This window comes from Malus sylvestris, chromosome 1 (assembly GCF_916048215.2).
Source record: "Malus sylvestris chromosome 1, drMalSylv7.2, whole genome shotgun sequence".
NCBI lineage: Eukaryota > Viridiplantae > Streptophyta > Magnoliopsida > Rosales > Rosaceae > Malus > Malus sylvestris.
The window spans coordinates 19,302,627-19,374,715 of record NC_062260.1 but is presented as its reverse complement, the minus strand read 5'-3'; the positions used below and the strand labels follow the sequence as shown (position 1 = coordinate 19,374,715).

Sequence of the window (72,089 nt, the reverse complement as noted above, 5' to 3'; positions counted from 1 at the left end):
ATGTCAATTTAGCGAGAGCTAACTTATAGCAGCTCTAAAACCAACTCCAATGGTAGGCTAAAACCCAAATTACCTCCTAAAATTTTTGTCCAAACTCAATCCAATCCAAGGGGAAATTTTGGGCTAAATGCTGAATGCTAAACCAATGCCAGATTTCTCCCAAAATTTAGCCCTGAAATTAGAATTTAAATTTTTCAATATTTATCGGAATTTAAATTTTTTTTAGATTAAAATGTTCATAAAATTAATTTACGATAGTCTACATTTTTTTTTAATTTTTAACAAAAAAAATAACCTAAGTTCATTCTTTAATAATCCTGGGCTAAAATTTTAGGCTAAAACTGTTGGAGCAGAAAAGTTGTTTATGGGCTAAAAGCTAAATTTTCCAGACTAAATATTTGACTTTTAGCCCAACCATTGGAGATGGTCTAACGATGTCACAATCTTCGTGGTGTTTGTGTTAAATATAATGTTATATACATAAAACTTTAAATATTACGTTATTTTATTAATACTAGAATATTACGATAATAGTGTATTTGTATTATAATTATAATATATATATATATATATATATATATATATATATATATATTGTTATTTTCACCATGGTATTGGTAGTACAAGGAAAAGTCATTAAGAATTTAATATCTTTAGTGGCTCGTTGATGTAATTACAGCTTTTTCAAATACATATATATAAGAAACAATCTCATTCTCCTAGATTTCATGGTTCAAAAAAGTTGCATTCACTTCTTATTCGATCTTATCTCAACAGTACGAGGTCATTTAACTGTTTAATTTGTTGTAGATTTTCCTTCACCGCTGAATTAATCCAACGGTAAAAGACTATATTTTCTTTAAAAATGAGATATAAGATAACGGAACTCGCATAAGAAAAGTCAAAGAACTTGACTTTGACAAGAAGAAGCTCAAAAAATAATAATTGAATACACGAGCTTCCCTTTCTGAATTGTCAAAAAAGTGCAGAGCAAGTGCTTCGCTGGCTAGCTATGAGTTGGTCACGTCGGTCTTAAGCTTTTATCCAACGATTCTCATGGGTCATGACCCTATTTAAGGCCTCCTCCTTACTCTTCAATTTTCACCATCTTCTTCTCCAAATCTAACTTACCTAAATTCTGATCACAATGCCCTTCAAGAGTGCTAGTTTCTATCTCATGGCCATGCTCTATCATTTCTTGATTATCTTGGCTCCTCCTCCAACAATACTCCAAAGGAGCGTTGAAGGCAGAGTTGTGGCTGCCATAAGGCCATTGGATTCAATTCCTTCAAGTCCTTCAAATTATGTGCCTCTTAAAGTACCTTATGAGAATAAGGGCGGCCATGATGTTGCTCCAAATGGGTTTGGAAGCCACATTGTGGAGAGTTGCCTACCTAAAGGTTTTCGTCGCTCGTCTGCCCCAAGCCACTACGTGAATGGTCACACTTTTGGGTCGGAGTTGTGTTCTTCAAGCAAGGGCAAGAATAGTCCGTGATAAAAAGAGAACTGTGCCTTTGATTGATATATATGCTTGATAAGCTTTGTTGTTGAAGACGATAATGGAGATGTAAATTTCCATTAGCTACGTATATATAGTTATAGTAATGACAGAATGTTCTTTTATCCGCCTTGGTATAAAGTTTTATTAAATTACCGCAAGACTATGATATCATTACGTACGGTATTGTATTATGTTCTTTATTTGAAATGCATGCATACGTCTATGACGGGGTTTGCTTCTATTTTCCATTTCAATTTATTCATACGTAAAAGACTTTCTCATTTAAATAGTTAATGTTAGGCATACCACATTATTTGAGCATGATGAGGATTTGTCAATATTCTATAAGCAGGATCATGAGAAGTGAAATAAATTGAGGTTTTATTGTACCAACAATATGAAAAGTAGCCTTAACTTTTATTTTATACAAAGTTTGATAAACTTATGATGTGTAACAATCTTTCACAAAAATGTAAAATAAATTGAATTTTCTTGCGTTATACAGCTGTTGACCCTAAAAACTACCAAGCCTACGTGACACGCAGGTCAAGTAATTAATGAGCTAACTACGTCCTTTGGTTGTGTGCGAGGCATGTCAACTCGTCGGCCGAGCTCAACCGGGGAGTAAAATATGTTGATGTAGCGTTGGGCGCGCTACTGACTTCTTGATCTTTCAACTACGGCCGAGGAAGGAACACGTCTCGGCCTACAGGTTCTAGAGCATGAAGACAAGGTTACTAGTCTTGAGAAGTTCACGGATTGTCGGCGCCAGGTTCAGTCACGGTGATTATATTTGTAAAAGTATAAGCACGTCGAACTGGCACCAAACTATACAGACACAAGTACTCAAAAGACATGTATGTCTTGATGGTAAATGTGGTTCGGCCATCAGAATGTCAAACTCTAAAACTTACTTGCGAGTATCCAATCATAAAACAACTCGATTTTCAATGCGCTAAGCCTAATAACCTGTAACACATCACTTCACCGAGAAGGCTGATGAGATGACCTCTACAAAAAGGATTCGGAAATCCTTGTCGACAGAGACTTAGATAAATAGCCAGTCAGCCTCGAAGCAGTGCTATTTATCCAAACTAAATGTGCTCCTTGATCGGTTGATTCTACGGCTCAGTATTGTTTATCCAAACTGAAAATGTCGTCGGTTGCCTTCACAGTGCTGTTTATCCAAACTAAAGATGTGTTGGCAAAAAAAGAAAATAAAAATCTCAAGGTGTTTAAGAGGTTTGTACAGGGCAGTTTTCGTGTTGAATTGGATGGGTTTTGTACATTGCACATCGTCTTATATTTACAGCAGTGAAGTCCTTCATAGCCGGGCTAAAATCATACTCGGATTAGAACTTCTCAACCTAATCTAATTAGGTCTCGGCCAATCCTACTTCCCTAGGACTTTGAACCGAGCTAATTTAAAAACCAAATTCATCTCACAAGTCTCAGCACCCTAAGACTCATCATTGCACCAGGTCTCGACTACTCCATCCTTATCTAAATCAATCCGTCCTTCTATAGGATTAGGCCGATCCTGAATAGTCAAGCCGCGATGACTAGACGGCCCATGATAATTCTAGAAAGACTACTGGGCCGAGAACAACTCCTAGCTCAGCCTAAAATAATATTATGGGTCCAAACATTGCCCCTTCGCTTCTGAGGTCTTCAGCCTACAAGTCTTGGTCGAGCATTGACCTTGAAGAAACGAAATAAACCCTTGGCACATTCGAATATTCCTAAAGGAAACAAATAAGTCTCGAATAACCCAACCACTCAAACGCATTTATCAGGCACAATTGCACAATCTCTATTATGTCAAATTCCCTGCCACGCAACATCTTTTTTACACAATTGTATCTTAATAATGACATTTGAGGCGTGCGAACACAAAACGTAATTTCGCCATAAACATGGCATCATACATCATTATACAACCTTATTTTGTGAGCTTTTTGGCCTTTCTAAATCGTGTGAGCATCGAAGCGTCACTTCACCATAAAACTCGCCGTCACACGAATCCACAAGCCCTCAATCTGCCAGCTTTTTGGCTTCTTCACCTGGACCTTTTAAATATTTGTCATGATTGCAAAACTTTTCGATCAAATATACCCTTCATTCCTTTTAAAAGCTAAACTATTGATTTTCCTTCAAATCCCCTATAAATACTTAGCCCAAATTCATTTGACTCTTTACGTTTTCAAATCCCCATAATTTCGTACCTTTTGCTATCAACCCAGAAAAAGAATCGAATCTTGCAACCCAGAAATCCTTCAATCATTCATCAATGGCTGACAATGCTTTCATTACCAAGCTCACCGAGGTGTGCGACAAATGTCAAAACATCACCGATCAGAACACTATCAAAACTCTCTGATTCGAGGATGAACCAAACGCTTCCCACCAAACCCTAAGCCCACTCTTCAAGGATGATGTCCTAGAAGCCATCACCAAAATGCTAAAGGAACATTGCCTGAAACCGTTATTCCAAGGGTATGATTGGTCAAAATGGCAATCGGCTAAACCCCAAGGTGTCTGGCCCTCGACCACTACGTTATGGGCCACTTGGGTTACTCGGATATAGCCATTATTTGGCGACAAGTGGAAATCTCTTAGCATTTTTTATGCCATCAAACTCTTGACCATCGAGATGAACTTGGACCGAGAACTCGTGATGGTTGCTTTAAGCTTCTGGTGCTCAGCCACCAATACGATGGTCCTTCCTCTCGGCCACCTTGGTCCAATAGTGCTGGACATTTCGGCCATACTTGGCACCTCTCCCACCGGCCTCTTAATCAACATTTCTTTCTCCCGGTATAAATTCGACTTGGACCTAAATACGTTATTTGAGGAACGTGCCATTGAAGCCCTGATGAAGGGAAACCAAAGGTCGCTAAAAGAGGACGCGTATAAACTGCACAAAAACTTTTCCAATTACAACACCTTGATCACCCATTTCGTTGGCTCAGAAGGGGAAGATCTTAAGAATGGGGAACACGGGGCCTTCTTATTCTATTGGTACAACAAATACATATTTTATGCCAAGTTGAATAAGTGTCTGGCCAAGAACATGTCAGTCGCTAAAGCCCTGGCCAGCGTTTATGACCCAGCCCTCAGTTCAACCGTCCTTGCCAACCTCACCAGGTGTTTAGCTGAAGCTACCGTGGGGAAAATTAACCCCCACCAAAACGATCCGATCTGGGTCTTCCAGGTTTGGCTGCATGTTTATTTCTCGACTCCGTGGCCAGAAGTCCCAAGCTTTAATTCTTCCGAATGAATGGGTCTTAAGCTGGCTTCGCGCCCTATCCCTACTCATTTGGCTGAAGAAATTTTCAAGTATTTCTTTGGCCTAGAGAACTTGGCAGATGACGAATTCCAAATCTGTCGTCGTCGGACATATCCATCATTCTTCCACAATCGGCATAGAAAGAGGTTGAAGAAGTTGATCTTCAAAAATCTTGGGGATCATTAATCGTCACTCGCGACCTACCTTACGGTCGCGAGGCTCGAAGAGGAAGCTAGGAAGTTTACCCTCATAATTTCCTGGCTCGTCAACTGGGCTATCTCCAGGGGTGCCCTATGTCATTCCTTGCTTTTCGCTCACTTTTGAGCTAAGTGCGCCTCTTTGGCTCCTCAGAAAATGAATGCGGGAAAGCTGAAAATGAGTTCAAAGAACGGTACTCCAGATTCCGCCTTTGGCCGAGTACCCTAGAATCTCGATGTGCAAACAACTTTGCCGATTGGTAGGATGCTTATAACAAAGTGTATACATCTGCTTTTAATATTTCCCTTTATTTATTTAGGTAGTCGTACAATGAAACGAGCCAATGTGGTGGTAATGGCCGCAACCAAGAAGAAACTTGCCCCTCCTCCCAAAAAGGCTGCAACCATTGCTCATCTTACAGCCAAACCACCTCCAACAACAGCCCCTGCTGCACTGGTCTTGCCAAGCAAACGGCCCCGCCTGGAGGTCAAAACAATGGATGACGTTGCCCAGCCTAAAAAACGCATCAAGAAGAAGGCAAAGAATGGTGAACAGGAAATTCTCATCATATAAAGCCAGACCACGGAAGCAACCACTTCAAGTGTCCCTCTCTCTTCTTATGTCGTTCAAGCCTCAACAGGAGTGCCACAAAACCCTCCGGCTCATACGGTTGAAGTTCATCCCATCACGGAAACCATGGTCGAACCAGTCGTTGCACTATTGGCCAAGGGTCTTGCTACTCCAGGGCTAACCGTTGCTCCTGAAGTCGGCTTAGCAGCTGCAGCCTTGGAGAAGGTGGCCATAATGGCCGAGAAGACACATCCCCTTAATCCAAAGAAAACTCTAATGATCATCTTGGAAGAAGAGGTACGCCCACTCTGCCTTTGCCTTTTACTTAAACTATATTTTTCGACTAACGACCAATCTTTCCTTGTTTACGAGGATGAAAGCGAAGGACCCCCCATTGGTGAGGAGGCCTCGACCAGCCAAAATACCAACTTCTAATCCTCGGCCGACGGTCGAGGCAACTGGTTAAGTCGAACCTCCCTCGATCGAAGTCGATCATGGGCTTAAAGTGGTGCCCTTAGTCGAACCAAAGGCCATATCAGAGACGCCAATTCATCTTCAACATCAAGATCTCAACATTCCTCCTTAGGAAGTCACTTTGGCTTTTGTAAGGCTCAACCATTTTCTTTAGTTAATTCCCATTATTACAATTCTAAAACGAGAAAAATATTAACTACCAGGTGCCAATCGCTCATTTTACCGAAAGTTCTATGTGTTGAAGGGCATTATTTACATCTTTTGGCCACCTCAGTGGCCATCAAATGTAGATAGCCTTCATCGGTTGGTTGAATTAAGAGGTTATCTTAAACACTGGGCTCGGCCATTAAGCTCTCTAAGTTCGAGCAACGAACCACCAGACATGGCCGAAGTCTCTTCTTAGCAGGCCTATCATGACTTCATTCTCTGCTATTCTTTTGGATTCTTCTTTACTAACAACTTCTTTGTGTAGTCGTCATGGGAAGTCGAACACGACACCATTCTTTCTAGTACTTCTGGGACGGCTGGGCCTTTAACCATCTCGGCCAAGCCTGTTGCAGCTATGATTGAATCCAACACCTTCGCCAGGTTGCCAGAACTTATGTCTTTCTCAACCTCAAAGATCCTGGAATGCAAATGTCTCGACTCTGTGGGCAAATGCCTGAACGACCTTGCATCCGGTGGCCTACTAAGCAACAAATCAGTCATTCATTTGTCATTTGTCCTGGAAATAACTCAACAATACTTTACTACTTTCGATATGGCTCTTCGGGCGAAGGATAACCTGAAGGCTGCAATGATTGCTCAAGAGGCAATTCGACTAGAGTTTAAGCCAATAAAAGCAAAAAAGAAAATATTGAACAACCTTGACTGCCAAATTGCCGATCTTCAGCGTCAGAGGTCGGCCGTTGCTTCTGAGCTTGAGAAGGACTTTGAGTTGAACAAAACTCAACTGGCGGAGTTCGCAGCTGGCATGAAGCAGATTCAACAACTGAAGCTTAACAAGAAGATGCGGCAAGCTGAGGTTACAATGGGCGGAGTGAGGTGGTTAGAACTAAAAGTTGCTCTTGAAGCCTTCATCCCTTCAACCCCTTAGGGTTTAGTCTTTTAGATGTAGGTTGATGTGATTCTTGTAATCTTGTTTGTATCCTCTTTGAAAATGAATAAAACTTCCTTATTCCTGCATTTCTCAAGCGATCGGGTAGTATTTCTTTAAGAACTTCCCATTGATTGGTAATTTGTGAACCAAGCCAATTCGTTCTTTAAGGTGATATGCCCCATTGCTGAGAATTTTATGGACAATGAAAGGTCATTCCTAATTCGGTGACCATTTTCTGAATCTAGGATCTTTAATTCCTACTAGTAACATGGTTAGCCATACTAATTCACCTTCGCCAAACGTATTTTGCCTAACTCGCCGATTATATGCCCGTTTGGCAATATTCTTCTACGCCACTAGTAAGCTATAGGCATCGAGTCGGGCATCCTCCAAGTCTTCTAACTCTTGCCTCATAGCCTCATTGTACACGACATTGAACAAGCTACTTTGTTCAATTACTCGCAACGAATTTATGCTTAGCTTGACCGGTAGCATTGCATCGTGCCCATAGGTCAATGCATACAGGGTTGTCCCTATTGCTAATCGGAGTGAAGTTCGATATGCCCATAATGCCTTGTTTAGCCTTAAATGCCACATACCAAGTTTTTCTTTAATCATTTTTTCAAGAATGCCGATCAAAACTTTATTACTTGCTTGGGCCTATCCATTCGCTTGTGGGTAATATAGCGTAGAATGATCGAGCTGAATTTTCAAACTTGCTGCATATTCCTTGAACTTGTCGGATGTGAAAATTGTACCATTATCCATTATGATTGTTTCTGGTACGCCGAATTTGATCATAATGTTTCCTTCCATAAAGTTCGAACTTCTTTGGATGTTAACTCGGCGTATGACTTCGCTTTAACCCACTTGGTGAAGTAGTCCGTCGCCACAAGTATCCACGCATGCTTTACTGATCCAGAAGATGGATCTTGCCAATTACATCCATGGCCCATCTTTTGAACGACCATAGTTTGGTGACCGAGTGAAGTAATTTGGTAGGGACCCTTTGCACGGGGCCATATATTTGACATTGCACACATCCTCGCGAGTACTCGATCCAATCTTTCAACATTCTCGACCAGAAATATCTGTGTTGACGAAGTAACCAATGCGTTTTCCATCTAGATTGATGCGCTCCACATATTCCTTCGTGTACCTCTGTAATCGATTAGGCGGCCTTTTACGAGTTGAGGCATAACAACAATAAACCATCATCCCCCTTACGGTACAACTTGTTTTGGTCATTACGTAATTTATGGCATGAACCCTTGTCCTGCGGTCATGTTTGCCCCTGAGATTATCAAGATATCGCATGATCAACCTTCTTCAATCATCTGGTAACATTTCGACTGCGTAAATATCTATAAGATCTTCTCGTTCTAACAATGAAGGTAAGGACATGACTCTTGTATGAATCACACGGTCGTGTCGGAGAACTTGTTGATTAACTAGGGCCAGGTACGATCGTCATACTACAGGTAATACCCGGCCTAGCTCACCCCCTAAGAGTTATGCTCTAGAGGCTATTTGGGCCAATTTGTCTGCATCAGTGCTTCGAACTCGTGAGATGTGCGTGAATGTGATACCTTCAAACAATTCGGCCAAATAGCTAGTAACCATATGATAGGGCGCCAAAGTACAACTCATGCAACATAAAGTTTCATTGAGTTGGTTAATCACAAGTTCAGAATCACCAAAGATGAGTATGCAGGTTGTCTTTAAGTCGTGAAGAACGTTAAGGCCGATGATAAGTACTTTGTATTCGGCCATTATTTGTACAATCAAAATCCAGCCGAGGCCAATGCCAAAATCCAGCGGTGGTGATGCAAAGATTGGATAACGATGCCAACGTCAGCCGAGGCCGAGATACTAGAACCATCAAAATACATCATCTAGTAATGGTCATGTGTTTACACCATGCCAATTTTGATGTCGTTGCCCCTCAAACCGTATGGGGATAGATGTTGAGCTAAGAAATCAGCTAGTGCTTGCCCTTTGATGGCTTTCTAGGGCACGTATATCTTGCGCAAGAAGGCAACTAATGGATTCCTTGGCCCTCGAAATATACAACTTGAAAGGTTTACCGCGCCGATAAGGCACAAGGACATGTGGGGTCATGAATGAGACTTTGATTTGTGTGAAAGCATCTTGATGCTCTTCACACCATTTGAATTTGTCAGAATCCTTGAGTCTCAAGAGCGTTGAAAAAGCTTTCATCTTTCCCATCGAATTGGCAATGAAACAGCAAAGATAATTTATCCTGCCGAGTAAAGACAGAAGTTGGTTCTTGTTAGTTGAAGGTGGAGCATCGATGATTGCTCGAGCCTTATTTTCATTCGCCTCGATACCACGAAGATGTACAAGAAAACCCAAGAAGTTTCTTGCCGATAAACCAAATGCGTATTTGGCAGGGTTCATTTTAAGGTTATGCTGGAGCATAAGTAGGAAAGCTTGCCGAAGATCATCTAAATGTGTTCGGCGGTGTTTCAACTTGACCACCATATCATCGATATATACCTCTATGATCGTACCAATCAAGTCATGGAGGATAGTATTCATGGCACGTTGGTATGTGGTGCCAGCGTTTTTAAGGCCAAATGGCATGACTACCCATTCGTAAGTCCCGAGTGCCCCCGGGAAACGAAAAATAGTTTAGTAGACATCTACCTCGGCAATGAAGAACTAGTTGTAGCCAGCATGGCATTCCATAAAAGATAGCATCTCGTGGTATGCAGCATCATCAATTAGCATATCTGAAATTGGCATTGGGTATTCATCTTTAGGGGTTGCCAAGTTTAGATTACTAAAATCGATGCAAATACGTAGAGCATCGTTTTTCTTTAAAATTGGTACGATATTTTCCAACCATTCGATGTATCAAACCATCCGAATAAACTCGACTTTTAAAAGTTGAACGAGTTCATCTTTTATGCCGAGTTGTACTTCGGTCGAGAATCGTCGAGGGGGTTGGTGAAAAGGCTTACAACCAGCCTTGATGTACAATTCGTGCTCAACGAGCGTTCGACCTAGACCAAGCATCTCATGGTAACTCCAAGCAAAACAATCTTTAAATTTGTTGAGTAATTTACAAAGTGCGGTTTTCATGGGTTGGGGTAACAAAGCACTAATAAATAAAGGTCGAGGGTCATCGGCCGTTCCGACATTTATTTCCTCCAAAGGTGGGGCTGACTATCTTCGAGCTTGACCATGGCAGCTTGGACTTTGTCGAGTGATAGGGCTGGACCGTTGTCTCATTCGGCGAGAAATTCTAAGTTTATGCCTGAATTCAGTTGTTTAAAAATAACATACCAATAGGCCAGCAGTCGTTCTGTGGTAGATGAAACCGCGGCCCGGTATTTATCTTGTATGATATCAGATATTAGGGTCGGTGATTAAGTCAGCCAAACCGAGTCTTGCCAAATCCTGGTGAACAGTCTCGGCGCTAACCTCGATGGCTTTCTGAACTGAGATTCGAGTCAACCGTCCTGCATTGTTGAATCCTTGTAAGGTGATGTAGCCAATGTGATCATCGTAACAACGAGCCTGAATCATGTTAGCTTCGAACGGCTGATTGTCGGCCCGATGAACCACGACCAATTTACCATCCTAAAAGATGAGGACTTGATATAACGATGAGGGGATGCAGCTTGTTTGATTGATCCAATCATGGCCGAGTAATGCATTATACTCAGTCTTTAAATCAACTATGAAAAAGCAGTCATGTGATTACGACCTGCGATATTTACTTCTAGCGGAAGTATTCCATTGATTTAGGATCTATCACTGACAATGCTGCTTATGGTGACCCTTGATGGAATAAGTTCGTCATTAAAGCGACATAATGCCTTCATGATAGCCACGGGCATGATGTTGATAATTTCCCCACAGTCGACGAACATTTTAGAGGCTGGATATCCTTCAATATGAGCCATAACATACAATGGCTTCAAATGATGGAGATTTACTGATGACGAGCGAGGAAACAATTCAATAAGAGTTGCTTTGAGTTTATCTTCTTTCATTGCTAGCTCAATTTCTTCGGCGGCTACAAAATCGACTTACATGGCTTCCTCTGCAACTATGTCGATGTCTAGGGAATTTGGTTGGGACATGGTTGGCTGAAAATCAGCAGATAAGACATAGACCATACTGATTTCCATGTTGTCAATGACCGAATGACCCATCGGGTCGCAATCTTCTTCCTCTGGATTTTCTGGTGAAGTATCTTCCTCGTGGGCAGTATCCTCTTGCTCTTCTTCAACTGACGTCGAGGTATGTTCTTGCGGTGTGTCCACTAGAGGCGTCTCGTTCTGTACATCGACCTCAGGTTCATCCAGAGTTACAATTAGGTCTTGGTTTTCTGACGTTACACGAGTTTGCTCTTGATATGTAATACGGGCATCTTTCGTGTCGAGGTAAGCATCTAGTCATGCTACTCGTTCTTTTTCATCGTCCGTAAGGCCGAAAAGGGAAATGGCTGAAAAGACTTCGAAATGGTATTGCAAATATTGGAGATCCTCTATAGAAAATGGAAGTTCGACCATGTCAATATCAGTGTACGGATCTACATCAAAACTGAAAACTCGAGCCTCACGTATATGCTAGAACCTGGCTTTCATCCCCAGATGTCAGGTCCTTTCGATGATCCCTTCAGCATCAGGGCAAGTTAGAACGATATCGATAGTGTCTTGGCACGCTTTTGGTAAGCCGTATAAATCAATCGCTGAATGTTTCTTGTGAAACTCCCGCATGTAGTCCAAAGCTTCACTGAAGAATGGTGGGTGGAGTTCCGTCTGACTCTGATCAATGGTTCTTGTGTAGGTAGCGGGGGAAGTTTGCTCTCGGCTTTCTTTCGGAAATGCTCGAGGTGAGCTTTCATTTCCCAGGCCGAGTGAAAAGTTTGATGCGCATTTCAAATTCTTCAATTGTGGTTTCAAAATCTTGGTCGATCATCTTCTTTCCTTGAAGTAACTTGGCCATGATTGCTGGAGGTTGTCGATTATCTTCGATCCTTGCTATTTCTTTCGGTTACCATTTGGTATCTGAGGTAGCATGTGCTGACTTTCTGACGTTGGTCTACGTCGAGCACTTTTTGAGGTGTCGTTGCGGTCACGGATGACTATTATGGTATTGTAGCTCAAAGTGGTTTCTCCTTTGGCTCGGTTAAGATAACGTTCGCTTTACATCAACTACACAAAACCATCAGCCCATCCGTTTCCTCTGTGCTGGAGTCTGACACAGACTCAACAATAGCTGGTCCTGAAAAGTCTTTGGGCGGCTCATTAGAAAACAAATCAATCTTCAACCGTGGCCGAGAGTTTTGCTTTGGGACGAGTTGCATTGGAATGAACTCGGCCTTCCCTTTTCCTTTATTTTTGGTAAATAAGCATCTACCATGTTTACCGTTGCTGAAGGAAACGGATCGGCATCAACTACCATTTGTTTTTTAGGAAATTTGAGCTTACCATTATCAATCCAACTCTGAATAACATCGCGAAATACGACACAGTTGTTTGTCGTATGTTTGTTCAAGTTATGATATTTGCAATAAGTTTTTCCTTTTAAGTTTCGGTTTTAGGAATATTATGCCCTAGTTGAAGTTTGATAATTTTCGTAAGCAGTAACTGGTCGAATATGGCATCTGCCTTGGTGATGTCAAAGGTGTAGACTTTTGATGTTTTAACGGCAGTTTCCACATATACTAAGCTGGTTTTGACATCTTTGGAGCTAATGTGGGCCAACGCTTTGCATACGTACGGTTTGTCAATCACTATCTCAACCGTATCTATGCTGGCATGTTAGGACTCGAGTCAACCGTCCGATGCATAACTGATTGTAGGGTTCTTGTAGATCGTTCCTCGAGATGGGGGTTTTGAGATGTTCTCTTCTTAGAGCAAATAATCATATTGCTCGACATGTTAGGCCAGTTCATACATATCTCGGAAGTTTACCCCCAAAAATTTCTTTTTGTACTCTACATCAAAGCCGTTTAGAGCGAGTCTAATGAACTCGACTCCAGGGAAAGGTACTCGGCACCAGTTTCTAGCCGACTTAAACCTCATAAGGTATTCCATTGGTGACTCATCAAAGGCTTGACCCATCCTAGTTAAAGAAAACACGAACACTTTTATCCCTGGTCAATAGAATTGTTCATGAAACTTCTTGACCAATTCCTCCCAACTTCGGATAGAGTTGGGTGGGAGGTTAATATACCATGCAAACGCTGAGCCCGTTAATGAAAGTTGAATAATCGCAGCTTATGGAAATCGTTGTTGACGTCCCCACATTGAGCAATGAATCGAGCCACGTGTTCTAATGATGATAGGGACGATTCTCCAATGAAAAGACCGAAGTCCGGGATCTTGAATCCCTTGGGGTACTCAAACTTTTCCACATAAGAAGGATATGAGTGAATGAATTTCAAAAATTTCGGCCCCTTCTTCAAGGCCGAGTTAATCATTCTTTAGATCCCAACCATATCAATAAATGTCGTTTCTGCCCTCTGATCAAAATTGTCCGATCTGCTGGTTGACCCACCACTCTTTTCCAAGTCAATCATTTTGAAATGAGTGGATCCTGTCTCGGCCTATGGCGCTAGTAATGGGTTACTTTTGAAAAAAAGCTGCCTGATTCAATCGGTGGGTCCACTATCTTAGACTTTAAGTAACATAACATGTATTTCTTCACGTATGTTCTTTATTTCTCGGCTGAATATCTGTTCAAACTGTCTAATTCCTTTTATTGCTCTGGTGGTGATCTCCGCATCACGAGGTTGTCCGCCGAGACTGACTTCCTTTTCTCGGTGTGTCGCACTTGTGGCTTCGGGTGTGACGATAGCAAAAGGATTACGTGCCTATGTAAAGCCATCATAACTTGGGTTTTGGATTGTAGATTGAAGATTAGTCACTGATTTACCTATTCTTGTTTTCTTTTTTACTGACCATGTTTTAATAGTCATGAACTTCGTAGCTTTAGCACTGGGTCCCACTAGGCGTGCCAAAATGTCGACCCTAAAAACTACCAAGCCTACATGGCGCACAGGTCAAGTAACTAATGAGCTAACTATGTCTTTTGGTTGTGTGCGGGGCGTGCCAACTCGTCGGCCAAGCTCGGCCGGGGAGTAAAATATGTTGATGTAACATTGGGCGTGCTACTGACTTCTTGATCTTACAATTGCACCCGAGGAAGGAACACATCTCGGCCTTCAGGTTCTAGAGCTTGAAGACAAGGCTGCTAATCTTGCGAAGTTCACGGATCGTCAGCGTCAGGTTTGGTCACAGTGATTATATTCATAAGAGTATAAGCACACCGAACTGGCACCAACTATACGAACACAAGTACTCAAAAGAGATGTATGTCTTGATGGTAAATGTGGTTCGACCGTCAGAATGTCAAACTCTAAAACTTACTTGCAAGTATCTAGTCATGAAACAACTCGACTTTTAATCTGCGAAGCTTAATAACCTATAACACCTCATTTCGCCGAGAGGACTGAAGAGATGACCGATCGAGACTTGGATAAATAACTAGTCAGCCTCAAAGCAATACTGTTTATTCAAACTGAAGGTGTTCCTTGATCGTTTGATTCTACGCCTCCAGTGCTGTTTATCCAAACTAAAGATGTCGTTGGTTGCCTTCACAGTGTTGTTTATCCAAACTGAAGATGTGTTGGCTAAAAAATAAAATAAAAATCTCAAGGTGTTTGAGAAGTTTGCGCAAGGTAGTTTTTGTGTTGAATTGGAATGGTTTTGCACATTGCACATCGTCTTATATTTATAGCTATGAAGTCCTTCATAGCCAGGCTAAAATTATACTCGGATTAGAACTTCTCAACCTAAGCTAATTAGCTCTCGGCCAATCCTATTTCTCCTAGGACTTTGAACAGAGCTAATTTAAAAACCAGATTCATCTCACAAGTCTCAGCATCCTAAGACTCCTCATTACACCAGGTCTCGACTACTCCATCCTTATCTAAATCAATTTGTCCTTCAATAAGATTAGGCCAATCCCGACTAGTTGGCCCGCGATGACTAGATGGCCCATGATAATTCTAGAAAGCCTACTGGGTCGAGAACAACTCTTAGCTCGGCCCGAAATAGTATTTTGGGTCCAAACAGCAACATTTACAATATTTCATAACATTCTCGATAGTTGTACCGTGTCAACATGGTGATGTGGTACAACATCTTGTACAAGTTTCTCTTATGTAGAAAATTTAAATAAAAGAGACAAAAAGAGATTAAGAAAACAGTCAAATTGTGCAATTAGATTAGGGTTTTGTAGATTATCATACCCCCTCCCCTACGATTTAAATTAGCCATATTCTCCTATGGTTTAATTTCCTTAATCAATTAGATTAGGGTTTTGGCGACTACCATAAATGAATGAGCTATAAAGTGTTATTTATTGTAACTTGATTGGCATTTGTGAAATGTTGAAGTATTTTGCCCATTCCAGCGTCCAAACCCACCAATAATATCGATCACTTGGTGGGCAGCACTTCGTATCTCCCATGACCATTGTCGATCGACATAAGCTTGACACTGGATCCATGGTTGGTATTTGCACCTTAAGTCTTTGCAGATCTAGTATTTTGGTGATCAAAGTAACCTATTGCTTAATCACCTAAGAGCTTAATTAATAGTTTCGACGATAGAGAACTGGGATTTTCTCGCCTAGGAATTGTATAGCTAGATATTGCTATGCCCTGATGATAATGGAGGGGGTCGGTATATAGTTAGTTTCCCTGTAATATCCAAGCATTTATACTCTTAACTCTTTATCAGTTTTCGGAGGAAAACTTCTGTACATGTGCCGGGCATACCCTCTCCTTTCTCGCGCACACGACGAGTGAGAGAAAAAGGTGCATGAAGCATCAAACTTATTTGGACCTCAAATGTAAAGATATAATATACACATCATCTATCACATAAGCTTCGTCACTAAAGCTTGAAAAAACTAAATACTAATTAGTAAATCGTTTTTGCGAAAACACTAGGAGGTTATACACCGTATAGTCGTCCAGTTTTGGATTAGACAAGAGAGAGGGGCTAGCCGGTAAGATCCTATTCCCACTAGAACTAGTTGGGTGGGAGAGTAAGATTAGAATGGAACAAGATTTGGCACAAAAAGGTTGGAAAAGCCTAAAGTTATGTAGATGGAATGAAACTTATAAAGTTGTAAATTAAGGGTCTATCCGCAGAATCTTCGCACCTCAAACAGAAAGCTTTCTTGGTGTGACCTACAATATATACTCCCTAAGTTATAGAACACATTCCAACCTTGGCTACTCAGACATATATTTTGATATCTAGCCATGGAAGGCTTGGAAGCTTTAAAGATGAAGTTGAAAAGGGAAAGGAAATTACAATATATGTATTCATTTTGTACTTATAAAAAAATAAAAAATAGTTACAAATTGGATAAAAATGTGGCATTTCTTTTCCATGCATGTGATCAGATTACTTCACGTATTGGGAATCTTCCTCTCACATGCATTTCCTACTACTTTTTTATTTTAATGTGTTAAGAATACGATTCGGTACATCAATTTGTTGGAAATGTATTTCCTAATACTTTACTCTTAAATTAAGCTCTTCGACTACTATTTCAGTCTTTCTACTAAAATTGGTGAGATTTATATTTCATCATGTTTTATTAGTATCATTGTTGAGCATTGTAATCAAATATAGTTGACCATTTCAATGCTGATTTAATAAGGAATATTTGGATTTGAAAGTTCCAACCTAAAGCAAAGCATCTGATCTCGAAGACAGAATTTCAACTCATGGGTGAAACACATGCAATACTCAAGATATTCATCACCCTGGCCTAAAATCTGCCACTTCTGTGGAATAATATTATAGTGATTGCGTTCTACGATGTATTGGCAGGTGAATTCCACCACATTTTCCTAAATCGATAATACCAGAATGAAAAAAATGTAGATAATATTCACATCGTAGAATTAAGAAAATAAAATACAATATATAAGTTTATGATTATACTCCAAATAACACAGATTTTTGGGGTAAAACTTAACACCACGCTGTCACCCATTTCAGATTACCTTGTTCATTCCTTCATAGTTCATATAGCCCATGTTGACACTCAAACGCTCCTCCCCTTTGTTCGCCACATCACCACGCCGCCGCCCATGTTGACTGATTTTTTTTTTTTTTTTTTTTTGGGTTTTAGTCTTCAAATCCTCTTATTTGCCAATTCCATTTTGATTCCATCTCCCAATACATTTCATTCGTATTTTACTTTTTTGCACAAATGTGTTGGCCACAAATCTTTTTCCTTCAATCACAATGAGGATGCAACAATCTTTTAGATCTCTCCCAAAATAGGGATTGATGCATGAAAGGAGATGTTATTACACAGTGGCGCGGTGCGGTGTCCGAGAAGAGTTTGGGTGGTGGTGAAAGACGGTGGAGCACTGTTGTTTGGGACTTTTGGTTAATTAAATCAAATGTTATTTTTTTAGGATATTTCATCAATTTATAAGTGATGATATAACTCATATCATATTGGTATTCAAATTTAATGTCCTTAACATTACCCATTAACAAAATTTATTTTTTTATTTTTGATTAAAAAATAAAATAAAAAACTTAATCATGTTAATGATCACAAATTTTTTATTGACACAAGATGTGAATGGTGGTGAAGAGGAAATTAGTACTCGTAAAAAACATATTATCAATCTATTACCATTTGCTATGCAAATTGGATTACATCAAATACTCCCGTTTAATAGATTAAATGGTTGTATTTAATTAGGAGTTCAATTTTTTTTTTTAAGTTTACAAATTCAAGGGTATTCAATCAAAGTTTTAAATGAATCCATGGAAGTTTATGATTCAATCAAAATTTGAAAGGAATTCATAGAACTCTACAGAAATCTGAATGTATTCAATCAAAATTTTTAAGTAGTCCATAAAACTTTGTGTATTCAATTAGGAATTGATTTAAAGTATTTAAAAAAAATATGGATTTTGATGGATTTAGAAGGATTTACAAGTGGCCCTTTACCACAGTGGTGGAAATGTGTTGACCCCTTGTGTAACGGTGTGGGTTCAAACCCCGTTGATGGATAATCTAACATCTAATCTAACAAAATCTATCATTTGACAAAAAAAAATGGGATTTAGAAGGATTTTATAGTATCTTTTACGTTTTAGGAAATCATGCCCTTACAATTTTTTCATGTATTTTGGACTAAACATTTGTGTCTTTTTTATATATTTTTATTAGCCACCGACAGGGTTCGAACTCATGCCGTCATGCAAGGGCGGAACCCCTTTCCACCACTATGGTAAGGACCACTTGCAGGATATTATTTCAAAAATGCTACTCTTACTACATTTTTCATAACACATATGTACCACATCTCTAGTAGAGATGAGACACACATGTGTTCGTGAGCCCTATCTCTATAAGAGAAATAGTACAAATGTGGTATAAAAGTTTTGGTATAAAAAATGTGGTAAGTGTAGTATTTATCTTTCTTTCCAAATATGTTTTTTTATCAAAATTTTTTTTTGGTCCTACAAACATTAAAAGGATTTTTTTTTAAGTGTCATATGAACTTATACGCCTTTTTTTAATTTTTCATATGAACTAAAATTTTAAGCAATTTGTCATATTAATTTTCCAAAATCATTAATTTGTCATCTCGCTCTAACTCCATTACGTTTTATATCCAAAATAAGCCATGTGGCTTGCACATGAATTATTTTCAAGGTTATTTTAGACATTTCAATTCCCCATTCCCCTTCAATTCTATTTTGAAAGTTTCAAAGTTATTTTGGACATCAACTCCTTTTTTTATAGACATAAACTACAGCATTGAGTTCTCAAAGTTATTAGTTAAAATTCATGTTAGTGAGCCTAATGTCTTTTTTAATAGTTGACTACAAGTTTTTGAAATGAACCTAGCATGTTCTTTTTACCACTGTTCTAAAAATCCCCATCTAGCACCACCTAGGCCCCGCCTAGGCGCTAAGCGGTTGGACAACGCCCCGATTAATGCCTAAGCATTTGAAAATTAAGAAAGGGCACCTACTGCATAGGCACTCGCCTAGCACGCCCAGACCCGCCTAGGTTGTGATTCACTTAGATAGAAAATAGATAACTTTCATTTGCATTTTATTTTTTCCAATAAATTGTAATAGACTTGTTATATACTTAAATGAACACACATTATATGCTTGTTCCCCATGTTTTCATTATGTTCCAATAGGTAATAATATATATGTCATTCTATTTTGCATTTTGTGATGAAGTTATACATATTTTTAAGTATAAATAGACACTTATTTACACGAAATATAATAGATTTAATTAAATCCGTCTAAGTGCCCGCCTAGGCGTTAGGCCCCAACCCGCCGCCTGACTAGCGCCTAACTTCTTTTCGAACCTTGTTGTTTACTAGCTAAAATTTTTTTGTTCGTACCAAATAAAAGTAGAGAACTTCTGAAAATGAGGTCACAAGTCTTAAACTGGTTTATTCCCCCACCCCATGTGTAATACATCTTATGTATAAGAATAAAAACTAAAATAAAAAAACTTGTGAAAAGATATGAAAAGTTTGAATTAAACCTGAACACAAGTTGTAACGACCCGTTTCCAATTTTATGGTTTTTAATAATTTTAATTTGTGAATTTACGAAAAATGCCCTTCAAGGCAAATGCATTGACTTTTGTTGACTATCGTGTCATCTCGTGTAAGACTTGTTTTCTTGGTGTATCCTAGTAGTACTTGTCGTTACAGACGTGTGGCCACAAACAAAATGTAATTTGGAGCTATAATGAAAGAGTTATTAAAGAACGAAGTTAGGGACTAAATGGTCATTTAAATATTTTTGGAAGGCTCCAGATTTTTGGAGCAAAATTTGGTGATGCCACATGTGTGGCTAGGATGGAAAGCAAAGAAGAGAAAGGAGATGAGGGGTAGGACACAGCCCAATCAGAAATGAGAACAAGGAGGGGAATAGAGAAAAGGAAAGGGGAAGGGGATCGGACCCTTTGGGGACCCGTGACCCGACCCGGTTCCATCTTCCAACTCCGGCCACCTTTAATGGCGAGGTTGGTGTCAAAATGACCCTTACCTCGAGACCAATCGATCTCTCCCCCACTTTCCTTCGAAAATTGGATAAGATTTGGGAAATTTCGAGAGAAAACAGTACGCGTGTGGCGCACGGGTTTGGCTTTGATTCTCCATAATGCGAAGCTAACTATATCCATCTCCACCACCATTAGAGTTCCTTTAAGGCCTGGAACAAAGCCCAAACAAGTTTGGGGGCGTCGGAGTTCGTTTGAGGTCGAATTGAACACACCCAAATTCAAGGGTTTTCGGTGGTTCGTGGCCAATTTGAGGTGTTTCCTGGCCAAATTGGACTTGGCCGCAGGTATCAAACTTGCTCTACGCACTGAGATCTTCATTTATGTGAAGTTTGAGAATTTTTTGAAATAGTTGGATTTTCCGGTGAGTTGGGGCGGCCAACAGCCACTTGCGGCAGCGCGTGGGCTGAGGTGTCCTTTGACCTTCCTAAGCTAAATTTGAATACCTTGGTTCCGTTTTTGAAGTTCGATGGAAAAAATTCCGTCATTTGAACCTAATTCCATTAAGGTTCGCCACTTGATTATTATAGCAATCGACGATCCGACCGTTGGATCGGCACCAAACTTTAATACATTATAGTACGTAATATTTGAGAACCATAGGAACTTATGGCTTAGGAATCTGACTACGGATCTTCCCAAATTGGATTTGTAAGTTTATAAAATAAAACGTTAACCACCACTTGAATTTGCAATTAGCGGAGATCCAACCGTTGGATCATAATGAAACTTTAGTACGTTGTTCTAGAAGGATAATGTGAATCTTTGGAAGTTACGGATTGTAAATGTGAGATTTGGATCTTCCGGATCAAGTTATGTAGGGTTGTGGACCCTACCGTCGATCTTTGACTGACGGTTGACTTTTGGTCAATGGGTCTCAAATCATTCTAGAACGTCCTTGGGGATGTGTTTTATGTAAACTATGTGTTCTATCAGTAAGGATTCTAAGACGTGGTTTGATATTTGTTCTAGGCGATGATCATTCGAGACATTTCGATATTCGTGCTAAGGAGTGTATCGCGGACTTCAGGTGAGTAGGCTTTTGTTTTCTATATCAAAAGCTTTAAATGCCATGTCAACGATGCATTATATTTTAGTATTTGCATTATAATAGTTTTGCATACTACTAAATGATGTTGCGGAGGCCCAGGTAAGCTTCAAGTGAGTATATTATGATAATGGTGGTTGCATTGTGTATGGTTATACGTAGATGCATTTAGAGCTCATTATCCTGCACCCCGGTGTTAGTGTTCCCGTATGTGGCCAGGGCACAATCCTTCACGTGATGTTCACCTCCCGCACCGCACGCTTACCTTGGATCCAAGTTTGGTGCACAGCCCTATCGTACAAACCACAATAGGTGATTCCGACTCATAGGTAACCCGAGATTATTCGCACAGCCTTCACGTGATCATAGCACTTGAGCGTACTTATATACACCCAGCCCTATCGTACATACCACATTAGGTGGTTCTGACTCGTGTGCAGGAAATGGGTCTATGAGCTATAGATTCAGCCGTATAGGTCACATTATGTGACTCCGGCTGACATATCATTTTACATTGAGTCATTTCACCTGGCTTACATATATATTACTGAGATACTCGACATGGCATATACTTGGTTTTCACTGCTTTCGAGCATAATTTCTATATACGTATGTATGTTATTTTCTAGGAAATTATACGGGGTTATTATGTTTAGAAAAAGAAATGTGTTTTCAAAAGCCTTGTTTTTGCCCACTCATGTTTTCTGTTTTGCGCCCCTCCAGGTTCGATTAGCAAAGTTTTTGTGTCGACGAGGATTCTTGGCATATCCCAATACGGGTGGCTTCCTATGATGGTATAATCCTCATTTTACTTTACTGTACTTTACTTATGCTCTATAATCACGTGTGAAATTGGTCCATACTCGCTCACCGCGCACTCGTGCACTTAGACACTTTTAGGTATAAATTTATTCATATTTTACACATCATCACACTTTATGGCTTCGTTACCTTTTAGGTGTCGGTCAACACAGCTTGATTCGGAGTCCTAGTAGACATTCCGGGTCGGGGTATGTCACAAGTCACGTGCATTGTACATGATTTATTTTTTATGAAAAACTTAAAGGAAATGAAATGACAAATTAATGATTTAGAGAATTGATATGACAAATTGCTTAAAATTTCAGTTCATATGACAAATTAAAGAAATGTATAAATCCAATTGACATTTCAAAAAAATTTCCAACGTCACATGTATCTCTTTTTCCATATGGTTTTTTTTTTCAAATGGTTGGTGATCCAACATAAAAGTTAAAAGTACCATGTAGTTTTTTCAATTTTTTTTTTTTGGTCAAACTATTTTTCTTTTCTGTATTTTTTTTTTTTTTTACTTATAGTTTTTGACAAACTATTATTAGGTACAATAGATTATGTAAATACTAATATCCTGGCACACGTGTACGTGTGTGACGGGAGGTCTTTTTCTAATTTAATAAAAAAAAAATCAAAACACACAGGAAGAACAATTAACTCCCCACAACGTGGGTTTTTGAAGATTCATTTAAAAAGTGTAAAAATTTTGAATTTTGTTCCTATTTTGTTTGGGCAGTTGTTCATTATTTTCTTTATTAAAGTGAGGGCACTGTAGGAATATTAAAGGTTTCACCCTTTTTATCTTCTGGCATTTTATAGAGTATTTATCAATTCTAACCAAAATTAACCCTCTAAATTCACAAATGTCAGTTTTTTACAAATTCTTTTAAATATAGCCAAAAATCTGATTGAATTGACCTAAATACTCATAAAATTAAAACTCGTATTATTGGAATGCTCCCTTGCCGTCCCTTCTTCATCTTCTTCCTCTATCCAATAAACCAAGTCTTCAAGCCGAGCCCTATTTCGACAACTTAAAACTTACACACCAAAACCTAATTCTGTTTCTTCCTAATTTGCAGGTAGACTGATAGAAACTTCCATCCCTTTGGGTTACACAATTTTACAAAATAAAATTACTTTATTATACTGTAGATCCTAAGGCCAAACAACCACTATGATTCCCTCACCAAAAATTGAAATTCAATAACAAAATAGCAATAAAAGAAAAGAAATTAGAACATAAAACTAAGGAAACAAGCTTAAATATACCAATCAAATTGAAAAGACGAATTTTAACCCAAAAAAAAAAAGACGTAGTATACCTTAAAAGTTAAAACCTAATTGCAAGAAACTGACGCCAATATATACGAACTCATAACTGTATGGAACCAAAAAAAAAATTAAATGGAATCAAAAAAATTATAGACGTTAATTGTAACATCCCACATCGATCAAGGGAGTGGATCCTGTAAGTCTTATATGTATATTCTCATCTCTACCTAGCACGAGACCTTTTGGGAGCTCACTGGCTTCGGGTTCCATCGAAACTCCGAAGTTAAGCGAGTTCAAGTGAGAGCAGTCCCATGATGGGTGACCCACTGGGAAGTTCTTGTGTGAGTTCCCAGAAATAAAATCGTGAGGGCGCGGTTGAGGTCCAAAGCAGACAATATCGTGCTACAGTGGAGTCAAGCCTGGGATGTGGTGGGGGCCCGGGCCGGGATGTGACAATTTGTTATCAGAGCCAATCCCTGGCCGGAAGTGTGTCGACGAGGACATTGGGCCCCTAAGGAGGGTGGATTGTAACATCCCATATCGCCCAGGGGAGTGGATCATGTAAGCCTTATATGTATATTCTCAGCTCTACCTAGCACGAGACCTTTTGGGAGCTCACTGGTTTCGAGTTCCATCGAAACTCCGAAGTTAAGTGAGTTTGAACGAGAGCAATCCCATGATGGGTGACCTATTGGGAAGTTCTTGTGTGAGTTCCCAGAAACAAAACCGTGAGGGAGTAGTCAGGGCCCAAAGCGAACAATATCGTGCTACGGTAGAGTCGAGCCCGGGATGTGGTGGAGGCCCGGATCAGAATGTGACATTAATCCTCCTTTAATTGTTATCCAATTAACTCAAGTATTTACCGGCGGAACTTGTAGTGGTGGAGCCTCTGCAATATCTGTCTATTTTCATTTTGTTTAACTCTAGTCTCCATTTTTGAAGTTTGAACAAACATAGAAGATTAAACAGGTTTTAGCTTTCGTAAATTTGTTTTATTATAAGGGTATTTAGGTATGTTCAAGTTGGTTTTTGCTATATTTGAAAGATATTATAAAAATTGATATTTTTGAAAGTAGAGATTAAATTTTGGCAATAAATGATAAAAACTCCATTATATATAGATTATCGTTGGGTTTTGATTTAGTAAACGTTGTTGATTTGTATGTTCATTTGTTGTTTTGGTACATTATTTTCGATTTTGGTACGTTTGATTTCTTACACATTGTTGATTGATACGTTTGTATTGTTGTCAGTCCTTTTTCTCCTAATGTATTTGTTGATGCAGAAAATCAGTGGGGACTTTGATACAACAAAAAGTGTCAAGTTTATGACTTTCGCTAGATTGCTCCGGTCATTAGTGTGGATAAGTATGTAAATGGATAGAGACAAGGAAGCAAACACAAGATGTACGTGGTTCACCCAGATTGTCTACGTCCACGAAGTAGAGGAGTTCTCATTAATTGTGAAGGGTTTACACAAGTACATAGATTCAAACTCTCCTTTAGTGAGTACTAGTGAATGATTTAGTACAAATGACATTAGGAAATATTGTGGGACAATGATCTCCTTTTATAGAAAAGAGTTTCTAGCTTTGTTTTGACATTGACACGTGTCGTGTTGTGATTGGCTTCTGATGTTAACAAGTGTCGCGCTATGATTGGCTACTGATGTCGACACGTGTCGTGCTATGATTGGCCTCCTGGTTAAAGGGAAACTCTTATGAGTCCTTAATGGTATAACGTTGACCAGTGCTCAGTAGTTTCGGGATTGGTCAAGTATGGTACAAACAATGCTCCCCTAAGTTCCCGAGTGAGGGAAGCTCCTCGGTTGGGGACTTGCAAGATCCAAGCTGTTGAGTAATCATGAAACTTCTAAGTACCGAAGTGTGGTATCGTCTTCACTTGCCTTATCTGTCTCATAGGTAGATGTGGCATCTTCTCTGGAAGTACTTTTCCTCCATCCAAGGGTGGTATCTTTAACTGGTGGAAATGCACAAGGTAATGTATCAATTTGACTTAAAGCTTACTTGTAGTTTCAGGCTTGGTCAAGCGCGATACAAACCATGTAGTAGGAGTCCCCCAAGTCGTCGAGTTAGGAGATTTGCCGAAATATGTGACAGATAAGTTAAGCAATCAAAGTTCCAAGCAATCAGTCCCAGATCAAAAGTTTGATTTCGAGTTCCGACTGATTGTTCTCATTCTCCCTATCTTGCAGGCATCAAGAAGGATAAAGAGAAGAAAAAAGGAGAATAGATGATATGAGATATTTTTGCTTTTGAAAAAGTAACTTTCCACAGGCTTATTCTTGAACTGGGCTGGAGGGTTTTCTGGTTTCCTCCAGAATATAAGGCCGACTCAAGAATTTTAGGATCAAAACAAGTCCATCAAATCTAGAGTACGTTCGACCCTGATGATATGGGATACTTTTGCTGTTGATAAAGTAGTGGATGTATCGGCACGTATTCTGTTACGCTTGTCTCCACATGCTTCCTTGTATCCTTCTCACTTGCCCTATCTGTTCCTTAGGCAAATGTGGTATCTTCTCTGTAAGCATAATATGGTGAAAAAGCATGATATGGGATACTCTTGCTTTTAACCCTGATGATATGAGATACTTTTGCTCTGGTGTGGCTTGTTTGCATAGGTATTATAGGGGGAAAAGAAGCTGAGTATTTCGAGAGACTCTGCTGAAAGTGTCCTATCGGATGTGAAGAAAAGTTGAGCATTTTTATTTATTTGCAGGTCTACCTGGCTGTGGAGGATGAAGGTCGACATATATAGGAATTATCCCAACAGCGAGTGGTAATGTTGTTTATTTACCCTTCTCGGTCATAGCAATGTAGTGGGAGCTGCAAGATTCACGTGTTATAACTTTGTCAGAGCACTTTAAAAAAGTGGTATGTGGTATCTGGAAAGCTGATGTTGCGTGTGAAGATTGCAAACAAGCTTTATCCAAGGAAATCTAGCTCTCGAAGTTCGGAGAACAATGCCTCTTCGATTTTCGAACAAGTAATCCTGTCGGGGATTTGGCTCTTGAGATTCGGAGAACGGTGCCTCTTCGATTTTTTAGCAAGTAATTCTATTGGGAGTCTGGCTCTGGAGATTCGGAGAGATGTGCCTCTTCGATTTTTGAGCAAGTAATCCTGTTGGGAGTATGGCTCTCGAGATTTGAAGAGCGGTGCATCTTCGATTTTTGAGCAAGTAATTCTATTGGGAGTCTGGCTCTCAAGATTCGGAGATCTGTGCCTTTTCAATTTTTGAGCAAGCAATCTTGTTGGGAGTGTTTTCTCGAATGTGCGTAAAGGTTGCACATTTTTGCCAGTCTGCCTTGCCATGGAGCACAGAGGTTGACACACATAGGGACTTTCCAGTTCTCAAGCAGTGGTGATGTTCCTTTAACCTTGTAGGTAATAGTAGGGTAGCTGGACCTTCAAAATTTATGTGTCTAAACTTTGTCATAGATCTTTGGCAAAGTTATCTGTGGTACCCGAGGAGCTGATGTTACGTGTGGGGATTGTCGACATATTTTACTCAGGAAAATCTGCTTCTCGAAATCCGAATAGTGGTGCCTCTTTGATTTTTGAATCAACGGCCATGTTGCCCTTTCTTTTATAGGGGCACCAATTGTGTGTAAAAAGTACGTTCAAAGAGTTATTGCTTGTAGGAATTTTCCCCTTATTTTTATACTTCAGGGATTTATTGCACCTCATTTCTCCTTCATCATTTTTGAAAATGTCTGGCCCATCCGACCGTCATTTTGACTTGATCTTTGGTAAAGAGGCAGCCATGCCTCCTCAAGACAACATATGGCGCCCATCCTGCTTATCCCCTACTGATCCTCTTACCGTTAGGGACTCTGTGATGAAGAATGATATGACCGCTGTAGTGGTGGCCAGGAACCTTCTCACTCCCAAAGATAACAAACTACTTTCCAAATGGTCTGATGAGTTGGTTGTTAAAGATTCTTTGGCTCTCAGTGTTTAGTGTGCAAGTTCTGTGTCCAATATGGCCTAATGCCTATTTGCTCGAACCTGCCAAGTTGAATCATTGGCGACTGAAGTGATAAGTCTTAAACAGGAGACCAGAAGGCTCAAGCATGAGAATAAACAGTTGCACAGGTTCGCACATGACTATGCTACAAACATGAAGATGAAGCTCGACCAGCTGCAGGAATCTGATGGTCAGATTTTACTTGATCATCAGAGGTTTGTGGGTTTGTTCCAAAGGCATTTATTGCCTTCATCTTTTAGGGCTGTACTACGTAATGAAGCTCCAAATGATCAACCTCTGGTGCCTCTTCCTTCTGGGGTTCTGCCCAGTACTGAAGCTCCGAATGATCACCCTTTGGTGCCTTTTCTTTCTGGGCTCTGCCGACTGCTGAGACTTCTCCTAAGCAACCCTTGTGAAGGCTCCCTTTTGTTTGTTTATTTTGATTCATGTATATGTACATATTTGTAACTTATCAGAGATATCAATAAACAAGCTTTGCTTCATTTCAACGTATTGTGTTAAATACACCAAGGCTTTCTTCACTAAGTTCTTTGAATTTTTCCTTTTGTTGAAGCTTGAATGTTGAAGCTTTGTGAGTGAAGCATGTAGGTTGAGGTAGTGCTTCCTTAATTTCCCTAGTGAGGAAAACTTCTTGGTTGGAGACTTGAAAAAATCCAAGTCACTGAGTGGTCGTGAGACTTCTGAGTATCAAGGTGCAGTAGCATATGGTAGGAGTCCCCCAAGTCTCTGGTCGAGGGAGTTGACGAAAGACGTGTCTTACTAGTAGCCAAGTTTCCAAAGTAACAAAATTTCACCATTTTTCTTTCTAAGTGGTAGCCCAAAATTCCCCCTTCATATATATTTGTTATGAAAGTTGTTAGGCCTAAAGAAGATGAGGCCTAGGCAATTTTTTTTTTTTTAATTTTCGAATTTTCCAATTTTCAAATTTCTGAAGAAAAAAAAAAAATATATATATATATATATATATTTGAAGCTTTATAGGTGAAGCTTTGTAGGTGAAACTTTGAGGTTGAAGCTTTGTTGGGTACCATGAATTAATTTTGCTTCACACTATCTTGATCAAAATAGTGTAAAGCTTTTGTAGGTGAAGCTTTTGTGTTGAAGCTTTGTAGGTGAAGTTTTTGTAGGTGAAGCTTTTGTGGGTGAAGCTTTTGTGGTGGGTGAAGCTTTTGTGGTTGGTGAAGCTTTTATGAGTGAAGTTTTTGTTGGTGAAGCTTTTGTGGTAGGGGAAGCTTTTGTGGTAGGGGAAGCTTTTGTGGGGGAAGCTTTTATGATGGGTGAAGCTTTTGTGGTGCGTGAAGCTTTTGTTGGTGAAGCTTTTATGGGTGAAGTTTTTGTGGGTAAAGCTTTTATGGTGGGAGAAGCTTTTTTGGGTGAAGCTTTTGTGGTGGGGGAAGCTTTTATGGTGGGTGAAACTTTTATGGGAGAAGCTTTTGTGGTGGGTAAAGCTTTGGTGGGGGAAACTTTTGTGGGTGAAGCTTTTGTTGGTGAAGTTTTTATGGGTGAAGCTTTTGTAGGTGAAGCTTTTGTGGTGGGTGAAGCTTTTGAAGCTTTTGTGGTGGGTGAAGAAGCTTTTGTGGTGGGGGAAGCTTTTGTGGGGGAAGCTTTTGTGGTGGGTGAAGCTTTTGTGGATGAAGCTTTTGTTGGTGAAGCTTTTATGGGTGAAGCTTTTGTGGGTGAAGCTTTTATGGTGGGTAAAGTTTTTGTGGATGAAGCTTTTGTGATGGGTGAAGCATTTGTAGATGAAGCTTTTGTGGTGGGTGAAGTTTTTGTGGGTGAAGCTTTTATGGGTGAAGCTTTTGAGATGAAGCTTTTGAGTTGAAGCTTTGTAGGTGAATCTTTGGAGTTGAAGCTTTGTAGGTGAAGCTTTGGAGTTGAAGCTTTTGTTGGGCATCATGGTTTGATTTTGCTTCACAATATCTTGATCAAGATAGTGTGAAGCTTTTGAGAATTTGTAGTTGTCTTCCATTGATGAAGTTTTTGTTGGTGAAGCTTTTGTGGTGAAGCTTTGTTGGGTACCATGAATTTATTTTGCTTCACACTATCTTGATCAAGATAGTGTGAAGCTTTTGAGAATTTGTAGTTGTCCTCCATTGATGAAGCTTTTGTTGGTGAAACTTTTATGATGAAGCTTTGTTGAATTTCCCAATTTCCTTTCTTCTTTTTTTCTTTGTTTTTTTGGGAAAACTAGAAATTTGTTGAATTTCCCAATTTCCCTTTTTTTTGTTGGGAAAATTAGAAATTTGAAAATGTGGGAGAGACAACATTTACAAATTTTGCTTCCACACTGTTGAGCAAGAGATTGTGATGCAAGTCACACCAGTAGTCGAAGGTTTGGATGAACCATATAAATTGAATTTGCTTCGAACAATCTTGATCAAGAGTGTGTGAAGCTTTCTACGAGTTATAACTGCCCTTCATTGATGAAGCTTTTGTTGGCACCATAAATTGGTTTTGTTTCACACTGTCTTGATCAAGAGTGTGTGAAGCTTTTGAGAATTATGGTTGAACTCCTTTGATAAGGCTTTTATGGCACCATAAATTGGTTTTGCTTCACACTGTCTTAATCAAGAGTGTGTGAAGTTTTTGAGAATTATGGTTGCCCTCTATTGATGAAGCTCTTGTTGGCACCATAAATTGGTTTTGCTTCGCACTATCTTGATCAAGAGTGTGTGAAGCTTTTGAGAATTGTGGTTGCCCTCCTTTGATGAAGCTCTTGTTGGCACTATAAATTGGTTTTGCTTCACATTGTCTTGATCAAGAGTGTGTGAAGCTTTTGAGAATTGTGGTTATCCTCCATTGATGAAACTCTTGTTGGCACCATAAATTGGTTTTACTTCACACTGTCTTGATCAAGAGTGTGTGAAGCTTTTGAGAATTGTGGTTGAACTCCTTTGATGAAGCTCTTGTTGGCACCATAAATTGGTTTTGCTTCACACTGTCTTGATCAAGAGTGTGTGAAGCTTTTGAGAATTGTGGTTGTCCTTCATTGATGAAGCTCTTGTTGGCATCATAAATTGGTTTTGCTTCACACTGTCTTGATCAAGAGTGTGTGAAGCTTTTGAGAATTGTGGTTACCCTCCATTGATGAAGCTCTTGTTGGCACCATAAATTGGTTTTACTTCACACTATCTTGATCAAGAGTGTGTGAAGCTTTTGAGAATTGTGCACCATAAATTGGTTTTGCTTCACACTATCTTGATCAAGAGTGTGTGAAGCTTTCGAGAATTGTGGTTGAACTCCTTTGATGAAGCTCTTGTTAGCACCATAAATTGGTTTTGTTTCACACTGTCTTGATCAAGAGTGTGTGAAGTTTTCTACAAGTTGTAGTGTTTGCATTGTTACAGAGGAGAAATGTCTGAAGCAGATACAAGAGGGCTGAATAGCTTGATCTTCGTATGCCATGCACTGAAGTTGTTGTTGGCTTGCAATAAGACTTTGTTGGTGCCTATAACTCTTGTTGGGCATAAGCGCTCCCCTAGTTGAGTTGTCAAGCTTGAGGGTTTTTTATTATTTGTGAATGCTAGGAGTTCACATGTACAAGTTGTACCACTCGTCTTCTGGTAGGTGGAATGAATGGTGAGTTGCTTTCATCACTTGGTTGGTGGTACGAAGATGAGTTCATTCATCACCTTTCATCACATTTCATCACCTGGTTGTTGGCACGAGGATAAGTTCCTTCTTCACCTGGTTGGTGGCATAAATGGCAAGTTGCCAAATGATATTAGAGTACGGGTTGTACATTTCATCACCTAGTTGGTGGCATGAAGGAGAGTACGGGTTGTACATTTCATCACCTGGTTGGTGGCATGAAGATGAGTTCCTTCTTCACTTGGTTGGTAGCATGAGTGGCAAGTTGCCAAATGATATTAGAGTACAAGTTGTACATTTCATCACCTGGTTGGTGGCATGAAGAATAGTACGGGTTATACATTTCATCACCTGGTTGGTGGCATGAATGGCAAGTTGCCAAATGATATTAGAGTACGGGTTGTACATTTCATCACCTGGTTGGTGGCATTAAGATGAGTTCCTTCTTCACCTGGTTGGTGGCATGAATGGCAAGTTGCCAAATGATATTAGAGTATGGGTTATACATTTCATCACATGTTTGCTTCCCATGTCGAAGAAAGGTGACCCTCCATGTTGAGGGGCACCCAGATGATGGTTGATGTCCACAGGGGTAACGAGCTCGCGTGTTTGAGTACGCCTAGTTTCGTGGAGCATCTCAAAAACCTTCTCATACTACTCCTAAAGGACCTCATTCTTCATTGTTATCTTGTTGTTCTGAGCTTCTAGCTCATCGACTTTAGTTTGAAGAGCAACCCTCTTTTGTTCCTTCTTTCGTTGCTTCGCACCAGGTGCAAAAGGGGTGTCATTCTGTGTGTTATGGCTTCCTTCGCTCCCCATGTTGGAAAGAGATGCCTGGTCAAAAGAGAGTGTACGAATGGTGGAAACCAGCTTAACAAAGCTGAAGAGAGTGGGAATAAGTGTCTTTCCCACAGACGGCGCCAAATGTTGATGCACAAAATCAGTAGGGACTTTGCTACAACAAAAAGTGTCAAGTTTGTGACCTTCGCTAGATTGCTTCGGTCACTAGTGTGGATAAGTATGTAAATGGATAAAGACAGGGAAGCAAACACAAGATGTACGTGGTTCACCCAGATTGGCTACGTCCACGAAGTAGAGGAGTTCTCATTAATTGTGAAAGGTTTACACAAGTACATAGGTTCAAACTCTCCTTTAGTGAGTACTAGTGAATGATTTAGTACAAATGACATTAGGAAATATTGTGGGACAATGATCTCCTTTTATAGAAAAGAGTTTCTAGCTTTGTTTTGACATTGACACGTGTCGTGTTGTGATTGGCTTCTAATGTTGACAAGTGTCGCATTATGATTGGCTACTGATGTCGACACGTATCGTGCTGTGATTGGCCTCCTGGTTAAAGGGAAACTCTTCTGAGTCCTTAACGGTATAACGTTGACTAGTGCTCAGTAGTTTCGGGATTGGTCAAGTATAGTACAAATAGTATTAATATACAAATTTATGTTGATAACTTAGTTATGGTTGGCCAATGGTGTAATTTAGCCTAAACCATGTTTGTCTCATAATGGATTATCATTATATATGAGTAAAGTTGTCAATGCAAAAACAATTAAAAAGCAACCATGACATCACCTATCACATGAATAAGTTTTTTCCCTCTCTGAAATAAGTCAAAAACTTGGCTCTATCCAAAATATAGTCATATAATTTGGATAATTGTTCCTTCTTTTATTGTTATATTTAAATATACTTTATTATTTATTTTGTATATTTGATATAACTATTATATATATATATATATATATATATATATATTAAAAATAAAGAGTATAAACATTGATACTACTATATCTTGTCTAATATGATTTTATGTCATACACATGCGTAACAACCTACAATGTCGTAAAAATTTAGAAAAAATATTTATTGGTGTATGCATAAAAGTTTGAAATTTTTTAAGGTCTTGCAAAATGTAGAAAATCCAAATTATGTACCGAAAAATTTCGAGATAAAACTGATTGTGAAATTTTCAACAATTTCAATAATCTAAAATTTCAAAATTGAAACTAATATTTGATTCCAAAATTTTTTAGACTGCCATTGAAATACTTGGTTCCAATTTCATCCGATCGAAAATCACCCCAACACACGTGAGCATGATTCATGCAAGAACTAACTGGGTTACATTTTAATTTAAAAAGTGATGCGAGTGTGAGTTGAACTTTTGTCTTGGAATAAGTCTTCATTTCATAATTCACACTGAAACTCAACTTTCTCACACTAAAATAGCTTTCGATTCTAATCCTTGATTATCTACATGTAAATAAAAACTAAATAATAATTCAATAATGATAACCTCGTTATTCTCCAACAACCAAAATAACAGTACTAACGCCTATCAAAAACAATAATTTTTCAATTTAAAAATGGGTGCACCCCGTGTGCAAGTTGATGACAGCGTAGGCTATCTCCCAAATGACCCTGAAACCCTTCCTGGAACCTTATCAAATTTCCCAAAGTCTGAAATTTAGCATGGACAAACTTGTCTTTTGAATAAAGGGCTTAACCAAATCAAACTTATAAAATGGTCCTTAAGCCACTCACTCTTCAGTCTTCACCCACTAAACAAATAAAAAGAGTCCATCTCAATCTCAATCTCTCTCTCTCTCTCTCTCCCTCTCTCTCTCTCTCACTGTATATGTAAGGGTCGGACAACCATTCAAGTACAATAAAGATACACAGCAACCGCCTCCAATCCAAGAAGAAGAAGGAAAAAGTACGATGAAGCAAGGGCAAGGCGGCAGCGGCAGTGGCAGCAGCAGCAGAACCAACTTCTGTTGTAAGCGTGTTCGAGAGCCGTGTCAATCATTTGGGCGGAGATGCAATATGCTGGTGAAGGAGCAGAGGGCAAGGTTCTATATCCTCAGGCGATGTGTCACAATGCTCCTATGCTGGCATGAGCGTGGTGATTCATAATTTCAATATTGTGGTCACAAAAATATGTCATTTTTATGAGAGTGTACATATCTATATGTATTACATACACATCATGAAAAGAAATTTTGAACAAAAATATTAGACAACTTTCATATGCTACAATCTTGTTTAACTGCTGAACATTTTGTCTTCACTCCATCTCTTATGTGTTAGTTTCCTCTCTCTCTCTCTCTCTCCCCCCCCCCCAGCTCCCTCTCTTCCCCCCCCCCCCTTCCCTCTCCCCCCCCCCCCCCTCTCTCTAGATTTGCTGATAGAATTTCAATTAGGTTGTTTTTGTGATCATTGATCGGTAAGGAAATAGTCCTCTATTGAGGTTGATTTTGGATTCTCTTGTGCTCTAGATCACAGGGATTTTCATGTTCTTTCATTCTTCTCTTTGATCTTTTTAATTTGGTGAGGGCCATGACTCAGGAGACAGATATTTTCCAAAAATGTTAAGCTGCCATATTTGATGATTACTTCCAAAGAGAAGAGGCCGTTGAGTTGACTATAATTTCTCTCTAACGGTCTCCATATATGCACAGGGAGAACTTTGGAGGAGACGTGTAGTTAGAGGCTAAGACTATATTCCAACTAAAAAAACTAGACTACAATGTTTAAATCTCTAATATATTTAACTGGGCTTAATCTTAACTTCAGTGGTTCATAAGGCTCTCTATCTGACGAGGTTTTGGAAGTACAGATTTGGAGATTTGGTCTCTAGAGACGTGACATTTTATGTGTGGACGATGATCACCCATGTTTACTTGTCAGAAATTGAAAAAGTAAGAAGTTTTAAAACTTAAAAATAAGTTTTTAATGTTGTGATTAATGTTGTGATTAATGTGTGGATGATAATTAGTTTTGTTTGTTTAAATGTTGTATTAAGGGGCTATCGAACTTTAATCATTGAATTTTAAAAAATAAAAATTTAATCATAAGCCAGTTAAAGACTTGGAAATATCACCATAACTATTTGGAGGAAAATCTAGGACAAATCGGAAAGAAAATGGGAACGGAATATGGGAATCGCAAAGTCGACAGCAGGACATCGGAATCTATCTCTATCCCACTTCCCCTCGTGCGGCTCTTTTCACATTTTTACAAGAACACTTTTTGCACTCCCAAGGGTCTGTCCCCGCAACTTTTGCCCTGCCTTAAATTTTCTGCCAAATATCCCTTTTTATTTTTTTAAAGGTAATGTTAGAGAGACTAAATTTATAGATAAAATTTTAGAAATTAAAAATCATGTAAGTTGATGATTGATTTATTACTTGAGCGTTGATAAACGTACTCATTCTTATTAGTGACCATTGGCGAAGCCAGGATTTGCCACGGGAAGGGGCAAAATTCAAAGAGTGCAAGGTTCAATCGAAGTGGTTGCTTTCATATTGGAGAGTGCAAAGTTTTGAGTCAATATTCACAACAGAAAACAATATCTTCATCAAAACGGTTGTAAGCAGTAATATCAAAGTCATGTAAGAAGCTTAAATTGGTTAGGAGGCAAGAGTCTAGATGGATTTAAATAAATTTCTTTTATCATAAAATAAGCATTAAACAATATTTACATTATTTTTTAAAAATTAATACAATATTTATAAATAATGTGAGAGTTTAAGATACATATGATAGGGTCTTAAAAAGAGGGAAAAAATACATACAAGAATAATAAAAATGAAAAAGAAAAAAAAAAGAAAAACGGGTTAACAAACCACAAAAAAAAGGTGGGGTCACAAGAGAAAATAAAGAGGACAATACTTGAAGTCCGTACTCAATTTACTCACTATAACAGGTGGTCTAATAACATTATAACACCTGTCTGTTAAATATTTTCCTAAGGCTAGGAATCTGGTGTCTCCAAATTTGTCTCCTTTCTAATATTTCAACATGTGTCTTTATTTTAACTCACAGTTTAACCATGTCAATGTTTAATAATATTAAATAAGTAAATAACTAAAAGTTCAAAAATAAAATCAATCATCGCTCCCACTGACCATCAACGATTCAACATCAACACCAATCATTCACCTGAGAACTCTTCATCTTTGCAAAACCTCATTTTCTCTCTCCTATACTTTTTGTTTGTTCAATTTCCTAGCCCATCAAACAACAAATTTCATGTAAATTTTGGTTTGAGGAAGCAAGGAAGAGATCTGGTCAATCAATATAAACTTGATTTGAACCAACTCGATAGCAAGGAAGAGATCTATTCACCTCCCTTCTCCTACCATTACCCCTGCTATGGCAAATCTGCAAACTCGAAGCCCTTCATCGATCCCATCGCAGCCTTCTCCAACCTCCCTCCTTTGTCGAATCACCCTTGTTCCCTCCACCCAACCTTCTCCCTCCACCCAACCTTCTCCCTCATCGCCCTTCCTCTGAAAATCTGACGCCTACGTCTGCAAATCCTGATCGAACCAACACCTGACCCTTGATTTCAACGAGAGCGGACGGGTTGAACTAGCGCTACTAGCATGTTTTCTGGCGAAGGGAGGGGCGGCCGCCACTCCTCACCCTCACGTAGCTTCGCCACTATTAGTGACACATTGTTTATCTAGATTAAGGGATGATAAAGTGAACTAAGTTTTACAATGAATTAACTAAAAGAATTTGACTCAAATTCGTTTTTAGTGATAATTGAACCTCAGATCTCTCACTTATCTGCCAAACATTCCTTAATTACGAGATTAAAATTGAAATTTGAAGTGAAGTCTTTGAGTTGATCATCTTTAGATCCATGGTATCTCTACTTATACAAGTGGGTTTACACATAATGGAGACCCCTGAAGATATTTATATCACATTAAACTTAATCAATTTCTTGAAGTTCTAAGATTTTTCTTTTATGTATATTGTATGGGGCAAAATTTGTTGGATAAATTAACCTCACTAATCAACTTAAGATACTAACGATCTCCTCAATGAAGACATATATTTTTAAATCTGTGATTAAACAGTAAATCATACTTGTAATCCTTTTTTTCAGCTATTTCTTGTATTATTTTTTTTTTCACAAAGACGAAGTTTAGTTTTATGTCCTTTTGACTATAGTTTATTTTATTCAATAAAATTTGACTAGCGTCGTTTTGAGAAATGAGCAGTGTGTTCTAATTGGCTAATCTTTAATTACCCTTTCACTATTGTCATTAAAAAAATGGATACTTTAGATGCGGTCCCTAATCATTAATATTCTTTGACTAAAACCTTAATGGTATTCAAAGTTTGATCAAAGTCCCTTGACTTTGTACACCTCATTATATTACAATTAATATTTATATTTTTATAGTTTTGACATTAATTGTTTGATATTTTATGAGATTTAAAATCCTATAAATTTAAAATCCCTCATTATAATACTATTAGAAATGGTTACAATAAAAAAAATTCAAACATTTTGATTGAATAAATGGATAAAAACTATGTAAAAATAAGAAATAATAAATGGCAAAAGAATATATCCATAGTGTTAAAAAATGGTACATTTTACAAAAAAATTGGTACATTTCACATATAACAAAGTGGTACATTAATAAAGAAAAATGAGTACATTATAAATAAATTAGGGTACAGATAAAAGATTAAACAATTATGAGTACAAATGAATTTTAAAAAATATAGACGCTAAAAGAAATTAATACATGGGTAAAAAATAAAACTAAAAAGAAAATGCTACAAATTTTAAAAAAAAATGTTGCAAATTAAAAGTGGGTACAAACTAAAAATATAAATATATGATACAAAGTTTAGGCATAAAACATAAATAAACCATATGTAATTTTTCTATCATTGATTAAATATACAATGTCACGTGATGGTGTACACATGAATACAAACACAAATAAAACTTTAAAAAATATGGGCACAAAAAGAAACTAATATATGGGTACAAATTAAAATTGAAAAGAAAATTGGTACAAATTAAAAATAGGTACAAACTAAAAATAAAAATATATGATAAAAAATTTAGCCATAAATATAAATATACTAATTTTAACATTTTTAACACTAAAGGAATATATTTAAAAATAAAAATATGTTATTATTCAAATAATTAATGATGTTATTAATATCCAAGGACCTTGATAAAAAATTGAAAATGAATAAAATTTTAATCAATGAAGTAACAAAAAAAAAGATGTAAACCTAATTTCTCCTTAAAAAACGTAAACACTATTAAAAACGACATCATAAAACGATATGAGAATGTGGTTACAATTACTTTGCTTTGTATAAAAAAAAATTAAATACAATATTCATTGTATATGAGAGAAAACATACAAATAGTTAATAAGATGCATACATGATCTTTGATAAAAGCTTTGTCGATAATATCAATTTGATCGAAAGAAAAAAAAAAGTGTTTCATATCAAACAACTTAACGGCTGGTATTATCTAAAAAGCATGATTCCATTTGTTCCTTGCTTCATCTTGGTTCATGTGGCTGCGAATATATACATATGTTCATATGCTTCTTCATCACATCAATTGATCTCTTCTAATTGCTACAGATTATATACGTAGAATTCGAAGGATTAAATCGTAGGCAATATTAGATCCAATAATGTGGGACCAGTTTAAATGCATGACACGTGCAGATTAAAACCAAGGGCCTGATGGAGTCAGAGTGTAACATCTGTGGCAGGCATCGGTCAGTGGAATCATAATGGTTATTGATTTGGGAAAGGAGGGTTGAATGGGCTACATGCATTGCAATACTTATTAATGCATGTGAGTCTGTGGCAACTACTCCACCAATTGCGATGCGTCCAAAGTTTTGCTCCATGAGTTCATTCCCTTTTTGTAAAATAGGTTTTCTTATCAAATTTCATAATCGAGATCATTCAATTTTATAAATATTATTTTTATAAAAAAAAATTATGATTGAAAATTATTTAGTTGTTCAAATATATAGAACAAATTAACGGTGTAAGTACTAAGTAATATATTCTTGATTGTCTATTTATTTAATAAGTTTAAAAGATTAAATGATATCTAATTCGAATGATTTTTTATAAAAATGATCTTCAATAAAAATTACTAAATCGCGTGGTCCTGATTGTTGATTTTATTTCATTAAGATAAGTTATTTGCAAACAGGGAATGTGTGCATCCCCCCACACGGGATGTACGTATCATCCAACTTTGACAATTAGGTTGGCAACAATAATGCAAATTGGTAAGTTTTTGCGTTAATTGCATTTTATATCACAAGGTTTAGGGTTGTTTGCAAAATGAGCCACGAAATTTTAAATTTTCCTATATTACATTGCGTGATTTATGAATTGCACTAATTTTAACTTTTTCATTAGTTTAGCCTCCAGATAGATGTTGAGTGCTGACTGACGTGGCATAGGCTATCCACATTTGAAGCATGCCAATACTCCAATTTATTATGACGAACGACTTAAATTGGTGCAATGTGTACGTGTTTCAAATGTGAGCCCAATCTTTATCATGTCATCGCTTAATATCTAACTAGACGATCAAATTACCAAAGAATTCAAATTTGTGCAATTCACAAACTACATCACGTAATATGAGGAAATAAAAGTCTCGTGGCCAATTTACAAAATGAGCATAAAATCTTGTGGTGTAAAAGTTAACTCCAAGTAACTTATTTATGAGAAGAAGAAGTCCCCACTCTTGGAGAGAAAGTCATACAACTTATATGTGTCTATGATTCGGTGATTCTACACGTGAAGGACTTAAAACTCCTCATGTTTGGAGAAAAAACCAACTGTGATATATTATCATGTGTCTTTATCTTTCAACCGTTATATATACATACGTAATAAAAGAGCTAACTACATATATGTAACGTTGATATACACCTTTTGTGACGTTCTCTTTTCTCATGCAAATGAACTTAGAAGAAGTTTCTACCTTTATAAGAAAACGTACATATAGTTGTGATATGCATACACTTTATATGTATCACATGATGATAATAAAAAAAGACACTTATATCACAGTTATAGGAAAATTCCCCTCCTTCACCAGTTTGTGCTCATGTGCCTGCATTAATCTATACGACTCCATATATCATATGCAAGATTTATTCCTCCTCTAATTAACTACAGTTGCAGGGTTAGGTGTAGGTTACATTTACTATGTATCAAGGACTGAGAAACAGTGGTATCACCAGAAGGAAAGGACCCATTTACTTTCGGTCGTCAAAGAAGTTGTTCCCCTTAAAGTGGGTTAGTCTAATCAGCAATGCCATACATATAACTTCAACGGCACGTTACGTCGATTTTTTAGCGGAATTTCAGAAACTAATTACATGTGCCCACAGTCACGTTATTTTCATGTCACCTAATATTCTCGTCACTTTAGATATGCAGGCCTTCTTGTTGTTCTATTTATATCTTCATTAAAACTCGGCAGAAAGAGTGCTTAGTTGTGCATATATCACAGAGGACAGAGCTAATTGTTCTTCCGAACCAGAAAGTTTTTGGTTCAGTGGTAATTTCTTTTAGATGTACAAGAAGTTTTACGTTCGAATCTCTCATTTTACAATTGATGGAAGAAAAAAATGTTTTTATTTTGGCTAATAACTTTGTAAGTGGTCCTACAAATTCGATATTTGCGGTATTTGCATCAATTCGAACTTCTTTCTACTAAAAAGAGAATTAACCGAAAACGTGAATAACACTTAGATAAATAATAACACGCATGACAAAGGAATCAAGATAGCGCCTTAGATGACATGATAGATGGTTTGTCTACATGACGAGACAAGCATCCTACCATGCATGTATGGTCTGTAAGACTGTAACGTGAAATAGCTGACAAAATGTCCATATACAATCTCCCAATTGAGTTAGGCAAAGTGAGAGCTTGAAAGTATGTGTATGTTTCTGTACCTGTATGGTGGGGTGGTATCTTGTCAGCATCTCAATATGGTTATAAACATGTTGATTCCAATTAGCAATTAAGGGGTATCACGAAAAGTCACCACATTCAAAAGCCAAATTAGATGGATAAATACAGATATATTCCCTTCATAGAGTAAGTGACATGTTTGAAAATCTGTTTGGATGGAGCTTCAAAATAGTTGTATATAAAGTTAAAGAGGGAGAAACCAAAAATAAAAGAAATCCACAAAAATATTCTTGGGAAATCCAATTCGTAACTATTATTACTGTCTTCGGAGCAGAATTAAGATGGTAAAGTAGGTTGGGCTAGAGATTTGGAGCCGACAATCAAGGTAGAGGTTTGGTCTAAGTCGGGGTGACGGAGAGCCAATGTTTAAAAAAATTTCGATATGGTTAATATTTTTAAGAAATATTCAAAGAATCAGAGAAAGATATGGAAATAGAAGGTGAAGTTTAAATTTCACCTCATATTAGAGAAACTACTAAGTTTAGACTAAAATCGACAAATATCGTCAATATTTCTGACACATTTGTTATATATAGGAGAAACACTTATATCGAGAGCAACCGATATCGATATGTACTGTAGTCTGTATCCGTAGATATTTTTACAAATTTGCATTTCGATATTTCCATCGCTACTGATATTTTAAACACTGAATAAAGTCAGTCTATCCCTCCACATAGTTCCGCCACGATGTCTCTTTCTGAACCATTCCATTTCCAAAAGTTGAAACTAGATATTGAACCCAAAAATGAAAGAAACTATTAGAAATGCTCTATTATTATTGAAGAGTAATTGTTGGGTACCACCAACTACAACAGTTTAAAGATTGGAAAGTTAAACAAGGAAGGATGTGGTTATAAGCAAAATGTCTTAGTAGCTGAAAAATCAACGATCGATGTTGCTTCAAAAAGGACTTCAATTATTTCACTTCAGGTGGGATTGTCCCCCAGGAAGTTGCTTAGTCTAATCCTCAGGACATCTAAATATCACCCAAGTATGTCTATATTTGCTTATTTCCAACCTCATGTTTCTGAGCTACTTGCCACTCCACTGCCGATGGGATATATCCTTCATAATTCCTTTGCATTCCATTTCCATATGGTACGTTCCACTGTAGACAAGTCTATAGATGACCAGCTACCTAGGACTTGGATATCTATTTGGTACATATGATGCCAGACATGACAAATTTGGACTTATGTTTTAGAAAAATTAGAAAAAGAAAAAGAAATATTTGAGGTTGTAAGGTTTATTTTTCTTCTGACTAGGAATAACTAGTATCGATATTGAAAAAGGGGTGAAACCCAAACTTCATCCTATATTGGCTAGATATAGGAAAATGAATGAATGTCGACGATATTTACCTATTCACTATAAGAATTTTCCCATAAGCCATTGCAGATTTCAAACTTTTAAAATTTTTGAGAATTTTTTCTCCAATTTCAACTAAATAATGAGTTGATATACCCACCCTATTGTAAATTTTCATAGTTTTTATCAAATATAACCAATATCGATATCACTATATCATCGATATTTCCATAAATTTCCATATCAAAATTTCCACCTATACGATGGTTTAAACACTGAGTATAACTTTTTTTTCTATCAATAAAATTCACTCATACTAAAAACATTTCTAAAGGGATGTAACAAAGTAATGCAAGATGTTGTATTTTGTATATGGAGAAGTTTTGGGGTGAGATTTGGCTGCTAGGAAATAAGAACGCTGAATCTCCTAAAGCATTGTGTGAATAGAAATTTGGACCCTTTGATGATTTGGGCTAATAAAGGATTTCTAAATTGAACAAGCAACACAAAATTGGGTCATAAAGTTCTTAATGTTACCTAGTTTGAGCCCAAAGAACACCTAGCCCAGAGTTTTAGAGTAATTCCCAAATATATTAGAATTGTAACCACAAGTGGTCAGTGATAAGGGCGCAAACTGAGACCCTCTAATAAATAAAAAATGTGGGAGTTTTCAGGTTCGAGGCTCCAAACTGGTGAGTCTACTTGATTGTGGCCACGAGCATGGTGAAATTCTCCATAGCCTCTCTGGGCCTGGAAAGAGTGGACAACGGTGGTTTGCTACTAAGTCCCCCTTTAAAAAAAAAAAAGGAATAAAAAAATTATTAGTGTTGTTGAGAGAGTGATTACCCTGTGTTTGTGCTTCTGCAAGGTTTTCAGCAAAGATTTGAGGAAAGCATTGTTCAACATGCTTACAAAAATTGAGTTATGGTGCTGAATTTTTTGGCAAAGTTAGTCTAAATCTGAATCTTCATAAACCTTTGTGAAACTCCAAGTGATTTAGTTGGTATTTTAGAATCTTGAAGGCCAGATATGTAAAATTGTAGTTTTGTTTGTGCTCATTCCCCTCTTGAGTCTTGTCCCTATACAAAAATAGTTTTCATCTAAAATATGTGTTTAAATAAGGGAACTTTAACGAAAAGCACTCGGTACTGTTCATTTTAACGAAAAATCACATTTTTACACTAAAAAATCAATCCTGGTACTATTCACTTTACCCTTTATTTTGTCCTTATCATTAAAACTCAAAGTTTTCAAGACCTTTTTATTAGTTTTTCGTTTAAATAAAGGGAATTGTTGTTAACAATGCTGAAAAGTCTTGACCCAAATAAAAAGAAAAACACTGCCCAAGTCATCACCAAAGAAAACAATGAGGGAAGGGGTTAGACTTAGCCTTACAATGTACTAGCAATAATTGGTTCAAAATCGTCTTTGGTGATAATTAAACCTAAGACCTCTCATTTACCAGTAAAAAAGAATATCACTAAATCGTAATACTAAGAAAGAAAATACGATTTATTAGTCACATCAACTAAGAAAGAAAATACGATTTATTAGTCACATCAACTAAGAAAGAAAATACGATTTATTAGTCGTTATGGTTGATCTTGAAACATTTATATATTTGATTATAGATTTTTCGAACAAACTCACAGTTTCTGATTCTCTATGGTACGAACACAAGCGAAAGTTAAGAAGTGAAAATGGTTCACACACTTCTAGGCTTGTAAAAACGTGCGGTCTCCTTCCTTACAAAGTTTGTTTGTACCAGCCATTAACGACCTAGACTTTACCTCCAATTACCCAGCATCTCTGCAATTTCACTCACCTTCCCTGTTCCCTCTCCTCTCCTCCACATAAACCCTAGATCCACACGCACCTACCTACACGCGGGCACCGATAATTTACAGTTGCATATTCAATAAGAACATCAGAGGCTCGCAATGGGTTGCTCAGCCTCCCTTCCAGGTAAATGGATCCTCTGAGGGATTTAATTTCTAGGGTTTTACTGTTCCGATTTGATCACATTGAAATTTCTGTCTGAGATCTTTTGATTTGGTCAATATCCTTGATTTCTAAGCTCGGCGAGATTGAGTTGAAACATTGAGAGAGGGAGAGAGAGTGGTTGTTTGTTTGCTTAATTAGGATTTGGGTTTTCACTAATTGCTTCGATTGCGATAACCCTTTTGTGAATTTTGTTTCTTTTTTTGTTTTCTTTGAATTTGATTGAATGGGGATTGTTTGCTTGCAGATAGGAGTTCTGGGCTGTTGGCCGGGCCAAATTCCGAAAACGGTGGAGCTTCTGATGCCAAAAATCTGCGCGTAAAGGTATTTATTTAGGGTAGATTTATTCAATTAATGATGTTACTGTCACTTATCTGGAGTTTACAGTGTGTGATGCTTGAGTCATTATACTCATTACTAATTTCTGATCATTTGAAAGTTACTGTGGGTTTGGAAAAATGCTAACTTTAACTAAACATATATGACTAGTGAGTTTCGATGCATTTGTAATTTTCTATCTGAACCGATACATTACATAAATGTGTCCCAACGGCATAAGAATGAAAATATGGTCTCGACTCTTGACATCTTTTAGATTTATGATTAAAACTAATTTCTTGAATCAGTTATTTATGTCGGATCGGATTGATGAAACTCATAAGATAACTTGTCTTCTGCAAACTGGTAGTAGGTGGAGCTGAGCATATTAGCAGAATTAGAATTTATCATTGAGTTTAGTTAAGCAAATGTTTCCTTTGAAAAAGTGATAATGAGATGCATTCGGTATTGTGGTTATAAAGAAATTGTCTATAAAAATCAGTTTGTATGTTTTCCCCTATAAAACCCTCAAACTCCTATGTAGAAGTTTAAGAGGATTCTACTTATTGGTAAAAGCAGTAACATATTGGTGGAGCCTGTTATGATTTATATAAGGCGTACAACCGAATCCAACTAACCTTTCGTTCTTGTCACTCTTCAGCTAGTATTGTTGGGCGATTCTGGAGTTGGTAAAAGTTGTATTGTTCTGCGTTTTGTTCGTGGTCAGTTTGACCCCACATCCAAGGTTAGGAACATGTTACTGCTATATGTTAACCGCATGTAGGTCTCATGATTTTTTTTTACTTCCGAGAAATGTTTTGTCTATGTACTCTGTTTTTGGGTTTCAATATATAGAAGTTATTATGATGATCATTTACTCAAATTTTCTGGTTTTAAATGATTCCAGGTGACTGTTGGAGCTTCATTCTTGTCACAGACGATAGCTTTGCAAGATTCTACAACAGTTAAATTTGAAATATGGGACACTGCAGGACAAGAGAGGTATTTTGGCCATACAGTTTTGGATATATGAACATTAGTTTAAGACATATATAATGTTTTATGGCGAAGTTTCATCATATGTTCTTGTTTCCAAGGCATCCGCATTTGCCCTCTCCTTTACTCTTCCCTGGATACTTTTTCTTGCAGTATTATCCTTTTGCAGAAGAGTATTGATTGTTGATTAACTCATATTCAGGTATGCTGCATTGGCCCCACTTTATTATCGTGGTGCTGCAGTTGCAGTTGTTGTGTATGATATAACAAGTCCTGATTCTTTCAACAAAGCGCAGTATTGGGTTAAGGTATCTTTGCTGAAGGGCACAAAATCATAAATTGTGATCTTTTTTTTTTTAAATTATTTAGGTGTACATCCTTTGTTTTTTTCTTTCTTTGGAAATGATCCTTATACTCTTGCCTCCACATTTAAGCAAGCATCAGGTTTGACAGAGGTAAAAACTATTGAATAAAATATGAGGTTTCAAAATGGGTCCAATTGCAGAATTTATACCTCACCGGTTGCATAAGTTATAGTCTACAATCAAAATCTTAATTCTTGTGATAAATTTTTGTAATTTTTTTAATAACAGTGAGAAAAGTATGGTTTAGTTTTTTATTTTTTTAATAAATTTTCTGAGACTTAAACATGTGGGACACTGAGTTCCCAGTTGGCTGACTAAGAACAGAACTACTCCATGGAGGAAGAGCGGCTGACTGTATTGAACAAGGAGCTAATAATTGGATAGTTGCATATCAATGTGCATTGTGGAAGCTTAAGCTCTATTGAATGTGCTACATTGCCCTGCTACATGGACTTTACCAAAGATGAATTTTTGTTTAGATTACACTTATTATTTCTAGTTTTTAATAACTGGTTTCTTTTGGTGCGAATTTGCGTTTTCCAACAATTGATAAGTATTAGCTCTCTATAGGAGCTACAGAAACATGGGAGCCCTGATATCGTCTTGGCCTTAGTCGGTAACAAAGCTGATCTTCATGAGAAACGTGAAGTTCCTGTTCAAGTGAGTTCTTTACCACTCAATCTATTGCATCTTCTTTCCATGTATTTGCAAGGTAGACATTCCTATGACTAAATAAACATCTCTTTTATTTATAAAGGAGGGAATTGAATACGCTGAAAAGAATGGAATGTTCTTTATCGAGACATCTGCAAAGACAGCAGATAATATTAATCAGCTGTTTGAGGTAACCCTAATTACATTTACATTTCGGTCATAGGATGGTTCTGTTATTAGCCGTTGAAATGTTATTATTTACAGTAGACTCCATACAAACTTCAGATTTCTACCCTCATAAACCAGAACTTTAAACCAAATTATAAACCTTAAATCCAAAGCTTATCTATTGCTTGGAATGCTGACAGTGTGACTTATTTCGGCAGGAAATTGCCAAGCGACTACCCCGTCCAGCCCCTTGATCAACACAGCAGAATCCATGAAAGCCGATTCACTAAAGAACTTATTCATGCTATGGAGACCTTGTCACCTTTCTGTAATTTCTCAATTTGTGTATATTGTGAAATGGCCTGTAGCTTTTTGCTTTTTACTGGGCTGTGGGTTTCAGCCGACAGTTTCAGTTGGAACTACATGATCGTAATTTGCACACGCGAATAATCTGTAAATGCCTGGGAATCCACCATAGCATATAGCTGATCAAAGTGTGATTATCTTTTAGACCTTTATCGTCGACTTGGTTTTCTTGATTTCCGAAAAGCAAAAACAACCAAAACCATTGATAAATTTTCGCACATCAATATATTGTCTGATATGTATTCAAACAGAACATCGTCTGATATGTATTGTCTGATAAATTTTCGCACTATTGATATTCTATTGATACGGAAAAACACAAGTTACAGCTAGTTAGAGTGACATGAAGCTTAAGCCTCCGCGCTCGTGATTCTGTCGAGAAATCAAGCTCCCTGTACAGCTAAAGATCCTCGTACGATACCTACCGTCTCCATATATTCATCTGATGAGGCATCCACTAGGGCTAACGATCCTCCCAAATTAAGCAAGTGAAAAACGCTCGATGAGGGTACCGGACTTTTTCTCTAAGGTGGGATGGGGAGTCCAAAAGAACTACTCTTTCCTCAAGTCAAACGAACTACTCTTTCCTGAGGGACTAACCAACCTATGCGTGTCTGTATGCAAATGCGGGTTTGTGGTGGTTGTAGCATAAATTGTAAGGAGAAACCGAGTTTATCTCTCACCGTGGCAAGAACTTCAGCCACCAACTTCCAATTTCTTGTGCCACGGGCGTTCCGGATCTTGGTCATCGGTTTCATGTGGGGAAACACGAACAATGTTGTAGGTGTTGGTTATGCTGTCAAATCCCATTTCATAGCAATCATTGGCGACCAGACATGTATAATTGGCTTTGGCTTTGGCTTTTGGGAGCGGGAGCAATAGAACTTCTCCCTCAAGAGGATTCAACGAGACAGATCCATACCCATAAGAACATCTCCCGTCAAAGAAAAACAAGTTGCAGAATACAAAAGCAAAGTACAAACTACATGGCAGTTTGGACCAAAACTGGGAAACAATTGCTCGCTTGCAGCTCTTGCTTCAATAAGTTCATTTTTGAGGCGTTGCTGCTGTGGTATTTCTTCGGGTGCACGATATATCCTCTTGGGGACTGAATAAGAAGCATAAGTCGACGTTGCGTGTGCAGTGTAACAAAAGTGAGGTCGTCAACCTTGTTTAACACTGCCTTAGATAAACATTGCAGGCAACGAGCTGAATTTACAGGCAGTTTTGAAAGGATGTCGATGGGGATTTCGATGGGTAGGTCTATCAACTCGGTTGTGTTGTGTTGGTGGTGTGGGTGATGGTGTTGTTGCAGGTACCGTGCCTCATCCTCTTCTGGCTCGTCAACATATCTCTTCTCTCCCACTCCTTGTAGGGTTTGATAATTTTCAGTATATTATCATTGATTTTAACAGGTACATATGTATGTAAGAGGTGTAGGTGTTCTAATAGAGTATGTTTAAAGTAAGAGTCCTAGACGAGTTAGAGAAGCAAGGTGTAACTCTAACTAAAAGCTATCGAGTTGGATGTCTATCACTGCACACTTCTAGTTAAGACGTACACCATCTTAACCATATACTCATGATCAATTAGCAAAACGAATATTATGAAAAGTAATAATGCTAATTCTAGTTATATTATTTCCCTCCTCAGTCACTATCGTTTTGAAAGAAGTCAGACAAAGCGCAGATCACTTGCGGCTAGGGATGTGCAACGGTTATGGTGGACGGGTAACCGCGGTTATTTACCTATAATCGTTTATGTTCATACCTGCATAACTGTTTACCCGTTGGGTAATTGCATAAACGGTTATACCCATACCCATAACCGTATACCCATTTAACCATAACCATTTACCCATTTAACCATAACCATAACCATTTACCCATTTAACCATAATCATTTACCCATTTACCTGTTTTTGAACCAGCTTGCCCTTTTTTTACCCATTTACCCATTTTTTCACCCGTCTACATGTTTTTTTTAACAACTTGAAAATTACAAAAGAAAAATTTGTCATAATTTTCATTTTCTGACAATTAAACACTGTTATAGATACATCTTATCATGCATTTCCCTATTTTAATCATTTAAGTCCTCATACAGTTCCAATAATTGAAATAATAGTTTACGAACGATATTTTTCTGTTACAACTAAGCGAGTCTTTAATTATAATAGCAAAGAAGGAGATATGTCCCCGTTTCTAAACACTTTTATGCAATAAGTAATTGATCCTAATCCCCCAATATATATATATATATATATATATATGCAGAACCCTAGCTATTTTGTATCTTCAACAGATGCAAACATAAGAAAAGAAGAAAAACATATAAGAACTAAAGCCAGCACAAAAGAAACATACCTGAAGTCATAATTATCTTTTTCCCTGAGAGAAAGATTGAAGGTTGGGCGGCCTTTAATCACTTTGGAGGAGCTAATTATAGCAAGAATATATATATACACAACTTCTCGCATGTCAATGTTTGTAAAGGATTAATTACGGAAATTTGTTAATTTAATAGATGAGCGGCGGAGATGAGAGAGGGCAGCGAGGAGGGAGAGATGAGCAGGAGACGGGGCGTTTGAGACGCGAAGAGATTGAAAATTTAGGGTTTTTAATTTTTTTTTTTAATTTTACATACATTAAATTAAATGGGTAAATGGATACCCGTTATAACCTCGGGTAATACTTATAACCGCCCATATTTATTTCATGGATAAACGGTTATACCCATAACCGTTTATTCATCTAAAAGACCCATAACCATAACCGTGAATTTTAAATGGGCGGGTAATCGCGGTTACCCAAACTAATGGGTATTTTGCCCATCCCTACTTGCGGCCTTACTCGCTAGGCCTCCAGGCCACGAGTTGGCATGCCCACAACACAAACTTGAAGGATAAAAAGATCTTGAAATCATCCATTGTGCAGTTGATGCCAATTTTGAGACTAGCATTTATGAATGATGCATTAAAATATAGACGCGGTTCAGATTGTTTAAATACATTTTTAAGTGGGCCCTACAAAATGGATGTCAAAATATGTGCTAAAAGCGTGTATCCCTTAATCCAAACCTTATATATATAGAAACTAACAAAGTAATTTGGACAAGGTTGTGGGGAGAAGATCTCCGAGAATTAGAAACTGAGCATTTATTAAGAAAAAACATCAAAACCCCAAATATGATAATATAATAAGATCATAAAGCTCCTCTTGATCTAAAGTAAACCAAATTTCTCCCGCGTGCTTTTCCAGCTTCAGCCAGATTCTCAATAGACGTAGATATTTCAGTAGCTTGTTTTGCTTCAACCAAATCTCCATAATTCTTTAGAGAAATCAAGCTCTCGGAACAACTAAAGATCCACTTATAATATTTACTACCTTCGAGTTTTGCACGCTTCATTAGAAATACATGTTAGATCCAAAAGAAATAAACTTCTACTGGTGTGCTCATGGCAAGTATCTTGGAAAAAATATACCGTGCTCCCATTCACTACATGCCGACGCATGAAGATTCCGAAAAGGATGTTTCATATCTATTTTGTAGTTGAGAACCCACTCTTTCTTGTCATAACTTTTCAATCCCCATATCTCCATATGACTATCTGACGAACAATCCACTAGGGTTAAAGATCCTCTCAAATGAAGCAAGTGAAGAAGCGCGAGGGAGATACCGACTTTTTTTTCTAAGGTCGGGTGAGGAGTCCAACAAAACTCTCCTCTTTCTTGAAGTTGAAGGAAAGTATACTAGGTACATCGCTTTCTACCCCAATAGTTGAGTACTTATTTGGACGAAGAACCAACCAATGTGTGTCTCCATATGCAGATGTTTCGTTGGAGAACCGGAGGCAAGGAGGAAGAACCGAATTTATCTCTCGCCATGAGTTTGTGCCAAGTACAAGAACTGCAGCCACCGATACCATTTTCACCATTTTGTTCCACGGGGGTTTCTCATTGGTATGTTGGGAAATACGAACAATCTCGAAGTTGTTGGTTATTCTGTCAAGTCCCATGCCGTACGAATCACACTGGCAGCTGAGACCTGTATTATTGGCTGCAGGAAGCATTAGAACTTCCCCTTAAGAGGATCCAATAAGAAAGGTCGGTAAGCTTTAGAACTGATCTTCCCTCGAAAGAAAAACAAGTTGCAAAAAATAAGAGACGTGAAATACGGCAGTCTGGACCAAACCCCGGAAGTATTTGCATCTTTGACCTCTCTCATGGTGTTGTTGTCTCTAAGGTACGGTAATGGGTGCGTAATATTTCCTTTTCCTTCTGAGGATTCGATGAGAAGAACAAATTGAGGTGTTTCATGAGGAACATTACTGGTACAATCAGTACTACTACCAAGTAAACGATGCGTGTGCAGTGACAAAAGAGAGGCCGTCAACCGTGTTTAAGAAGGCCTTGGATACACATAGGATGCGATGAATCGAATTTATAGGCAGCCTCAGAAGCAGTGGCGAAGCCAGGATTTTCAGAGGGGAGGGGCGAAATTCAAAAGTGTAAAGTTCAATCGAAGCGGTTACTTTCACATTAGATAGTGCAAAGTTTTGACTCAATATTCATAGCAGAAAATGGTCTCTCCACCCAAGCAGTTGTAAGCAATAATATCTAAGCCAATGTAAGAAACTTAAATTGACTAGGATTAGATCCTAAAAAATGTTAGGTACTAATCAAACAACGGACTGAGACCTAGCAGCTAGGTGCCTAGACGAGATCTAGGCGGGAGCCTAGATAGATTTAAATTATCGTAAAATAAGCATTAAACAATATTTACATTGTTTTTAAAGTAATACAATATTTATAAATAATGTGAGAGTTTAAGATAAATACGGTGGGAGTCTTAAAAGAGAAAATAAAAATACATACAAGACTTAAAAATAAAAGGAAAACTAAAAAAAACTCCAAAAAACTTCATTTTTAATGAAAAACCCTTTTTAAAGGTATAGTGAATAGCACCAGAGAAATGTATAAATGTGGTTTTTCGTTAAAAGTGAACAGTACCAGGAGTTTTTTTGTTAAAACTCCCAAAAATAAAACCACAAATACTTGTTATCTTGTTAACCAAACACCCAACTTTAAAACACTTGTCATTTAAAACTCTTCCCCAATACTTGTTATCTTGTTAACCAAACACCCAACTTTATCTTCAACCCACATCCAAACACCCATCTTCTTCCTTACTTTTCTCCCAGACCCGACACCCACAACCGCTTTTCGTCAATCTCATCCCCACACCTCCTCCATCAACCTCTCCTCCGTCCATCGCAACCACATCTCCTTCCCCGTCGATCCCACTCCCACCCCCTCCTTCGTCGTCCCCACCGTAATCCCTTCTTCGACTTTCTTCTAGACCTCTGTTAATCTCCTCCACCATGAATTCCGACGAGAGCGAGGGGAGTGGCGAAGACCTGGGGTCCAGTGGTGTTTCCCGGCGAGGGGAGTGGCGGTCGCCACTCGTCGCTCCCACGTGGCTTCGCCACTCAGAAGGATGTTGATAAGGATTTCAATGGGCAGGTCCATCAACTCTGTGTTCATGTTGTTGCAGGAGCTATGCCTCTTCTGGGTCCTCATCAACATATGACAATCATAAGGATAATAACCCTAACTGATAGCAAAGTAGGTTTTATACCTTACCTCAACCCTAGGCTTGAAAGGAATCCTAATAGGAAATAAAATACAAACATAACAAAATTAACAACATATCCTCAAAACTATTGTGACCTATTTATGTGAGAGAAAGAGAGGGACGGCGGGGAGAGAATTGGAGAGATGTTTGTTTCCAAAATTGTTCATCCCCCATTTTTAGTGTAAGTATACACCCTACATTCCAAGATTCTAATCCAACTCAAACTAGGATACAATTAAAAGTTACAACCTTGTACAACCAGATCATTGCAGCTCTCGCTTCCTTTTCCCCAATGCTAATTGGTATATATATCCACCCAAAAGCCCTAGGCTAGTTAGGGTTTCCTATCGGTTAAGTTTTGGTCGACGGCTTCGGTTCAGTTTCCACTGAACATATGTCATGGGATGTATTAATCATGTTTGAAAGTATTTTTAAAATATTTGAAAGCGTTTTTATAGAAAATGTTTTCTTTAGTTCAAAAAGTACTTGAAGTGTGTTCAAGGATTTACTTATTCTTTTTTTTTTTTTTTTTTTACTAAAAATTGGTTTCAAAAGAATTTTTACCAAAAGTGCTTTCAGCAATTTTGAAGTACTTTCAAACGAGCTCTTAATATTTTAAAAGTTCCTTTAAAAACTTATTTAGTCAAGACTTCAAAAAATAGTGTTAATCAAGTACGGATAACTACTAAATCTTTAGATTGTTATTTTAGATGTTTTACAAGGTTGTGACCTATTTGAAATCAAGTTGGGCAGCTATCCTCACAAGTATTGGCGTCTCTCTTTCTACCCTTCTTTTGCAATTTCTCACTTTAATTTTTTATTTTTTTTTGGTAATAATTTCTCACTTTAATTTTCACTCCTCTTTTTTTACTCAGTTTTCTTCTGCCACGATGCTGCTTCTTTCTCCCTCTTTTTACCTTGTTCACTCAGTTTCTGCCACGATCCACTCTGTCAGCCTCTAGTACTTCAAGTTCAAGCTACGAAATTGCAATAGGAACATTCGAAAGGTGAATTTTCTTTACTTTACAAAGTTGTAGAAGAAACTTACGCATTAATATTTCAGTTTAATATATCATGTTGTAGTGTTTAGGTACTCTACTCTTCTGCGTTTTGAGTATTAGGTAATGAATTTATGTTTTAAACTTTTTGTGATAGATCAATAGTTTTGTTTGATATGTACTCAAATTCTCGAACGGATTAATTCAGGAATTTCGTGTGTAGCATTTCTATTTTTCAACAAAAAAGGATATGCTAACGATATGAATATATCTCATGCTTATAAGTGTTTAGTTAGCATCTTGATAGAGAAAATAAATGTTTAGTTTGCAAGAACTTAATTAGTATATATTGTTAAGAAGTGTAAATGTTATATGCGGTGGGAATTGTTGTGATATATTGTTAAGTTTTTTACTTATCATATTTACGTAAATGTATGATTTTAGATTTTTTTTTTCCGTGAAAAATTGTTTTCTAAGTTTTACACCCTATTCACTAGGATATTGAAACACATGCAAAAAATTTAAAAAAAAAATGGAATCCAAATCTCAATAGGAAATCCAAAATCCAATCGAATTCCAAAACTTTTCTTTTCAAAGAAAATGGAATTCTAAATCTAGGTAGGAAATCTTATGAAATTCAATTTAATACAATATGAGCAACAATTGCTCGAGTGCCTTCTATTTACTTATTTCTTTAATAACTAGATACACACAATACCAGAGTTTGCTTAATAACTATTTCATAACACAATAGTTTCTCCTCTTTTCAGTTATACTTCAACGACCAATCGCCATGTTGTCGGTGTCAAAGAGTAGGGTTGTGAAACTGAGGAGCTCAAACAACGAAATATTCGAAGTAGAAGAAGCTATGGCAGCGCTGTCGGAACCCATAAAATCCCTAGTCGACGTGATCGGTGTCAACCATTTGATACCATTGCCAGAGGTCAACTCCAAAACCCTAGTCATGGTGATAGAGTGGTGGAAGATAAAGCACAACAATGCTTCTCATCAGGGTACTACAAAAAGCACGTCCAACACACAACTAATCGAAGAGTGGGAGGCTGAGTTTGTAGAGGAACTGGACCAAGCCAACGTTGTCATTGATCTCTTATGCACTGCAAATTTTTTATCCGTGAAGGAATTGCAGGATCTTATGTTTCAAAAGCTTGCAGATTTGATTAAGGTCAAGACAGTTGAGGAGATTTGCGAGTTGTTTCCCAGCAAGCATTAAAATATGTATCTGCATATTGTTGTTCCCTTTTTATCTCCTTTGAAATACAATTTAGTTTCTCAAATGGCATCAAAATCTAATTCTTCAAGTTAATCTCAAGCACACTTCTATATGGGATTTTGTATACATACGTATGATATGGATGAAGAATGCACGGTTGAGATAATAATACCTACGAAAATCAAAATAATTATCTCTAAGATTTTAAATTATCGATCAGATTTAAACTCCGTGAGATAACGATAATATCAAATCTAATCTCGTGTACAAAATCCTTGTGATTTCGGGTCATTATGAGCTGAGGCCAAAATATAATCGAATTCATGACCTATTCTAATACAAACAAAATTCTTGTGGTTTCAGGTCATTATGAGCCGAGGCCAAAATATAATCGAATTCATGACCTATTCTAATACCAACCAAATTCTTGTGGTTTCGGGTCATTATCAGCCAAGTTCAAAATTTAATCGAACTCATGACCTATTCTAATACTAACAACCTACAAAAGCAATTACATTATTAATTTTCAACTTTTTATAGGAGGAAAATGATTTATATGACAAAGGTACACATTATCGCGGCGTCTCGTGCTAATGATGCAAATAGGTATGACGTTTCATTGTATAAGTTGGTCTCTTAGAAGCTATACCAGGGCATAATAACTAATAATTGGCCTTAGTGAAAAACACTCTCTCGGATGTGCAAACCATATGAATTTGTTAATAAGAGACTAAAATTCGATCCTTCAGTTGTCATTAAATTTTCATATACAAGCGATATTGTTATTCTAAATTAGACTAAAAGAGAATTAAAAAGTTGAATATGAGACTTAATGAGTTAAAAAGAAAGTCTCTATTTATCAAACAATCCACCACTTAGGAATTCAATTAGGCTTTTTAGCTAAGACGTTACTGAGATTAGCATAACTATTCACTTTGGAATCTGACCATGAAAACCATTAGAAGTGGTCCATGAGTTTGTCCATCATAAATCATTTGGTCCTTGAAAAATCTGTCAATATCCTTGTTAAATAGTCACGTGAACGACCGCGTGACCACGTCTTTAAGTGTATTTTTGTTCATTAATTCATTACCAAAATAAATCTGCCAACACCTTCATTAAACAAGAATAGTGACAGAGTTTTCACGGAATGACCAAAATAATTTACAATAGATAAACTCAGTGACCACTTCGATCTATTTTCACTAGCAGAGAGCACACACTTGTGTGTGTGAGAGAAAGATATATTTTAGGATTACATGTAGGTGGGGCTTTGAAAAAAAAAACAAAATTTGGTTGTGTGAAATTACATTTTTACCTCATATTTCTTATTCATGTTCTGTTTTAATTAGAGAATTAAACTGGTAATTTCATAAGATTTTGATTGAAAATAAGTATTTTATTAATTAGTAGAGATTATCAACAACCAAAATAAAGAGTTATCAATTTCAAGAACCATTTTAGCAAAAAAAAAATCATTCAATTGTCATTTTAATTACAGTCTAAAAGAAAAAGAGCATGTAGCCAAGCAAATTGACAAGGGCAGCTGGACGGTCCAGGTCGAATCGAAGGCATGAGAGGGACCCGCGGATGTCCAGCGATGGAATTCTCCATCTGCCCAATGTAAAACGAAGAATCTAGAAAGCGTGTGTCGTGGGTCCCAGTGTAACTAAATTTTCAGGACTTGGATCTCTCCTGAGCTCAAGGAGAGGATCCTCCTGAGCAAAGGATTTGGACTGTTAAATGAAAATTTAACAGTTATAATTATTATAATCTTAAAAGAATCTTTTTATCTGTAGCCATTAGATTTTCATCTAACGGCTCAATTATTTTTATCAGAAGGATCCTCTCCTTCGAATCAAGGGAGGATTCAAGTCCAAATTCTCATGGCCGCGGATGGCTACCTATTCCACGTCAGCATGATTGAGACACTTTGAGGTTTGTTATTAGGCCGTTCTTTGGCACGCGTGGTTGACTAAGCCTTGGCTAGCCGGGTTCTCATTTGGCTCCTGTCAAAAATTGACTATGGTTTTTTTAATCAAAATTGTCAAGTCCTTGATATTTAAAATCAAAAGTTGTCCCTAATCATTAACCATTACGATCATTCTGTGAAAAAAAATTCGTTAAATTGAGAAAACTATCAATTTAAAGTGAGAAGTTGATTTGATAGAAATACATTCAATTTAATGGAGATTTCTAATGTAAAGTATGCAAACCCTCATTCCTCATAAGTTTGGTTTTCCCACCTCATTTTCCTTATTACATTTTTTTCAAGCCAGATTCACCAAGCATGGGAAAGGAAGTAATTTCTCATTCCCATGTTTTCTTTGTTTTAATTAAACACCTTGGAATTTAAAAGTCCCTCGCCCAAACATAGGTATAACGACTAAGTTGATTGTCTAGAAGTTCCATGATTTATTCTTTTAATTTTTAAATTAAATTCTTAATTTATTTCATTATCATTCCAAATATAGTGATTTTTTTTAGTATATCGATATTTTTACACAGGGGAGGGGGTGTTTGGCTAACCCACACAATGGACAACCTAATTTGGTATCAAATTCACTATCCACAAGATTCGAACCTAAGATATCTCACTTCTAAATGAAGAAGAAAATCACCCGTAATACTGAGTGACCCCAAATATAGTGAGTATTTATTTATTTGTACTTGATATCTGCTTTGAATAGTTCTTTTGCAACACAATTGTAAGAACAAGACTTGGCTGCTGAAAATTCAACAACCACTCCTGCTTACACCTAATCCCGGGTGGACACGTGTCCAAGTTTTGATTTTTTTAATTAAAACTTGGACACATGTCCACACGGGATTGAATGTAAGCAGGAGTGGTTTCTAAATTGTTCAGCAGCCAAGTTAATTCCCAATTGTAAAGGGTAGTTCCGTCAAACACAAATTAGGTCATAAGTGATCTAATCTGAGCTTAGCAGTTAATAACACCATACAAGGAATAAGCAATTAATTCCTAACTTTACCCTGAAGCCATAATTCAATGACGTCACTTTTTCTTTAAAACAAAATTTCTACCTAGTTGGAGAATGTCTCGAAGTTTAAGGCACGATATCTCTTTAATATTAAATTGCGACCCATTAAACTTGTTATCAATATAGTAACGACCATTTGTATAACATCTGCGACAAAAACTATATTCTGTATCGGATGAATATTTTTTTTCTTTGGACAAAGTTGATATTAACTTCAATTGCTTTAAATACGGGCAAGAGATTCAAACTCAACTATAAAAGGTACTGCTTAAAAATTGAGATTGTGAAATGTCAGAGAGTTTAAGAAAAATTCTACTTTTGAGAATTTTCTTAGCATTTTTCCTTACTTTTATTGTAAATAAGATTATTATATAAATAAATCTTGTAATTCTGCATATGAAAAATGTTAAGACGACTCTCAAAAGTGAGAGTTAAATCTTTGCCACCTTATATTTTTAGTATCATATTTGATAATTTTGACATGATAATTAACGTTAAACTGTGAAATCTCTAAAATTATCCGAACAAGGTGAGTTTATTTATTTGTTTATATTTTTAGTTGTAAAACTATCTTCATTTATTTGTTTGTTTATTTGTGAGTTGTAGACTTCCACAACTCTCGGCATCGTCAGTAGACAGACAGGCCAAACTCCAACCTTTCACGTTACCAAATATCTGAACCAACCTTCTTCTTCCACCACCAGACCTGCCGTTTACTTTTACATTCCAATTTTGCCCCTTTCTTCCTTGACGCCGCCATCCCAATCCCAATCCTTCAGTTTCCTCTTCTGGGTCGTCTCCATCTCCCACCAAACCTCCAATTCCAACTCCTCCCGCTCCAATTCGGCTCCCAATCTCACATGGTTCCGAGCAATTCAGTACTGAGTCAACTTGCCGAGTCGGTGAAGGCGATTTCCGAGTTGCCCGAGTGCCGAAACGCGTTCAGGAAGATGTACGGGAACTTCGTGCGGAGAGTCAAGCTTTTGAGTCCTCTGTTCGAGGAGTTGAGGGACAGCGATAAAGCGCTGGGGGAAGAAGAAGTTGTAGCTTTGGAGTCGCTGGGGGAGGCTTTGAATTCGGCTGAGGAGCTCATCAAGTCGGTCAACCAAGGGAGCAAACTTTATCAGGTACTTGCTTTGTTTGGTTTGTGTTTTTCTATTTTCTGTTTGGTTGCTGAGAAAACGAAGGAAAGTGGAGAGAGCAAAGTAAAGTTTTGGGTTTTGGTAGCATTTCATATAGCTTTCGGGTTTTGGTAGCATTTCATATAGCTTTCGGAGTTCCCAGTTTGCAGGAAAACATGGTAGTTTCGAGTGCAGTTTTGGTTCGAAAAGGATTCTGAAACTCAAGTTCTGTCCTTTCTGTTTTCTGATGCTGCAATGAAAATGTTTTATTTCTTAATTAATTAGCAACAAATTATGTATGTTATTAATCTTAATAAGTAGACAACTCTACTAAATCATGTAAATTACACAAAACAACCAAGAACTTAATGGTACACAGTTTCTCAATCGTACTCGTTGCCTGGTTCATAGCCCTTAACCGACTGAAAAGTACGTTAGCTAGTGGGAAATGAACCGAATCTCATTGACATTTCCATAACCAAATGTCATTAAGACTTCATAATGATCGTGCTAGCCTCAAGTTAAGAACCTCTGTCGAATAGTCTTTCGAGCTCCATGTTTGTTGACTTGAAAACTTCTCATCTATGTGATTCGCAAGTGAACGTTCCACGAAATAATTCATTGCCAGCTTAATTAAGTTGTTGTGATAGCTTTTCTTGTTCAGGACCTTGTAGTTTGGCTTTTAGAGTGTTGCGCTTTCATACGAAGGAGGTTTAGTAACAATAAGTTGCATGTACTCTCGTTCTCGTTCTATTGTGATATCCTATTTTTTAACTGAATAAAATGATCAAATGTAGTACATTTGTTTACATTTTCATCGTGAGTTCGTGCCTTCATTTCTTCTCATCCTTATTTAACATATAGAAAGTAAGATTGGCATCCTCCAGATGGATATATATGTGAATAACTTGCATATTTGAAGCATGGTGCGGTAACACTAGATACGAGCATATTATCTTTATGTGACACATTTGCTGTAAGACTCTGTGCATTGGTCTTCTTTGCCTGCAAACAGATTTAGTTGATTTAAAGGTAGACTGTTTTCTTTATGTAACAGGCTTTGCAAAGGGACGAGATTGTTGATAAGTTTCACCAAATGACGGTTAAAATTGAAGCAGCATTGAGTAAAATTCCTTATGAGAAATTTGACATGTCAGAGGAAGTTTCCGAACAGGTACGTTTACAACCTGCATTCCATATTTGCATCTGAAGAAAATTATTAGCAGAAAATGACTCATAGTTTATCTTTTTTTCTCTTTGCGTTTTTTTAATGCTGTTAATTTTCAAAGTATTTAACAAGCACCATACCTTGTAATTTCCTTCAGATTGAACTAGTGCATGCTCAATTCAAAAGAGCGAAAGAAAAAAAGGACTGCCTTGACTCGCAACTGGAGATGGATTTAGCCATAGCAGTAAGAGACAAAGATCTTGACCCTGCAGTAATAAAAAGACTTTCAGAGAGGCTGTACCTCAGAACCATCAACGATCTAAAGAAAGAGTCACTTGCTTTTCATGAATTGGTTATCGCAAGTGACAGAGATATAGGGGACCACTTTGAAAACATGCAATCTCTGCTTAAGAAGCTAAAGGACTTGGTGCTTAAAGAAAACCCAGAAGTCAAGAACTCTGAACATGACAAGAGCACGATCAAACACAGATCTCCTGTCATCCCAGATGATTTTCGGTGTCCAATATCATTAGAATTGATGAAGGATCCTGTGATTGTCTCTACTGGACAGGTACATCCTTAAACTTCTTTAACAACACAGTTCTGTCAGTTTCTCTATTGTACTTCATTGTGGTTGATGATTTCACTTATTTTTTGCAGACATACGAAAGATCCTGTATTCAGAAGTGGTTGGATGCTGGACACAAAACCTGTCCCAAAACACAGCAGACATTGTTGCACACGGCCATAACACCAAACTATGTTTTGAAGAGTCTAATTGCTTTGTGGTGTGAAAGCAATGGCGTTGAGCTACCCAAAAATAAAAACAGAAAAGCAGGAAGCAGTATTTCAGACTGTGATCGCACTTCTATTGCTTCCTTGTTAGAAAGGCTAGCAAAGGGAAACTCAGAAGAACAAAGAGCAGCTGCTGGTGAGCTCCGCTTGCTGGCAAAGAGGAATGCAGATAATAGAGTGTGTATTGCTGAGGCAGGAGCCATTCCTCTCCTTGTTGAGCTCTTATCATCCGCTGATCCTCGGACCCAAGAGCATGCTGTTACAGCACTTCTCAACCTCTCGATAAATGACAGCAACAAGGTAGGAATTGTAAATGCAGGAGCTATACCCGATATAGTAGATGTTTTGAAAAATGGCAGCATGGAGGCTAGAGAAAATGCAGCTGCAACCCTTTTCAGTTTGTCTGTTATAGACGAAAACAAGGTGGCAATTGGAGCTGCTGGGGCTCTCCCAGCCCTTATAAAATTGCTGTGCGAGGGGACTCCGAGGGGGAAAAAGGATGCTGCCACCGCTATTTTTAATCTTTCGATCTATCAGGGAAATAAGGCCAGGGCTGTAAGGGCAGGCATTGTCCCCCCACTGATGAGATTGCTCAAGGATGCGGGAAGTGGGATGGCGGATGAAGCACTAGCGATCCTGGCCATTCTGGCTAGCCACCAAGAAGGGAAGGCAGCAATTGCCCAAGCTGAGCCAATCCCAGTTTTGGTGGAAGTTATAAGAACTGGTTTCCCACGCAACCGGGAGAATGCTGCTGCTGTGTTATGGTCGTTATGCACAGGCGATTTGCAGCAGTTGAAACTAGCAAGGGAACTCGGCGCAGAAGAGGCAATGAAGGAACTGTCGGAAAATGGCACTGAAAGGGCCAAGAGAAAAGCTGTAAGTGTTTTGGAGTTCCTTCAACGAGTCGAAGATGATTTTGTTCCCCAACAATCCTAGTACGTATTATTAGGATGGAGAAAGTGTAGTTCTACGTGTACTATATACGACGTATACGTTATATTGTGGTGGCATATTGGTGTTTCATGTAGAAAGGGATAATATAAAACAAGGCAGGAATACAATTCAATGTGGCCGGCCTTTCCACAATAGTAGAGCAGGTTTTCTGTTTTAGGTAGGGATTCTCGCGCTCAAAACTTTAACTGGAATTCCAAATCGAGTATTTTATTTGTCAAAAAAAAAAATTGGAAGCGTCGCAATCTCTCCGATTTTATTTGTTAGAACAAGTATGTGCTTTTTTTTCCAGGTCAAACACGGTAGGCTTGTAAACTATGAAAATGGCATTTTACCTCATTAGCGTGAAACAATCATGTTTATGCACCCTGTGCAGATTCGATCCCTACAAATCCCCATTCCTGTAACAACTAACAATTTAACCACTAACGCTATCGTTTGTCAAAAAATATTATTTAAAAAAAAAATCCAATTTTTTCTTTGAGTGAATAATTAAATGTATTAGAAAAACAGCAGCAACCAAAAAGTTGAATATAACTCGTCTAGAAGTGCTTCTAAGCTTCTCCGTTTTCGCCACAATAAACTTAATACAAAAAAACTTACATTATATATTCAAACCGAACAAAATACGTGAAAAAAATACTGAAATTGCTTCCACTAAATCGTCACGAGAAAATATATGGAACAACAAAAACAAGTTTGATCTCATCAAGCACCAAACACAGCATTAGCCTAGTCCACACGGGATTGATCTATTTATATGAGGCAGAAGGGAGAAGAAAATGAAACCGAGCAAAACTTTACTTGTCAATCTAACTTCCCATGAATGTTTCGGTCAAGGTCCGGCCGTTTGCCATTTTCGTGGTCCCGATTATCAAATCATATGCCATCCCTTCCTGCAAGATCCAAATTACCATAGATATTAGGAATTAGGACAAGAAGCAGACAGATGAGAGGAGTAAATGTGCTTCAACCCATCCATCTACCAAATTGTATAACATAATGAAATGTCGTAGATTTCATACGTGCAAAACAATTAACATACCTGAGCACTGAGAAATCGAAGAGCAGAGATCTCCGCAAACGTCACACCTCCAATGAAGACAACAAGTACTACAGAACGCCTTCCATCAGATACCCTGGGATATGTTCAGAAATGTTGCATTGAAGTATAAATGCAGCATTAGCAAACAACAAATCAAGAAATACAGTACTCAGAGCAGACTCTTATAAAATAGGACCAGTTGGGACATACTTGTCTACACTGGCCGAATGCCCCTGCAAAGTGTCTACCGACGGGCTGCTTGAGAATCTGCCCTGTAAAATTGTTACAACAGAAAAAAGCAGCTTAACATGTAATCCAATATAAACACACAAAAGATAAAATAAGAACGAATAACTCAAGAAATGTACTTACTCTCCTTATTTCTGAATGTGGTCCAGGTAAAAGCCTCAGAATCTCTTCAATAGGACGCCTGAAAGTAAAAAAGTTGCATGTTTTAGAGCAAATTAAACACACATCGAGATCATGAAAATTTACAATGAAAGATCGTATAACTTTATCATTTCCAGTGGTTTTCTAAGAGCTCGACCATAACAAAGGGCAAATGACTTGCAGAATATATACTCCTGGTGAAGTAGAATTGGTGGGATCTACTGAAAAAAATAAGAAACAAACAAACAAAGACGGAAACAAAATGAACATGCTACAAAAAAATTTAGTGAAGGAATTAGGCTCACCATCCGGATCGAACAGCTTGCTGGATGAGGCGAATGCTAAGAGGTGCATATCCAGAAAACACATAGGAGATATCATTGGGGCTGTGATATAAGAAAATTGCATCCCCAAGTTAGTACCACAGAAAAGGGAACACTGCTAAAAGAAAATCAAAAGTAGAGAAGATTAATACTTTGCAGTGTCAGTGTCCTCAACTACAAGTTGCAAGGCACGTTTAACTGTCAGCCAGTTGCTTTTCGTCTCCTGCAAAGTTCAGACGTGTACAATGAATCCACATTTATCCTTTCATGCACACAAGTCCATTCACCAGTTTCTAAATTATTCAATGGAACTAGTGGATTATTTTGCAAGGATAAAATAAAAATGAACCTGTTTTTTAAGCAATCCAGCTTTCTCTAAATTATTCAGTGTAACCATGTGCTCGAATCCATAACTATGGAGTAGTTCTCTCCTAAACCAAGAATACAAAAACCATTTAATATAAGATATAAAATAAAAAGGATTAAATTTAAACATAGTGTGTGATGAAGAGCACTTGCCTTAAATAGTCGAAATGCTTTTTGGGCAACCCAGAATTTGTAATAGAAAATAATATGAGAAGACGTAGGACATTCACAAGAGGCTCCTGCTTATGGATCATTTCTTCAATATGCTCAAAGCATCTGCATTCATAAACTCTTTCAGTCTTAATTACATGGCTAAAGAAAATGAGAAGCATAGAAAGCCCAAACATGTAAGTTCTCAACAGCAGCCTAAATTCAGCTTACATGTCATAACTTTGACTCTCAATAATTGTGTGTTCCATGTCAAGTTGTCCAAGAAATGATGTCTTTGACGTGAACGTTGACAGATGCTGAGCAAGATTTATGTGCCTCTAAAGCAATAATTGTAGCAAATCAGAATATAAAACTCCCTGTATGAATTCTTATAATGAATTAATGATTTAAAGAATTACTTACAGTCATTTCTGGCAATGAGTTCAGTTTTTTTACAAAGTCCTTCAATTCAGAAACTGTCTGGTTCTATATGCAATATTATATAGCACTTCATTAGAAAAAAAAATAATAATAAAATAAAATTCTGGTAATACCATCAATCAGGTTCATGAATAGAAAATTGAGTCGAAATCATCTCATGATTGCAGAAGGGCAAGTATTTAGGTCTTATAACATTCACTTACATTGCTAGTCACATCGGTGTAGTCCTGCTTCATTGATTGTGCTTTTTGACGTAGTATCTGCAATCATACTGCAGGTTGCAATGAGAAATGGAACTGCTTGGAAGAATTTCTTTTCATTTTTATAAGAACTTAGAAGAAATAACTTTAGAAAAAGAAACAAACAGAACAATTTAAAGTGGTGAATATAGATCAACCTGGCCAACAACTTCAAAGTTGAGATCCCGTAACTCTTTAAACAGCTTGTCACTGTGATTATTATGATACACAGTAAATAAGTATGAAAAGACAGTGGACCAAAGAAGCACATAGGAAGAAAAATGATTAAAGAAAAACAATTAAGAAAAGAAAAGACTACGATGGTATAGGCATTTGAGAGCAACGAGTGTTATGGATGGGCAAAAAGACTTCAAATGAGTATATATGTGACATGATGCCCTTGAATTACATAAAAATTCTTTCAAGCAAACAATGAAACACCTTGAATTAAGTGGAACTTTCATCTTCTTTCCCTCTTGTTGGGCAGCCCCCATGAAAGATGCATCTAGCTCAACAGCACCGTTGTTGATATGCAGAAACTGCACTGAAACTATTAGGGATAGTTTACAACTAATTCAAATTACAAACAAACAAGAATTCCCTTTACTTTCAATTCAGAAAATTTAAGGTTTCTCATTAACGTTTTAGGTTTAATACAAAAAAAGACTTAGGTTCAGTGGACTTACAAATCTATGTCTTAGGCAATTAATTAATAAGAGTAGATATATTATATTATATAATGATTTAATGAAAAACAAATGAAAAAGTTATTGGAAAAACTTGCATACATTCTTAGCATGCCAATTGAATTGGTATGCTATAATCCAGATTAAAAAACCTCACGAGCAACTCAAAATTTTAACATATGCTTGCTATTCCTAGTTACCTACCATACCCATGCAGCTTTTTATCATAACCATGGCATGTGATTGATTTTTCTACTGAATATATACTTCCTCCAGTTTTTACAATGACTTACCTCATCAAGAAGCCCTTCATATGTTAGTTGAGAACACATGGGAGTTACCATGTCCACCTACATCCAAGTAATAGTCGATGTAAGCAAAAACCACAATTCACGGTACACTTGCATCAAAATATGCAGTAGCAGAATGTGAGTTTGTAACTTTCTGAATAATGGATTGGTATGCCATAATTATAAAGAAGAGTTCATAATTTCACCATTGCAATTTTCTATTCCTTTTCCAAATAAAAACTTTAAATCGTGAACAAATTGATTAACATGGCATACTTCATGAAATTAACCTAAAGTTATTTATTGCATGTCTTGCAAATAAATGTACCAACAAGAAATGGCCTGAACACGCCATGTTGTGTGGCAAACTAAGTAACTTTAAGAGGATGAGAGAGAGAGAGAGTACCTCCCTATCTAACAGGATGAGAGTATTTATCTCTGGCACAACCATCTGAAGTCACGAGCAAGATATATTAGTGGAGGGAATATGAAATGTACATTTTAGTATGCAGTTTATATTCTTTTTAAATTAATTCATAAGAGAAGGAGCTTAAAGTCATGTATAAATTACATCAGGTGAGTTAACCGGTTCTTCAGCTTGCATACGGTTTAGAATGTCAGCAACACGCACTGAACCTCTACCTTTCGCCCTCACATTTGGTATCACCCCAAAAGAAAACTACAAAACAATAAACAAGGCACAATTTTCACCCACAGGCGAAGAACAATAACTAGAGTTACTAGAAGCATATTTCAGGCTACATTCATAATAGTTGCTCTAACCTTATACCTGTCATATATATATATATATATGGTGAAAGGATTCGTGCTTAGGTGATTCAAATAAATCACAGAAATATCTTTAAAAGCAAACGCTTAAACTTAAAGTAAACTGAGCAAATTGTGCATGTATTTTCGACAACCTCAAGCTTGTGAATCGCTTTTGCAATATGCCAAAGTGAGCCTGTATCACCATCAACTAGGTATTCCTACCATGCATAAACAAAAAGAGAAAGTAAATAAATATAAATCAGTGGTTTATAACAAGTGTTGAACATCTGAAGCTCAAATCAAAATAATTAAAATAAATTCACAAATATAAAATGAGGAATTTCTCCATTACCTTGTAAGAAAGATCAAGTTCGAATGACAAAACATCCTCGTCCAAAGGAACAATGTATAGCGGGTATTCCCCTATAGTCAACAAGTGATGGACCTTTTCCTCCTCAAGGATCTGAAAAACCAAAATGGTATCTATCATCATTCAATGTCCAAAAACACGCACATTGCATCCATCAAAAACCATAACTTATTGCGAGTAAGTACATCTGTAATAGCCAAGGCGTTCTCACCTTCTCACAAGCAACCGTACGTCGAGGGACAAAATAAACATAGTATTCTCTCTGCAGTCCTTTTGACGTGTCATTATGAACATGCGAACTAATCAACGTCATCAAAGTGAGCTCTGAACGGACAAGGTAAACGAGCTTGGAACAGTCAGTTTGAATGGGATCAGCCGAAAGATGTCGCAATTCAATCCCATGTTCCTGTTTGCATGCACCAGTAAAAAAAACAACAACAATTACCATCTAAATTCCACCAGAAAAAGCTTCCTGCATTATTCACAGCTCATTTCAGTTGAACATAACAACTGCTTTTCCGAAATTAAGAACCAAAAATCAATTTCGAATGGGAGTTCCCCTTCAAATTCCAGCTTAACAAGCATAAAAATCGCATCACAAACCATACAAAATTCAGCAGAAAAATTTGAATTTCTATGGAAACAGTGTGATATATTTACTTTGAGGATCGAAGTCAGGATGATCGATGAGAGAGAGCCGCTGAGCTTCTGATCGATGACCAAACATTTCTTTCCTCGAATCTGCAAATTCAAGAACAATCATACAAATCAAAATTCAAGACATTTTCTAATTTGAATTTCAACGGAAACTAAATTGAATCAATGAATTGGAGCTCACATTCTTGAGGATGTTTACAAGCTCCCTCTGAGATTGTTCCCTGTTGTACCATAATACCCGTACAAAAATTAAATAATATATATACATATATAGATATAATGGAAGAAAATACAAAATTAATTGGAAATTACATAGAGATTGTAATCAGATAGTACCTGAGGGATGTGAGATTGATCGGAGCATTGTCTAAGTTGGGAATCTGAGCCATGGCAGTCCAAAACCTCCAATTTTTCAGTTGCAGAGCTGGCTCGCCTGCTCGAGGACGAAGACGAAGAAACTTACTTCAAGCAACTTAATAATGGGCCTGGACTCGTTATTCTGGGCCTTGGGTTGGACTTCTATTGCTTTAGTACAATTGAAATTAGGCCCGTGCTCTAAAAATAATATAGACTTTTTGGTCAAAATGGCTCATGAAATTAGCACAACTTCTCACTTTGGTTCTAAGATTTAAAATCAATAAAACTAGTCCTTGAGTTTTCTCACCATCGATCATTTTGGTTATCCGTACAAAAATCTTCATTAAATAATGACTAAAATACTCTTAATTGTTTACAAATCATTTTGGCCCCTTTTTTTTTATTAAATTGGATATTTTTATCATTTTGGTCATTATTTAACGAAGAATTTTTATGTTTGATTGAGGAGCTGATGGGGTTCGTTTGCATAGTTGGAGACTGGGACATTCTCGTCATTACAATATATTTATATTGTCAATTTTTATTTTTTGGAACAAATAATATTACCTACACTAAGAAATGAGTGGAATATCATTACATCGGGGCTTTATGGTTAAGGAATTTAGAGATGGGTGGTCGTTGAATTGGAGATATTTGGCTTTTCTTTCTGGGTTTTTTTTTTTTTGGGGGGTGGGATGGCTTCAAAAATTTTAATGTAAGTCTCACTTTTTAAAATTTACAAATATAAAGTAAACATAGCATTTTTTTATTTAGAAATAATGTTTTTTTTAAAGCCACTTAGTACTATGTTCTAATGATATTCTTTTTTATTTGTAATTGAGACGTTTTAAGTTCAAATTTCATAAATGACGAGTTCGATTCTAAATTAAATTATTTATTATGCATCTTGACAGAACTCCCTTTCGCCTTTCTCCTTTCAACTCTTATGGCGCGTCTACTAATTCGTAAATCAAATTGAGAGGAATTAAATTGACGAGGAATTGGATTGAGGATGAATTGAAATGAGGTGGAATTAGAATCAGATTCCTGTTGAAGCTGTTTGCTAAAACTGTCTGGAATCTGAGTATAAATGATGTTGAGTCCATATAAGTTGTTTACTAATTCACTTCAATTGAAATGAAAACTAGGTTAATTACTATATTGCCCTTACATAAATAAATTATTTTCATACTAATTAATTAATTTAAATTCTTAATTAAATTTATATAATAAAATTCATCTATATAAAAATATATAAATAGGTTTTATTTATTTATTAAAAGATGGTAGGAATGATGTTGAGTCCATATAAGTTGTTTACTAACTCACTTCAATCGGAATTAAAACTAGATTGATTACTAAATTACCCTTACATAAATAAATTATTTTCAACTAATTAATTAAATTAAATTCTTAATTTAATTTATATAATAAAATTCATCTATATAAAAATATATAAATAGGTTTTATTTATTTATTAAAAGATGGCATAATGAGTGTCAAATGAAGGGCAATGTTGGGATAATAAAAAACAAGTGAGGGCATAATTGGTAGAAGAAATCTATTCCGGATTCCTCAAGTATCATAGCGTGTTTACCAAACCGGAATGGAGGTAGACGAAAGGGCATTGAATTCCCATCCAAGTGATTCCGGCATTTACCAAATTTTGGGAATAAAAATATTAGTGGGCTCCACCCAAAATCAGTAATCGGATTCCTAATATTCCCGGAATCCAAATACTGACTTGAAGGTGGTAATTGAATTCTGGAAGAAAGCTAGCATCTAGAATCAAACTTCTCTACCAAAATTGCCCTACCCTCCCATCTGCCTCCCACGATTCAACCACCCAAAACACACACCCATCCCACCCTTAACCAACGCAGACCATCGCACCACCTCCCAGACTACCAAGACCTATCACCCATTGGCGAAACTACAGAGGAACAAGGTGAGGCGGCCACCCCTCGGCTCGTTTGAAATCGCCATTGAAAGTCCGGATTCTGCCCCTCAGATCTTTCTAACTGCAGGAAACTAGGTATGTTTCTGGGTGTGCTGCTGCATTTGTGGAAGGTTTGCTGCTTAGACGGATAAATGAGAAATAGCTAGAGAGACTGAGATAGAGAGCTAGAAAGAACGAAGCGAAAAGGGACTGAAAAAAATAGAAAAAAAAATGATGATGTACTCTGATGGTTAATATTTTAATAAAACTATACATACATACATATATATATATATATATACGTGATAACCCGTCCCAAATCTTACGTTTTTATAAAATTTAAAAGTGTGATTTTACGAAAATGCCTTTAGATGCGAGGGTCTTGACATCCGTTGACCAATGTATAGCGAGGTGTATGAATTAATAATTAGCGTTTTCTTGAAGTACTCAACGCTACGGAATTATAAAACCGAGAAGTAATTTTGTTTAGTCGCTATTTATATATTTTATACATTTTTATAATGATATATTTTGTTTATCATTTAGTGATTTTAAAAATAGTTGAAGAAGAAGAGGAAGAATAAGGGGGGACGGGAGAGAGAACAGATGGGAGGCTGCTACCCAATCAGAGGAGAGGAAGAGAGAAGACTGCCCAATCAGAAGCAGAAGCGAGGAGGGAAAGGAGGGAGAGTGGAAAGCGAGGGGAAAAGGGGGAAATGGGTTCCCAGCCCGTGACCCATGTACACCCAGTCCAATTCTCCATATTTTTCAATGGTTTTCCACCGGATTTCTCACGAATTTGGACCAAGAAACCATTCCCAATCATCCCCCTAGTCCTTTTCTCTTCCCTTCCCAACCAAATTTTATAGGATTTGAGCATGAATTCGAGTAGAACGAAACTGTGGGTTCCGAGGGTGCCATGACAAAATTCGACGATCGTGAAGGTAATCCAGCAAATTTCTACCACCACTAGACTCCCCTAGAACCTAGGAACAAAACCCAATCAGTGGTGGAGGCATCGGAACATGTTTGGAGGTCGAATCGAAGCACACCCAATTTTAGGGTTCCAACAGGTTTTGATGAAATTGGAGCCTTTCTAGGCCAAATTGGCCTTGGTCACAGGTATGAAAGTTGTTCTACTCATTGAGATATTCAAATCTGAAAATTTTGGTAATTTTTAGAGATATTTTGATTTTTCCCACGAGTCGGGGCGGCCAACCGTCACCCACGGCGGCACGTGTGGCGGCACGTGGCCAGAGGCCCACCAATGCTATTTTTAGGCTACATTTGATGCCTTGAATTCAGTTTTGAGAATTGAATGACGTAGATTGATCGTTAGAACCAAAATTCTCTAAGATACGTTAATAGGTCATTATATGAATCAATGATCCGACCGTTGGATTGTCATCAAACTTTAATAGGTTATTATTCATAATATTTGAGGAATATAGGAACTTATGGATTGGGAGTCCGACATACGGATCTTCTCAAATTGGATTTGTAAGTTTGTAAAATAAAATGTTATCCGTCACTTGGTTTTGGCAATTGGCGAAGATCCGACCGTTGGATCGTTCCGAAACTTTAGTATGTTATTCTAGAATCATAATGTGGATCCTTGGAAGTTACGGATCAGAGATCTGATTTGTAGATCTTCTGGACCGAAATACAAAGACTCATGTGCGATGTAAGTTATGTATTGTATCAACGAGAATTCTAAGATATGGTTTGATAATTGGTCACAGACGCCAATCGTTTGTGATATCTCGATGTTTGTGCTAGGAAGTTGTAGCACGGACTCCAAGTGAGTGGATCTTTCCTTGCTTATCATATTTTTCATGATTGATAATTCTATAAATGCTTTTAAATAAAACTGAGAAATTTATGCCATGACATATATATATTTGGGTAAAGTACAAAAAACTACCTCAATTATTGCCCTCAAAACACTTTCATACCTCATCTTTAGAATTTGGTCCAATGTTATACCTCCGTTAGCTTGTCCGTGAATTGGTCAGTTAAATGCTGACATGGCTTGATCCGGGGCCCAGATCCTCGCCTAGATGGATTCCACGTGGCACCACACCCAATATTTTCCCGCCAAATGGCATCCACGTCAAAAAATATAATTGGTTTTTTTTTTGGTAATTTGAAATTCAAAATTTGA

The 72,089-nt window shown here is 37.4% G+C and overlaps 4 protein-coding genes across 4 annotated transcripts; 3 read left to right on the top strand and 1 right to left on the bottom strand.

Annotated features, from left to right (window-relative positions):
• The first annotated feature begins 43,770 nt into the window (after positions 1-43,770).
• Positions 43,771-47,150, top strand: LOC126629990 (ras-related protein RABF1). Its single transcript, XM_050300168.1, has 8 exons — positions 43,771-44,095; positions 44,379-44,455; positions 45,111-45,194; positions 45,357-45,451; positions 45,648-45,753; positions 46,381-46,470; positions 46,568-46,654; positions 46,851-47,150. Exons 1-8 carry the CDS (start codon positions 44,071-44,073, stop codon positions 46,884-46,886), a joined length of 600 nt encoding a protein of 199 aa, XP_050156125.1. The 5' UTR covers positions 43,771-44,070; the 3' UTR covers positions 46,887-47,150.
• Positions 47,151-54,426: 7,276 nt separating this feature from the next.
• On the top strand, positions 54,427-54,864 carry LOC126614315 (SKP1-like protein 1). The gene has a single exon (XM_050281907.1). The coding sequence runs from the start codon at positions 54,427-54,429 to the stop codon at positions 54,862-54,864; it is 438 nt and encodes a 145-aa protein (XP_050137864.1).
• A 3,612-nt stretch (positions 54,865-58,476) lies between these two features.
• On the top strand, positions 58,477-62,036 carry LOC126629974 (U-box domain-containing protein 14-like). Its single transcript, XM_050300147.1, has 4 exons — positions 58,477-58,993; positions 60,045-60,161; positions 60,313-60,726; positions 60,816-62,036. The coding sequence occupies exons 1-4, from the start codon at positions 58,727-58,729 to the stop codon at positions 61,884-61,886; spliced, it is 1,869 nt and encodes a 622-aa protein (XP_050156104.1). The 5' UTR covers positions 58,477-58,726; the 3' UTR covers positions 61,887-62,036.
• A 392-nt stretch (positions 62,037-62,428) lies between these two features.
• On the bottom strand, positions 62,429-68,106 carry LOC126629983 (vacuolar protein-sorting-associated protein 33 homolog). Its single transcript, XM_050300157.1, has 22 exons — positions 67,966-68,106; positions 67,811-67,850; positions 67,633-67,713; positions 67,184-67,378; positions 66,955-67,065; positions 66,755-66,820; positions 66,403-66,510; positions 66,238-66,282; positions 65,835-65,891; positions 65,297-65,394; positions 65,014-65,065; positions 64,820-64,876; positions 64,599-64,661; positions 64,407-64,513; positions 64,179-64,301; positions 64,009-64,090; positions 63,812-63,882; positions 63,642-63,722; positions 63,319-63,376; positions 63,157-63,218; positions 62,947-63,040; positions 62,429-62,797 (listed from the first exon to the last, which is right to left on the bottom strand). The coding sequence occupies exons 1-22, from the start codon at positions 68,016-68,018 to the stop codon at positions 62,714-62,716; spliced, it is 1,788 nt and encodes a 595-aa protein (XP_050156114.1). The 5' UTR covers positions 68,019-68,106; the 3' UTR covers positions 62,429-62,713.
• Positions 68,107-72,089: the final 3,983 nt, after the last annotated feature.

Excerpts from the sequence above, each read along its gene's own strand:
- LOC126629990 (XM_050300168.1), top strand. The coding sequence starts at position 44,071 with ATGGGTTGCTCAGCCTCCCTTCCAG. Across the intron at positions 45,452-45,647 it reads GACACTGCAGGACAAGAGAG|GTATGCTGCATTGGCCCCAC; the intron begins GTATTTTGGCCA and ends ACTCATATTCAG. Across the intron at positions 46,655-46,850 it reads ATATTAATCAGCTGTTTGAG|GAAATTGCCAAGCGACTACC; the intron begins GTAACCCTAATT and ends TTATTTCGGCAG.
- LOC126614315 (XM_050281907.1), top strand. The coding sequence starts at position 54,427 with ATGTTGTCGGTGTCAAAGAGTAGGGTTGTGAAACTGAGGAGCTCAAAC.
- LOC126629974 (XM_050300147.1), top strand. The coding sequence starts at position 58,727 with ATGGTTCCGAGCAATTCAGTACTGAGTCAACTTGCCGAGTCGGTGAAG. Across the intron at positions 60,162-60,312 it reads CAGAGGAAGTTTCCGAACAG|ATTGAACTAGTGCATGCTCA; the intron begins GTACGTTTACAA and ends AATTTCCTTCAG. Across the intron at positions 60,727-60,815 it reads TGATTGTCTCTACTGGACAG|ACATACGAAAGATCCTGTAT; the intron begins GTACATCCTTAA and ends TATTTTTTGCAG.
- LOC126629983 (XM_050300157.1), bottom strand. The coding sequence starts at position 68,018 with ATGGCTCAGATTCCCAACTTAGACAATGCTCCGATCAATCTCACATCC. Across the intron at positions 67,851-67,965 it reads ATCAATCTCACATCCCTCAG|GGAACAATCTCAGAGGGAGC; the intron begins GTACTATCTGAT and ends ATGGTACAACAG. Across the intron at positions 64,877-65,013 it reads ACTTTGAAGTTGTTGGCCAG|ATACTACGTCAAAAAGCACA; the intron begins GTTGATCTATAT and ends GTATGATTGCAG.